The 70,568-nt window shown below is 42.8% G+C and overlaps 4 protein-coding genes across 7 annotated transcripts; 3 read left to right on the top strand and 1 right to left on the bottom strand.

Moving 5' to 3' along the window:
* Positions 1-12,654: 12,654 nt before the first annotated feature.
* LOC142947838 (mixed lineage kinase domain-like protein) lies at positions 12,655-22,476 on the top strand. 2 transcript variants are annotated; one of them, XM_076089705.1, is made up of 12 exons: positions 12,690-12,748; positions 12,966-13,022; positions 14,009-14,462; positions 14,969-15,058; positions 15,482-15,659; positions 16,365-16,465; positions 16,564-16,702; positions 17,835-17,919; positions 18,032-18,174; positions 19,129-19,178; positions 20,177-20,323; positions 21,165-22,476. In XM_076089705.1, the coding sequence occupies exons 3-12, from the start codon at positions 14,015-14,017 to the stop codon at positions 21,212-21,214; spliced, it is 1,431 nt and encodes a 476-aa protein (XP_075945820.1). In that variant the 5' UTR covers positions 12,690-12,748; positions 12,966-13,022; positions 14,009-14,014; the 3' UTR covers positions 21,215-22,476. The 2 variants fall into 2 exon arrangements, with proteins under 2 accessions (XP_075945819.1, XP_075945820.1); XM_076089704.1 differs by lacking the exon at positions 12,966-13,022 and having other exon boundaries at positions 12,655-12,748.
* Positions 22,477-23,632: 1,156 nt separating this feature from the next.
* rfwd3 (ring finger and WD repeat domain 3) lies at positions 23,633-32,562 on the top strand. Of its 2 annotated transcripts, XM_076089702.1 has the most exons (13): positions 23,633-23,830; positions 24,849-25,117; positions 25,376-25,638; positions 25,741-25,796; positions 26,505-26,702; positions 26,784-26,875; positions 27,220-27,334; positions 28,184-28,436; positions 28,680-28,830; positions 29,194-29,370; positions 29,723-29,937; positions 30,017-30,231; positions 30,425-32,562. In XM_076089702.1, exons 2-13 carry the CDS (start codon positions 24,849-24,851, stop codon positions 30,566-30,568), a joined length of 2,148 nt encoding a protein of 715 aa, XP_075945817.1. In that variant the 5' UTR covers positions 23,633-23,830; the 3' UTR covers positions 30,569-32,562. The 2 variants fall into 2 exon arrangements, with proteins under 2 accessions (XP_075945817.1, XP_075945818.1); XM_076089703.1 differs by lacking the exons at positions 23,633-23,830; positions 24,849-25,117 and having other exon boundaries at positions 25,498-25,638; positions 26,474-26,702.
* Positions 32,563-33,981: 1,419 nt separating this feature from the next.
* glg1a (golgi glycoprotein 1a) lies at positions 33,982-64,068 on the top strand. 2 transcript variants are annotated; one of them, XM_076089698.1, is made up of 25 exons: positions 33,983-34,358; positions 41,446-41,475; positions 41,921-42,007; positions 43,639-43,854; positions 45,109-45,312; positions 45,445-45,516; positions 45,630-45,816; positions 46,025-46,239; positions 46,578-46,699; positions 50,542-50,643; positions 51,470-51,623; positions 53,470-53,694; positions 54,637-54,699; positions 54,871-54,984; positions 55,186-55,274; positions 56,023-56,140; positions 56,654-56,746; positions 56,942-57,079; positions 57,791-57,914; positions 58,018-58,160; positions 58,590-58,691; positions 59,162-59,269; positions 59,604-59,724; positions 60,273-60,379; positions 61,076-64,068. In XM_076089698.1, the coding sequence occupies exons 1-25, from the start codon at positions 34,023-34,025 to the stop codon at positions 61,241-61,243; spliced, it is 3,438 nt and encodes a 1,145-aa protein (XP_075945813.1). In that variant the 5' UTR covers positions 33,983-34,022; the 3' UTR covers positions 61,244-64,068. The 2 variants fall into 2 exon arrangements, with proteins under 2 accessions (XP_075945814.1, XP_075945813.1); XM_076089699.1 differs by lacking the exons at positions 60,273-60,379; positions 61,076-64,068 and adding an exon at positions 60,121-60,217 and having other exon boundaries at positions 33,982-34,358.
* On the bottom strand, positions 62,579-68,900 carry LOC142947836 (zinc-binding protein A33-like). Its single transcript, XM_076089700.1, has 2 exons — positions 68,756-68,900; positions 62,579-67,030 (listed from the first exon to the last, which is right to left on the bottom strand). Exon 2 carries the CDS (start codon positions 67,019-67,021, stop codon positions 65,660-65,662), a length of 1,362 nt encoding a protein of 453 aa, XP_075945815.1. The 5' UTR covers positions 67,022-67,030; positions 68,756-68,900; the 3' UTR covers positions 62,579-65,659.
* Positions 68,901-70,568: the final 1,668 nt, after the last annotated feature.

Genomic DNA, 70,568 nt, shown 5'->3' with positions numbered 1-70,568 from the left:
AAAGCTGTTGTCACAAAGCTACCTTACAAGTTGAGAGAAAGATGGAGGGGAATCGCATGTGACATCCAGGAACGGCAGGACAGGAAAGTCAACTTTAAAGACCTTGATGACTTTATCCGTAGACAAGCCAAAATCGCTACTCATCCAATATTTGGCGATATAAGGGATAGCCAATCAGTTAAATCAGCTACAAAGGTGCATGCAGAGGCAAAGACACAGGATTGGAGAAGCAAGAAGACATTCACTACAAGCACGGTGCACATTGACCACAAGGTTAAAGACTTTGAACCAAGCATGCAAAGGGGTCCCTCAGACATTGTAGCAACAAACTCATGCATGTTTTGTAAAGGACAACACAGCATAGACTCATGTAAAAAGATGAGAGGGAAGCCACACAAAGAAAAAATTGAATTTTTGCGTGGCAAAGGACTGTGTTTCAGCTGTTTAAGGCATGGACATATTAGCAGGAGCTGCAGTGAAAGGCTTTGCTGTCAGGTGTGTTCTTTATCACATCCCACACTCCTGCATATGAAAAGACGAGACGACGCAACCGAACAGGAAAGCAAAGCTACTGACAATGCAGAGAGAAGTGGTGGTCTTCCAGTCACTAGTGCAATGGTATGTGCTGGAAAAGTATGTGGAGTCACTGGGGCCGGCGACGAAGAGTGCATACTCTCAATAGTTCCTGTCCGAGTCAAAACAACAAAAGGAAATAAAACAGTGGAAACGTATGCCTTCCTTGATCCAGGAAGTACGGACTGCTTCTGCACAGAAAAGTTAATGAACCAACTTAAAGTCAGTGGAAGGAGAACATCCATCTTACTGAGAACGATGGGTGATGAAAAACCTGTTGACACTTATGAGGTGTCCGGCATAGAAGTCAGTGATCTGTCTGAGGACAACTTCTTTGAGCTCCCAAATTCGTTCAGTAGAAAAAACATTCCTGTAAACAAAGAGAACATTCCACGTCAAGAGGATTTGAAAGGATGGTCTCACCTTAAAGACGTGTGCATTCCTGTAATCAATGCAGACGTGGGACTGCTCATCGGAGCTAATGCCCACAAGGCCATGGAGCCATGGCAGGTTGTGAACAGCGTCAACGGCGGACCCTATGCCGTAAGAACTAGGCTAGGATGGACTGTAAATGGACCATTAAGAGAAAGTAGTGCTCACCAGCAGGGTAAACAATGCAAGGTTTCATCAAACCGCATCTCAGTAACAAGACTTGATGACCTGTGGCAGCAGCAATTTAAGGTGGATTTCCCTGAGAGGGAAAAAGATGAACAGGTCGAGATGTCCAGAGATGATCATTGCTTCATGGACATGGTCACCAGATCAGCAAAGCTTCTGGATGGGCATTACAGCCTGTGTCTACCACTAAAGAACCGGATGGTCAACATGCCAAACAACCGTAAAGTTGCCGAGCAGAGAGCACTTAACCTACGGAGGAAGTTCAACAGAAATCCAAGCTATCAACTAGAGTACACTGCCTTCATGACTGACCTCATGGAAAAAGGTTACGCTGTGCAACTATCAGACGATGAGCTTCAATGCAATGTGGATAAAGTCTGGTATATACCCCACCATGGTGTATACCATCCTGTGAAGCAGAAGTTAAGGGTGGTGTTCGACTGTGGTGCATCATACCAAGGCACGTCATTGAACGAACAACTTCTACAGGGACCAGACTTAACCAGCAGTCTTGTAGGTGTCATAATACGATTCAGACAAGAACCGGTGGCACTTATGGCAGATGTGGAGTCGATGTTCCACCAAGTCAAGGTGGCAGAAGAGGATTCTGACCTTCTTAGGTTCCTGTGGTGGCCTGGGGGAGACCTCACGCAAGATTTGGTGGAACACAAAATGGTGGTGCACATATTTGGCGCTAGTTCTTCACCTAGCTGTGCCAGTTTTGCCCTGAGGAAGTGTGCTGAGGATCATAGGAAAGAGTTTGACCCAGAAGTGGCCAACACAGTGCTTCAGAATTTTTACGTGGACGATTGTCTCAAGTCTGTGGCAACAGAAGAGAAGGCAGTTGTGCTGTGTCAGGATCTGAGAGCAATCTGTTCCAAGGGAGGTTTCCGTCTCACAAAATGGGTCAGCAACAGCCGTAAAGTCCTAAACTCAATTCCAGGTGGTGAGTTGGCCAAAGAGGTGAAGAACCTGGATCTCGAACAAGACAAACTCCCAATTGAGAGAGCCCTGGGTGCACACTGGTGTGTCGAGTCAGATACCTTTCAGTTTAAGATTACTGTCAAAGACTGTCCTTTTACCAGAAGAGGCCTCCTTTCAGTTGTTAGTTCAATCTATGACCCCTTAGGAGTTCTCGCACCAGTGGTGTTGCCAGCAAAGAAAATCCTTCAGGAACTGAGTCGGATGAAAATGAGCTGGGATGACGACTTACCAGAAAAGGTCAAACAACAGTGGACAGATTGGTTGACAAAACTTCCCAATCTAAAGGATTTCAAAGTCAACCGGTGCATCAAGCCACCAGTATTTGGAAATCCTACATATGCACAGTTGCACCACTTTGCGGATGCAAGTGAGGAAGCTTACGGGACGGCTAGCTACTTACTGTTGCGGAACGAGAGAAATCAAGTTCACTGCACATTCATGATGGGGAAGGCCAGAGTGGCTCCTTTAAAGCAACCTACCATCCCACGGATGGAGTTGACGGCAGCAACAGTCGCTGTGAAAATGGACAAGCTGCTGAGAAAAGAGCTACAGTTGGAGTTATCCGATTCTGTATTTTGGACCGATAGCACTGCTGTGGTTGGATATCTTCAAAATGAAACCACCAGATTCCGTACGTTTGTGGCTAATCGGATCTTTGCTATCCTGAAACACTCAACCATAGATCAATGGAGATATGTGAACACTGCCACAAATATAGCAGATTGTGCATCAAGAGGACAAAGTGTGGAGGCTTTCATGAAAAATGACACATGGATCTCTGGCCCAGCCTTTCTCCAAGGACCAACAGAAGAGTGGCCTAAAAACCCTGAAGGCTACAGGATTATGTCAAATGATCCCGAGATAAAGAAAGTAAAAGCAAACCTTGTGAACGTGGATGAGGACAGAAACACAATCAGACAACTGATGAACCATTTCTCCTCATGGACAAAGCTAAGGTACACAGTGGCGTGGTTCTTGAAGTTCAAAGCCTTACTGTTGACTTTCTCACAGAAGAGAAAACAGCTGTATGCAGCCTTCAGTCAATCCGACTTGGATAAGAGTCAGCAGGTTCAACAAGTGAACACAGCCATGAAGAAATTCAAAGCAGGATTAAAAGGATCTTCCTGCTCAGTTGAGGATCTTGCAAAGTCTGAGCTGGAAATCGTCAGACTCTGTCAAAGGGCAACATTTTCTGAAGAGATTTCATCTCTGAGCAAAGGGCAAAATGTAAAACAGAGCAGTCATTTGCTTAAGCTAAACCCTGTGCTTCAGGATGGAGTCTTGCGTGTTGGAGGAAGACTCAGTCGAGCTGCTTTGCCAGAAGAATGTAAGCAGCCCGCAATCTTGCCCAAAGACCACCATGTTACCAACATACTCCTGCGCAAGATTCACGAGGATATTGGGCACGCTGGAAGGAACCACATGCTTTCTAAAGTGCGCCAAAAGTATTGGATTCCCAGTGCCATCACAGCAATTAGGAAAATCATCTCAAAATGTGTCACCTGTCGCCGACTGCATGGGTCCACAGGACAGCAACAAATGGCAGACCTTCCTCAGGATAGAGTGTTTCCTGATGATCCACCCTTTTCCAGAGTTGGTGTTGACTATTTTGGACCATTCGAGGTAAAACGAGGAAGAAGCTTGGTTAAGAAATATGGAGTAATCTTTACTTGCCTAGTCATCCGGGCAGTGCACCTTGAAGTTGCTTCTTCTTTGGATACCAACTCATGTATCAACGCTATACGTCGATTCATTGCCAGGAGAGGACAAGTTATGGAGATCCGCTCAGATAACGGGACAAACTTCGTTGGGACGGAACGTGAGCTGAGAACAGCTATTGATGAAATGAATCACTCAAAGGTTCAAGGTTATCTTCATCAACGTGGAATCAAATGGACCTTTAACCCTCCGACAGGCTCTCACCATGGGGGAGTTTGGGAAAGGCTCATCAGATCAGTGAGAAAGGCTCTAAATTCTACAGTTAAGGAACAAGTTCTGGATGAGGAAAGTCTTCAGACTGTACTTTGCGAAGTGGAGGCAATAGTCAACAGCCGACCAATCACAAGAGCATCTAATGATGTGAACGATTTAGAAGCCTTGACACCAAATCATCTCTTACTGATGAAGGCTAAACCAGCATTACCACCTGGATTATTCGACCATGATGACCTCTACACTCGACGGAGATGGAAACACGTCCAATATATGGCAGATATATTTTGGAAACGTTGGACCAGGGAATACTTGCCACAGCTCCAGGAACGGCAAAGATGGTCAAGAGCATCGAGAAACTTCACTCTGGGAGACATCGTTCTTCTAGTGGATGACTCTGCTCCAAGGAACTCTTGGGTCATGGGGAAGGTCATTAAGGCACTTCCAGACCACAAAGGACTTGTTCGTCAGGTCTGCATAAAGACAAAGACTAGTGTTTTACACAGGCCCATTACAAAGCTGTGTCTGCTTTTGGAAGACGAACAGTGCTAAAGACTGAGCAACAGTGAGGAGTCTGTTATCTGCCTCCGGCTCTTATATCGTTATTTTGTGAGAATGTTCCTTTACAGTACATGGCTCTCTTAATTTAAGTTAGGTAATTGTTTCAAATGTTAAATCTTGAGAACAATTAGGGGCCGGTATGTAAGAGCCAAATTCAATGTGCTGCTAAATATTCACTTGTATTTACATGTTTAACTTTAATCACATCTGTTTTTACTTTGAATGTTACAAGGATGTCGTTATAATTTGTTATATTAAGAAATACATGTAAGTGACAGACAACTGTCACTTTAAGGTCACTTTGCGACAGTTACTGACAGTTGTGAGTAATATCTGAAGCAGTAGGGAGCCGCACAGTTTTCCGACCGTGTTATGAAACGTGTTATGAACCGTGTTATGGAACGATGTACGTGGATTAAGTTGCGGATAACCTGTGGATAGTGTGGATAGTATGTCCAAGTAATCAGCGTACTTTTAGGAAGAAAGGAAGTTGATTGACTGACTTGTACGAAGGAAATTGGATCAATAAAACACGTATTGCTTTCATCTACGAGCGGCGTCGTGTTATGCTATGTGCTAAAGACCAGAAACACGCGTCAACTTAAGGTTTACATACTGCTAAAGATTTGGAGCTACAGTTATGAAATGTAAAAAGATTCTAAATGTAATGAGGTGTCTGACAGGGTCAGAATGGGGAGCCAGTAGGTCTGCAATTAAAAATATTTATACCGCTTTGATGAGATCAGTCCTTGATTATGATTGTGTAGTATTTGGATCAACTGCAAAAACTTCACTAAAGAGGCTGGAAGTGTTACAATCCCAAGCTCTGAGACTGTGCTGTGGTGCTTTTAAAACAAGTCCTGTGGCTGCTCTTCAGGTGGAGGTGAAATGCCGCTGCATTTGAGACGCAAGCTCTTAACTATGAATTATTGGGCCAATCTGCAAGGACATTCTGGAGATAATCATCCAACTACAAAGGTGCTTCTGCCATGTTGGGAAAGATAAAGGGCCAAACAGGAATGTTTTGCATGGAGCAGTGGAACATTAGGAAGAGATATGTCATTGGATCAGATAACATTCACTCCTACAGTACCGTCATCAACTACACCACCGTGGCTATTTCCCTCAGTGTCAGTTGATAATTATTTTTTGGACAAAATCCAGGCATTTAAAGATATTGATAACATGGCTGGAGTGGTGGAGGATAGACTACAGGCAACATATCAATCATTTACCCCGGCATACACAGATGGGTCTAAAGATCTTAATACAGGTAGAACTGGTTTTGCAGTCACCATACCAACCTTGCAATATGAAGTTAAAAGGAGAACATCAGATCATCTGTCTGTTTATACAGTTGAGACATTGGCCATTATAACAGCACTGCAGTGGGTAGAGGAGGTTCGGCTCGAAAAGGTCATTGTCTGTTCAGATTCCAATTCAGTATTATCCTCATTACAATCATTCACATCTCACAGCAGGCAGGATTTAACTAATGAAATATACGAAACACTGCTCCGACTTAAGAATATGGGTATTTTTGTATAATTTATGTGGGTACCAGCACACAGAGGGGTAAAAGGAAACGAAAGAGCAGATACATTAGCAAAACAAGCTTTAGGAAGTCAGCATAAGCCAGACATTTTACTCAGCAAAGCAGAAGCTAAATCAATAATCAATAGAAATATTAATGAATGGCAGCACAGTTGGGACTTAGGAGACACAGGAAGACATCTTTATGCTGTTCAGAAAGAAGTTGGTAAAGGGAGGACATCCAGAAGAAGCGCCACAGAAGAAAACTTATTAACCAGACTGAGGGTTGGACACACAAGGCTGAACAAAACAATGCAACTAATAAATAAACACCCAACAGGACTATGTGAGCACTGCCAAATACCAGAATCTGTAGATCATATCATATGTCATTGCCAGAAATGCACACTTGAGCGAGACAGGTTGAAGAGGAGGCTGGGAGTTGAGGAACTAAATCTAAAAGATGCATTAACCTTGGGGGCAGGAAATGTACTACAATACGTGAAAGAAACAGGATTGAGTAAAATAATTTAAGTCTCTGAAATGGAGAACTCCTTTTTTGTTTTCGTTTGTTTTTGTTTTTTGTTTTATTTTATTTAGTTTAGGTTTTTGGTTAGTTTTTGTAAGGGGACAGGTTACTCGGGTCCACACTCCAATATAGTAGGTGGCGGTAATGCACCTTTCACTGGATGCCATCCGCCATAAAACAAAAAAGAAGAAGAAGAAGTTTGGTCTTCACTTTGTTGTTTTCTGTCAATGTCGATCCTGAGACTACATGTTATTGTTTGTGCTGAGAGGTTGAGGACAGTAGTTAAGTCTGGGGTACCCTGTACATTGGTACAAACACGTAGTTGTTTTCTGTCTAGATTCACTAGGTTTATTGGTCGGTACCCCCTCTGTATTTGGTTTTGATCGAGTAACATTTAGAGAAGCTAGAGAAGCCATTTTGTTTGTTTTGTTAAAGAAGGCTAGTTAGTCAGGCTTAGTTTTGTTATATTGATTTTGATTGTTTGGCACGACCACACCTGTCCCATCATCTCCCACTCTGTGTAAAGACTCACTAATTGGAATGTATGTGAGTGAAATAAATATTGTTTACGGTTAAATGTTGAAGTATTTGTTTATAATTTGGGTTGTTTTGTGTTAGTTCCTAATCATCCCCTATACAGTAAAGAAAAGGGACATAACATAATTAAAACGTATTCAAGAAGTACATGAGGCTCGACTGTCATCACTGGCGTCTTGCTGGAACTGAAACGGACCGATGTACTGTACAACCGTGGGATTGAACTCTTTGTAATCAAAGAAAAGAGGATGGACTTTGTCTTTAAATAGTGAACAGCAGCTTTGGTAAGTGAACTGCTTTTGTTTTTTTACATCTGCAGTAGCGTTGCTACTGTGTTAATTGATGGTTGTTATGGTGACAACTCACATCAGTGGGACCATAAAGTGTTGTCTCAGCAAGCCAGGAAGAAAGCACATACAGTTCGGGAGACGGATGGCTGGCTAGTTAGCTAGGTGACGAGCTATTCCTTCTCCAAAGCGACAAGGACTCAGCTCTGCCGTTGGCCACCAGCTCGTTATTCAGCTCATTTCCTCTATCATTGTAGCATTAAAGCATGGTGGAATTAGCAAGCTATCTTACTATCCAGCTGTCCGCTAGTTAGCTAGCTAGCTTGTCCTTCTCCAGAACAAATGCGACAGAAGCGGAGGGACCGTTGGACACTCCACAAGAGTGTGGAGATGAAGTTGTTAAATTTACTCTAGCTCTCTACGCTCCGTAAAGTAATACTCCACTGCTAATTTTTTTAAAGTTGTAACTGCAAAACCTCACCTCAGTGAGTCTTTGACTTTCCTTAAGTCAGTTTAGTTTATACAGAAGTTAGCCCACTACAACGATCACCATAGCACTACACATAAAAATGGCCGCCACTCTGACCATCCAGCTGCCTTTATTTGAATGGAAATGTCTGTTCTATTCCTATATGTCTATTGCCTCTAAACGGCTCTCAACATGGTGGTGGTGAGCCGGCAGGCTCACAGCTAATGGTGCTAACAGTGCAAACTACGGCAACAGTGTTTACTTGAATGGGAAAGGGAGGGTGGGCGCTACACTTCCAGGACTATGCTGTCAGTCGGGACGTCGTTATCAGCTGGAACCACCGTATGAGAGCCGTGCTGAGCGGCGGCCGAGACCTAGCCAGTGTGGCACGCTCACATGCACTAACATTCACTAAAAGCACGCGCCGGCGGGCTGAACAAAGCAAAGAGAAGCACTGATAACCGGGAGAGAGGGACAGAGACTTCATTCTCTGCTCAGGTAACATTAATCCTGTTTATCTTTACATAGATAATATATGTTCTTTCCAGTAGATCAGTCCCAGTGCTGGCAGCAATTTCCGTGGGTGTTTCCCAGTTTTCCCAGGGTTAGGACATGTAAATGAAAATGGTTTTCTATGGTACCGAGTCTCCCCTTTACAGACACGCCCACTTTATGATAATAACACGCAGTTTGGGGGAAAAAAACATGCCGTTTTTTTGCATGCAGTGTAAATGTGTGATTTTCAACTATTCTAAAATGGTGTATTTGAATATTTCTGCATACTGAAGTCTCTAAACAGTTTTGTAATTGCTGTTTTTTGAGACTTGACATCACCGTATAAAATGACCTTGTGACCTCTAGGATAATCCCAGCCTCATGAAACTTTACAACCACAAACTACAGACGAGGGTATTCAGAGGACTTTTGGCTTTTATGGTTATATTGACAATAAGGCGTTTTTTTTTTACAAACAACAGAAGTGCTCACCATGCAATCCTTGCAGAAATCTGCAGGTGTCAAAAGTTTTAGAAACCAAATCATTTTTCTATGGTGCTCCTCAAGGTAACATCTGCCCTGGGACTACAGATGAAAAAACTCTGGTGCATTTACAGGAATGTTTTATTAATGTGCACTGTCCTTAACCAAATAAACCAATAAATAAATAAGGTCTTTGCGTCGTAATGTGGTATTTTAGAGGGATTTTCAATAATTTTGATATCTTTTACTCTCTAAACATTTGAAAAGGCCCCTAAACTAAACACGTTTTTTTTAACGTCATGTCTAATGTAGACCTTCTATCTCCCCCTACAGATCCCCTGCTCTCTACATTACATTACAGTCATTTAGCAGACACTTTTATCCAAAGCAACTTACAATTCAGAGTCTATCACATTTCTACACCGTAGGCACAGCTACGGGAGCAATTTTGGGGTTAAGTGTCTTGCTCAAGGACACATCGACATGCGACCAGCGGAGCCGGGGTTCGAACCGCCAACCCTCCGATTGAAAGACTATCCACTATCCACTTGCTATCCTGACTATCCTGCTATCCACTTAGCCACAATCGCCCCCTCTAAGTAACGCAAAACTTAACCAAACCAAAATGTAAAGACCACACAAAAGTCTTTGTTGAAAGAAATGTCAGTGGAAGCATTGAGCCTCCTTCTGTCTAACAGGACCATATGTGCATTACTATATTGAGAGGAAACGATTACTTACTGTGGAGTGGTTGCAAGTTGTCTTAACGCAGGTGCAGTGAGCATGAAAAGAGTGAAACAAAGACTTTTTTATCTGACTGATAAGTTGTCAAGGTGCCCAATATCTGTACTCATTCACAATGAAGTTTAATTCAATGTATTGTTTTAATATAAGCCGGATGTTCAGTGGTTTATTGGCTCAATAAAACTTAATTTTTTTATGAGGTTCGTTGTGCACCAGCCGAAACAGACTTTAACCATCTGGTTGGTAAATATTAACAAACATCTGGACGGCGTTAACGTAGAACAAAAACACCATTATAATAATTATTTTATTCTTATAACACTATGCTATAATACCAGGGCTAAATACATCTTTATTTCTATGTTTAATACACTAATCATCTACTGGTGACATCTCAGAGGTAAATGTTGTACTTTTTACTGTACTACATCTCAGAGGTAAATGTGTTGATGTTGAATGTTTGTGATAAACTGTGTTGAGAAAATCCTCCTACTTCTTCAGATAAATAAACTCTTTAAAAACCCTCTTGGATCAGCTGGAAAATGCATCGTCACAAAGCTGAAAACAGGCTGTTTGTTCTCACAGGACACTGGAACTTTATTTCCCCTCCTCTCCACTGGGAGACACCAGGTGGTGGTTCAGTATTCTTGTGGTAGTACCTTCCACTTTAAAAATAAGGACTTCCTCCTCTTTGTCTCCAAACATCTTCACTATCCTGACTCATTGTTCGCTGTGTGTCTTTTGAAAAGCCTTCAATGTAGCACTTACTTTCTATTGATTGTGAGTATGGCGTCATAAAGGTTATAGGATCTTTTACGATTTAGTGGATGGACTTATGATTTGTTTGGAGCAGGAGTTTATAATTATTTTCTATCTTTGTTTAGAACCATGGCAATCAAAGTTCCCACCATCCCCTGTATAAATAAACTGGACAAATGATGTTTGTTGTTTTGTGGCTCCAGTTAGAAGCTTAAAGTTATAGTCGGTAACTTTAATAAAAAAAATTTTTCCATCCATGAGACGGACCTCTGTCTCCTTTAAGTGCTCCAAGATTCCACCGCGCCCGAAGGAAAACAACCAATGAAAGCCAAGGATTTGTCTAACACAGCTGTCAATCACTGCTGATGTAGCTCTGAACCAAAGACTGTATATAAGAAGTGGACGTAGTTGTCTTGATGTCACCCAGTGGTTTGTAAACTGCCATTACGAAGTCTCAAGTTCGGAGACTTCCCCATCGCCATTTTGGAATACGGCCGTCGTATTTATCTTTTGCAACCAGTGAACAGGAAGTGACCATATTTGGACTGAGGAGGAATGACCTAGAGACGCCGTATACGTCTCTGGTAGCGACCTGTCAATCACTGTGTAGCCCCGCCCTAAAGCATCCCCTGCTTTATGGTCTGTGTGACTCTAAATGGACCATAATGTACTAAATGAACATCATGCTGTATTGAAGAAGACTTGAAACTAGAGATTGAGACCATAAACTCATGTTTACAATGTTTACTGAGGTAATAAATCAAGAGAGAAGTAGAGTCATTTTCTCATAGACTTCTATACAACCAGAGGAGTCGCCCCCTGGTGGACACTAGAGAGAATGCAGCTTTAAGACATACTTCCTGGCAGGATATAAAGGAGTTAAAATGCAACATACACATTAATGCAGCAGTACAGGCTATTCTCATTCAGCGTTCGTAGCTATATGAAAAATACATGCACTGTAATTATAAGATGTCCCACAAAATGAATCTGTATGTTATCTACTTAATCATGAACCAGGAAGTATAAAGATCACAAAAGAACCCACACAGAGCAGCAGGGAGGTCACTGGGTCAAACAAAACACAGTCTCTCCTCCAGGAAACCGTTTGTTCCTCTTGTGAAACGAGAAGTCAACGTTGATTTATTTGTCGCTTTACTTCCGTATTTTAATAGTTATTTTAACCCAAACGACAATCATTTCCTGAAACTGACTAAGTAGTTCTGTGGCCTAAAAAGATTTTTGAAAAGACTGTATTCATGTAACCAGTGTAAATCGACACGTGTTGCTGTACTTGCATGATAATTGTGACGTTACTTTTTTGTAAGATAACATACGAACCGTTGAATGAGGTTGATTTTGATCCAGAAACATCCTATATAATTGTAAAACACTGACGGGAACATTTTACTTTACTCTCAATACTTTTACTTTCAGAACATTTAGCTGATAATACTTATTTGTATGCAGAACTTTTACTATAGTGGATCATTTTCACAGTGTGGTATTAGTGGTAACAGTGACAAGGCTCTGTGAAAAGATGAACTGTCTTCATCTTTGTCTTGTTTTGTTTTTTGACAAATTTATGTTTATTGAATTTTCTCACATAATATAATGCATAAAAACATGCACTTCACATTGCACATAAAGGAACACCTAAACAAAACACACTATACATACATTACATGGGATTTAATGGAAGTAAGGCACGTTTTGCTGCTTTATTTTGCTGACACGGTACTTAAATTACAACTTTGTGGATGAACAGAGAGGATTAATAGTAGCTCTCTTCCAAGCCGTGGCACAATCGTCCCCCTCCAGAAGGTCCATGAATGAGCCCCAAATGTTAACAAAAGTGTTGTTTTTCCTTTTTCCTATACATAAAGACAATGCAACAATCCATCAACCCAACTGTTCTTGCTTGGTCTATTCATGGATTTCCATGACAGGGCATGTTTTTGTCTCGTTACTAAATATTACATAATCTCAGCAAGTGTGACTGATCAATCATCAACATAACAGGTTTGTCAGGTTTCATCTTGTCTGCAGCGAGTTCTTCTTCTTCAGTGGTGAAGTAAATAAACACTCATGGGTGTGTCAGGAAAAAAGCTCAAGGGGCAAGTGCAAATGTCGCAGAGGAAACAGGAAGTAGTGAGCTGCAGAGGGAGGAGCTGTGGGCTGCAGTTTCATTTTCAACACACAAACACACAAGAACTACCTGAGACGAGAGGCTTTTCATTGCAGGTAAATAATCTTTGTGTTTTTTTAAATCATCTGGATAGTAAACGTCTCGGATGACACCTCCTGATGTGTCCACTCGTTATTGGCTCTGTGAGCAGCTTAGTATTGATCCATTTCTGTACAGTCTGTACAGAAGTACAACGAGCTTTTAATGTGTTGCTGGTATGCGTTGTCAACGTGTTGAAAACTGTCCAACACAAAGACAAGTTATTCCCTGCAGGGCAACAGAAAGCGGTGACTCCCTCTCTGAGTGTCTGAGGAGAGGAAGCTTTGTCAGGTGAGAGTTTACCTGCTCATACAGATCAATGCACAGAGGGGAGAGAGGACAAAAGAACAAGTATTTACCTGCCAAACTAATACATTAGAAATCTTCTGTATTTGAGTCTGAGCAGCTGAGGATTTGCAGGCAAACAAGAAATCAATACGAACTCTCAGTCTGAGGAGCTGCAGAAGAGTTATTATATATGGGGGGGGCAATGCATTTAATCAAGCAGTTTGCTTCACACACAGATAAATCAGCTGTTGCTCAGTGAAGCCACTTTAAATGAAAGTAAAAGTATCCAGTGGTAAAACCAAAGGGATTAAAAAACAACCAAAGAAACAGAGAAAATGCCACATTTGATAATTTCAGAGATTTGATTGACTAATATGTAGTGTTATTCTTATTAGCCATGTTAGCTGCATGGCTCTCGGGACTGCAACAGTTTATCTGTTGGTCCAGACGGAAATATCCGGGGCGACTCCTCTGGTTGTATAGAAGTCTATGAGAAAATGGCTCTACTTCTCTCTTGATTCATTACCTCAGTAAACATTGTAAACATGAGTTTATGGTCTCAATCTCTAGTTTCAAGTCTTCTTCAATACAGCATGATGTTCATTTAGTACATTATGGTCCATTTAGAGTCAAACAGACCATAAAGCCGGGGATGCCTTTTTTTGGACGATTTAAGGTCGTCCCTAAATCAGAGGATCGGCGGTTCAATCCGCTATGTCAATGTGTCCTTGGGCAAGACACTGAACCCCAAATGTCTCCCGAAGACTGTGCCATTGGTGTGTGAATGGGTGTGAATGTTAGTCCTGATGGGCAGGTGGTACTTTGCAGGGTAGCCCCTGTCATCAGTTTATCAATGGGTGTTAATGGGTGAATGGCATGTAACGTTAAATCACTTTGAGTGGTCGGAGGACTAGAAAAGTCCATTTACCATCTTAAACTTGATCTGATTTGCTTTCAGCTCTGATTTATTCCATTTTCATTCTCTCCAGTTGAACATGGACTTCATTGACCCCATCCTGTCCATTGCCTCAGAGATCTACGCCCTGGTTGAGAAGGTGAAGGCCAATAAGAAGTCCAGCCAGCGTGTTTGTCGCCGAGTCAAAGCCCTGGACGAGCTGGTGAGGTCCATCAAAAAGAGGGAGCAGGGACAAACCACTGCCGACGTAGAAAAAGCCCTCAATGAACTCTTCTTCACTCTGGAATCGGCACAGGCGCTCATCGAGAAATACACTCTGGTCACCTGGGTGAATCGCATCCTGAAGGCCGGTAGCCACGAAGAAGAGTTCAACAGTGTGAACAATCGCCTCAATGACGCCTTCCAGGTCCTGTCTGGAGCTCTGCAGGTGGAGCAGAGCAACGTGCTGCACCAGGTCTTCGAGCTGACCTCCAGACAAAAAGAAGACGAGGTGGACAGGAAGGAGGACGACGCCGAGCTGAAGACACGTGAGCAGAACTGATGTCGACTTTGCCTTTGTAGAGTTTGTTGAGGGAAGACGATCAGAATCAGCTCAGTCAATCCACATGAGCTTAAATTTGATCTTGTAGTTTTAAAAAATGTATCTTATGAATTTACATCAGGTGCATCAGGATAATTGATGTTCTTTTTAGATAGTTAAAAACACAAAAAAATGTGTTATGGCTTAAGTTCCCTTTCCAATGCGGGACCTTTTTCAAGGACTCTCGAATCTTTTTAAACACTTGTTTACGTCCTGCAAACGTTCACCTCATCGGACAACTCAAAGCAGTTACTGTGCACTGATAATATAGCACTTTATCAATTTATGTTTGGGTTTTAATCACCTTAAACAACAGCTGATGTTAACCTACAAGGTTTTCAGTCACTTTTGTATTACGAAAAGCCAGATGGAGAAAAATGTAAAATGTTGCCAATAGGCCAAACTATTCAAGAGATGGCCTGCTGTTGGGCCTATTTTCTGTTTGCTCCTCAGTGCTCGTGCAATACTTGGAGGAGCAGCAGAAGAAATCGGATGCCATGCAGAAAGAAATGGAAATCCTCAATATCAACGTGAATAAAATCTGTGAGTAAACCAAAACCACTTCAACATACACTACAAATGCATTCATCAGGTGGACACAAACACAACTCCACAGGAACGTTCATGTTGCTCTGTAACTGCTGGATGGGGAAATAAGTTCAGGTTCACCATATAAACTTAGTCTCACGCCAGTTCTTGAAACAGACACGAAGTGCTTTGTCTACTGCTTTTATGTACAGAGACACAAATTGTCCGTTTTTTTTTTCTCGTGTCCCTCATTCAGCACGTTGTTTTTTCTATTAAACCAACAGTTACATTGAGGCAACAAAACCAACAATAGGTTTAGGCAACACAAAAAAAAAAGTTTGGTTATTGTGGGTTTAATGAACATAGTCAGATATCTGTAATTGGGAAGCATTTAATATAATCAAACATAAACTAGCTTGTGAACATGTGTTTCCATAGTGAATAAGCCCAGCGTCCCTTATGAAGACATCCGAATGATCAAACCACGCGAGCTGAACTACGAACAGCCCAAAAAACCCTTCATGACAACGTCAACCTCAGAGGTCTACAAAGGACGGTACCACGGATTCACGGTGGCCGTCAAGAGATACACTGACCCTTTGAACACCACCCCGAGGTCTGTGACACATTTCAGGACAATACTGAATCATTCTTATCTGTTGTGTTTTTTTCCCTTTTTAAAGATCCCTGGGCTACATAATGGACATGACTTGAGCATGCTCAGAATCTTCTTCTCTGGTTTTTGAGTGACGTTTGATGTGTTTGACATGTTTGACATTTGACGTATTTGACGTTCTCTAGTGTGGACGGAGTTATTCTGTAAAACGCGGGTGGTGTGGACAGAATATTTTCAAATCTAGCGGAAAATATCTGTACACGTGTAGACGGGGCCTGACTCGTATGAACAACTTATTTTCGCTCTTAGCTCGACCCTTTGCCACTCAAGTTAAAAAAAGACCTTCTCCATCCAAGATGCAGTTCTGATTTTGAGACACATTTGGCTTTTTTGTCAACATGGAGCCCCATAATTATCTCTGCACTTTTCTCAAACCAATGCCATTTTCAAGGCAGCTTTATGGTTTACAAGGATGCGTTGATTAGCTTTAGGCCATGAAGAACTTAAATGTTAATAATGGGATTTGAACATGATCTAAATAAAACGTATACTGTAAAACCCCAAATGTCGCTGTGGATATATTGACTTCACATCTGCAGATTTTCATGACAGCGACCGCTCAGTCTTCGTGTTCACACACAGCCTTGTGTATTAGCATGTGACGTACTGTAACTGTCAAATATTCTTTCTCAACATTGTCTTCAGCGAATTGCGGAAAGTTTTCAAGAAGGAGGTTGACACCATGAAGCGGTTTGAATCGCCCAACATCCTGCGAATGTTTGGCATCTGTCTCCAGGATGAGGACGGTGAGTGAACTGTAGAATGTAAAGGACTTCAAAGAGTATCAGGCACATGGCACCTTTATAATAACATTAACGTGACGTGTTTTTATCACCGTTTCTAGGACCCAGGCCTCAGTTCCTCATCATCATGGAGTACTGTGAGAAGGGAAGTCTCCTCCAGGTTCTGGTCTCTGAAGGTAGCAGTCTGTCTTGGCACACGAAAGCTTGGATGTGTCGGGACGCAGCGCGAGGACTCTACCGGTCAGTCTTCTACGATGACATATATTTCTGAAGGCGGGATTAAAAAAGTAGAATTACATTTTGCCTGCAACACTGAAAGAGGATCGCTGTTGTATTGGGCATGCAGTTGTGGAAGAAGTACTAAGAAATTTAGGCAGGAGTAAAACTAGTAATACCACAGTGTGAAAATACTCCCTTTCAAGTCAGATAGAGCTGCAACGATTGGTCAATTGACAGAAAAATAATCGCCAACTTCTACTTTATATTAATTTTTGAGCATTCTTTTTTATGCAACAATGGCAGAAAAAGCTGTTTCTCAGCCTCTCAAATATAACTTAACTTAAATATGGAGATCTCCTGCTTTTTTAAATAGTATATTAAACTGAATATGTTTGGGTTTCAGGCTTTTAGAAACTGGGATGGATATTTTTCACTATTTTCTGATGTTTATAGACCAAACGATGAATCAATTAATCTAGAAAATAATCCTGCATTTAAAATCTTACTTGAGTTTTAAAAGTATTAGCATTATACTAACATTTCTAAAAAGAAGTTAATTTCGAATGTAAAAAAAGAATAAATTCTCATGTGTTCATTGCCACTGATACACACACATTTTCCTTGATAAAAATGTAATTATGACCGGTGGTGGAAGAAGTATTCAAATCTTTAAAGAAAATAGCAATACCACAGTGTGTACATTTACTTGAGTAAAAGTGCAAAAGTATCAGCATGAAAATATACTGGATCTACCAAATATTACTTGATTATATATGTTAATACATTTAGATTCATCACTTCAATGTTGCAGCTGATAAAAGTGGAGCCATTTCTAATGACTTTATATGCTGCTGGGTGGCTTAATCCATAATAATACATCATAATTTAATCATTTTCTTTAGTAGAAATCTGAATCTGCAAAGAAAATATAGCTATTAAATAGCTAGCGGAGTAAGAAGTGCAATGTTTCAACCTGAAATGTAGGGGAGTAGAAGTATAAAGTACCTCAAATTGTACTTAAGTTACAGTACTTGATTAAATGTACTTAGTTACTTTCCTGCATTGTGTGCATGTGCCATCTAAATTCTATCTGTGTGGTTTATTGTTTACGATAGAAGATGGCGTCATGATCATGATCTCTGTTTTCTCGTAGACTTCACCAGACTGAAGAAAAATCAAAGGTTCACGGATGCATCAACAGCAACAAGTTCCTGGTCGCTGAAGGCTACACAGTCAAGGTACTGAAGCCAATGCATGCTGGGATTAATGAAACCCACTGGTTGGAGGTATTTAATGCGTTGGGGGGGATTGAATGAAGTCTTGATTTGTTGTTGTTGTTGTTGTTATTAGCTGGGAGGCTTTGAGCTGGCAAAAACTGAGACGTCGCTGAGAAGGCCAACGAAGGACAAAGCGATCAGGTCCCTGTGCTACTCCTCTCCAGAGATGCTCCACGACATCAACCACATCTACAGCAAAGAGTGTGAGATCTACAGGTCAGATACCAACCAGGAGCTGAGCCTACTTTATAGTCGCCGTGGTGAAGGAAGCCGGCGCGAAAATAACGTAATCACGGCCGTCGCGTAGTGCGCAAGTGGTTGTGGTGCTCGGTCGTGCACCTCTGAATTTTTGTGACTATCGCGCGCGATCACGTGACTGTCACAGATAGTTCACTGATAAAAACACTATTCACATGTCTCTGGATTTTACAAAGAAGGTCAATTTGCTTTTAAATGCTTTTAAACGGAGCATTTAAAAGCATTACTTATATTTACATTTAAGCAAATATTTTGCAGCCAAATCAAATAGTCTACAGGATATTCAACCTTTGTTTCCTTATAATGCTTTTAATACATGACGTGTTTCTTTTGTACAAAGGCAATAAAGTAGTCCGTGAATATGAGTTTACAGTTAATTACAATCCCTCCTCGTCATTGTGGAGGTTGGTTTATGATGTTTTTTTCGGTTACACCTACAGTCTATGTGCATATCTCTGAGTTACACTCGTCTTTTTGATTCTCCATCGTTTATTTTGTTTGTACGCCCTCTGACTTTTCAGAGAATAAAGCAGCGCGTTGAGTATTAAAAGCCTCTATGCTCCAAGTATAAACAAATCTGTTCTCGGTACTGCTCAAAACCTACACAGCAAGGTTTTTAAATGGTGTTCAATTATGTGGGGACTACTTTCTATTAAATCACCTGTTATTACAGGTTCATGAATGATTAATAACGACTTTAATTAGGATTCATGAGTTGTTACTATTTTATTAAGGGCTTATAAGTTGTTACTAACAGCTTTATTAAAAGCATTAATAAGGGCTTATGAGTTGTTACTAACAGCCTTATCAACCCTCTGAACCCCTAAACCCATCGGCGGAATTGAAAAGCATGTTTTCTTTAATAAAATAGAATGAATGTTTCTCACTAACTTGGAGATGTTTGTCTTTCAGCTTTGGAATCGTCCTGTGGGAGGTTGCAAGCGGCAGCAGACCTTTTGATGGTGCATATCTGCAGAACAACAACGTCCGACACTTAACTTACTGTTTTTAGCATGAAGGACTCAACTTCTTTTGGTTTGACAGCTATCTGTGAAAAAAAAGGGACGCTATGGTTGCGCCCCATGGTTGGGTGCATGATTAATAGTGCCATAGTTATAGGCGTAAGAGTATGTTTTATGTTTAAGTTACGTGTATGTGTTTCGTAGATACAGGATGATCAGAGCATCTAATCCAGGATTTAAAAACATTTTGCGACAAGCTAAGCGTGTTCTGCCGGGATTAAAGCTTTTTGGGGGGAAAACACAAATCTTTTGAGACTCGAGGCTTCAGACTCGACTTGAAGGCGTGAATATTTGCTTTTACTGCTGTGTGAATAGATAGGGGCCTCTCTGTTGTTGGGTAGATATCTCCAGTTACACCTTTTAACAGAAGGGATGTTGTGACCTTACAAGAGCTAAAACCAAAGATGAAGAGGGAGTCTTTCTTTGATGCTACAACTCCTTTTGTTTGCTTTATTTATTTTACACTTTATTTAACGATGTAAGTCTGAGCTTTACAGAGACAATGGACCAGCGGGGCAGTTGTACTTTTAAAGTAATAGCACTAGGTAGAAATTCAAAGTTATTACAGTTCATCTTCAGGGGAACCGGAACGTGTGTCCCAAATATGACAACGATCCATTAACTAAGTTTGTCGAGACATTTAACTTAAAACACTGTAAATATGAACCTCGTGCTGACACCAGAAAGGGACAATGGACCAGCTAATAACTTTGGGGTCTCCAAAGTTATTAGCATTCATCCTCTGGGGAGCATGAATGCACAAAATGGCAATCCACCCAACAGTTGGTGAGATATTTCACTCTGGTCCAAAATGGTGGACAGACGGACCGACACTGATGTCCCTACAGTCACACAAGACGATGGAGTATGAAGGATTAGATAAACTATATAATCTTTGGCTTCAACTTCTGTTCTTAATGTTTTCTCACTTTTTCCAGGTTGGTCAGACAAGGACATCTTGGAGAAAGTGTGCAAAGGGAAATTTAAAGAGGAGCTCCCCAACCGGGGGGACTGTCCCAAAGGACTGGCGGATGTGATCGACGAGTGTCGGGCCTATGATGGCTTCCAGAGACCATCTGCTGGAGGTAACCTTCAATCACTGCCATCACCACACACTGTTACCTTCAGGCACATTCAGATACTGTATCTGCTTACAAATGAGTGAACAGGATTCAGTGGATCATTTGAAGGTCTTTAAGTGGACGGTTGGCGTTTATGGGGGTAAAAAACGTTCTAAAGTTCCTTTAACATTCTGAAAGACTGTTTATTGTTAGATCAAGACTTTGTGAGGTAAAATACTCGGTTCTACAAAGATTTTATAGTTATGTTACTCCATGGAACCTCTAACCGGTCCTGAAACAGTCTCAGTGTAGTCCTGATCCTCTATCAGACCTCCATCAGTAAAGAGACCATCAGAGAGAAGATGGTCTGTTTCTATAGAGTTATTCTTAATGCTTGTGGAGAGACCCAGATCCTCCAGCAGAGACCGGTTCACCGTGGACTGACCCAGATCCTCCAGCGGGGGGGGGGGGGGGGGGGAGGGGGGGGGGGGGGCGGCAGTAGGCTACAGAGGACTGTGGCCCCCCCCCCCTTGTCGCTAAATGTTTGATGGATGTCATGATATTATCGGTTAAAATTGGTTTGTAAACACACGTTAAATTTTGTTTTACAGGAAGATGATTGGATTTTCATATAAAAATACAAAGAAATTATATATTTTTGTAAAGATCTTTGCATATATTATTAAATAGGTGTACAATATACGACAGGGGGGTTTAATATGGGCAAAACCACAACACACACAAAACTGTTATTAATTCATAAATAAAAAATAAAAAAAATATTTACATTATTTCAATATTGCGGCAAATTCTAAATAATGTACTTTAAAATTAACACAAAAATGTCTGTCTTTCTCTTCTGCAGAGCTGGTGGATAAACTGCAAAGCGTGGTGGCACAGTTAGAGAAGCTGTGAGCCTCTTCATCGCTCTGCCTCTTCGTCAGCAGCACTCAGGGCTTCTGGTCACGGTCATCCTCAGGAGAAGAGTCATAAAACTGGCCCGTAACTTCTTTATAATCCACACGGAAAGTTTACACTAAAAGCCATACTTTTGTTTTTTCATTTAATTAAGTTCACTGTGACTCTTGGATAAAAATAACCTGCATTCTAACTTTAAATGTTTTTTAAGAAATTATTGCATGTTAATGGGACAAAGCTCCTGCTGAGGTTTTATTACTTTTTTTTAGAGCTGGTAGTAATTTCAGGATAACAGATGATACTGTGATCTCAGCGGTGCTACTTTATTTTACAGCACTTATCAACCACACGACAACAGGCACTCACTAAACACTCTGTTCATTCATGAGAAGCACATACCTGCTAGTCAATGGCGAAAGACGATTTCTTTTTTTCTCGTCTGAATTGAGTCGTGAATTACACAGATATTGTTTGTCAATTTAAAAGATCATTTTGAAAGTCAAGAAAGCCTCAGTTTGTCATAGATTTGTCGTAGTACCGTGAAACCGCTCAGTTTACCTCTTACCTCTTGTCAGTTTACTACTTACAATTTACGTCACCAACATGGCCGTTAGCTTGGCTTGCTAGCTAGCTAACTTAGCTATGTGTTCCACGCACAAATGTAACGTTATCTTGCACCGACTCTTTATATCGCCCGGGAAGAGAAAGAACGAGTGAGAGCAGGCGACAACCTCCAGTTCTGAAAAGTGATGTCAAAGCTTCATGTGTTAAAGCTGCATTCTCTCTAATGTCCATCAGGGGGCGACTCCTCTGGTTGTATAGAAGTCTATGAGAAAATGACTCTACTTACTTTTGTAAAATAAAGTCCCATTGTCGTCCACCTGAAGGGGCGTGACTTTGCCTCTCTATGGGCCCCTGGGTCAGACATGCGAAAGGCCCCAACGCCTCTCCTACATGAGTAAGACAAAGAATTTATAGTTGTTTAGCCTCTTTTTGTTGCTGTTTTGTGTCTCTTTGTAGTTGTTTTATATTTCTTTGGGGTCATTTTTAATCTCTTCTTGGTTGGTATGCATCTTATTAATGACATTTTGTAGGTGTAGGTCAGGGGGGCCCCTGTGCCCAATAGGTCCCGTTCAGTAATTAAATCCATGACCGCATGAGCACAAATCCTCTCTGCAAATAAAAGCGATGTTTAATTCAACATGGCTGCTTAAACGTTGAAATATGCCAAATAAAATCAATAAACAAACCAGAAAAAACTCCATTGCTTGTCTTCTTTTTAATCTTTCCAATACACCCTTAAAATCCAGGGTGATTATTAATCTCATAATATTACAAAAATTTTCACATCTTCATGCCCTTATTTAAATTCAAGTGTGTGTATGTTGGCTAAATTGAGTTTTTCTTTTTGGAGTTTTATTTCCAATTGTGACCGATGGTCAAATTAAGTAATATTAGTGTAGCCGAGGGTTTATGTTGCGCCTATACTTTAGGATAATAATAAAACAATAACCACTTCTCACACTCTACTTCAGAACCTCTTTCCTCTCTCTCTCCTTCCGTCTCCTCCTTCACAATAAAAGCACAAAACCCATACACAGGAACGCTGCTTCTTAAACATACTCAACATAATAGCTTACGTTGGATAGCAGAATGATCTCAAATGGAATATCTGATGCACAAAACCAGGAAGCAGATGAGAAAAGCCACTGTTTGATTTGAGGGTTAATTTGTGTTAAAGTACAATGAACCAAAAAAATTAAAATAATTCAGATTTGTCACTCTAATTTCATAATCAGTGATGGAAAGTACAATTTTAAGATACTTATACTTTACTTGAGCGTTTCAATTTTCTTCAACTCCACTAGTCAGAGGAAAATATTGTACTTTTTACTTTGCTATATTTTATTTAATAACTTTAGTTACTTTGCAGATTCCGATAAAAATACAAAATATAATCAACAAATAAATTATTATTTATTATTACAGGTTAAGAGTTCACAAGCTTAAAGTCAGGAACAAATTAATGCACCAATAATTAGATATTATTCTGAAATGGGACATTGTACATAATGAGTACTTTTTAATGCTAATACTTTTGTGCTTTTACTGAGTTTTTTTTTTTGTGATGGAAATGGGCTTCCATAGTTTTTGTTTTTATTAAAGTAAAATATTTGAGTACTTTATTACGGAAGCCGAGAATGGCCATTCTATAAACTTTTTAACGCCATTATCTCGAGATCACAAGTAAATGAATTACAAGTAATCTCGAGGAAAACAACAGGTGGCACTGAGAGGATGATCATTTAATTCATAAATGTTTCAAATTCAACTTTATTTGTATGCAATTTTCCAATTTACTGCTTCCGCAACCGTTCCAGTAGAATTGGGAGTGAGTCATCTTCTCAACATACGATCTTCGGCGGTGACGTCGCGGCAGGATGGGGCGGGCGGAGCGGTTCTTACGCGCCGGGAGATTCGATCCCTGACCGCGGGTCCTGACTGCATTTACCCTCCGTTTGATTTGTGTCTTGTGTCCGTGGAGTCATGTTATTACTCTGCGTGGTCTTCCAGAGCTGGATCGGCAGCTGTTAAACCGTCACTTCCATACAGGTAACGAGGAGTGTCTGCTTCTCTCCGCAGCTGCTGCTGCTGCTACAGTCCGAGGAGCTAGCTAACCAGCTAACCAGCTAACCGCGCTAAAACACCAAGCGGACCCGTTTTATTACGCGTATTTTCAATGAAAACACCACATTTTATATAGCTAGATAGTCATGTATCGACTTTAATATATGTCTAATTTAAGGTATTAAAAACAGCTTCACAACCACACAAATGCTAAGTTAAGTTAGCTCAAGCGTCCGTGGTTACGAAGGGCAGCAGAACTGAGAGAATCGGATTATTATTATTATTAATATGTCTGTGTTGTTCTATAACGTTGCTAATGTGCGCGACAAAGAAGCTTAATCAAATAAAGTTAAGTAAAGTATGAATTGAGTACAAGTAGCTGCTGTCCGCTTCTGTTTTTACTTGGAGGCCCCGGAGGAGACCCCGGTCTCTAGTGCGGCGCTTAGCCGCAAAAGGCATCACAACGTCAAGTATTAGCCCTCACATACAACGGGTAGATAATTACACTTAAAAGGTAATTTATTGGACAGTTGACAGTCAGAGGCGTCTGTACTTCGGTTAGCTGGCTAATTAGCACAACATACAGATGATTAATAATAATAATAATAACTTTATTTGTAGAGCACCTTTAAAAACAGAGTTTACAAAGTGCTTTGATAGACAAAGTAGCAAAAACAAAACAAGACAATAATAACAATAACAAATATCAGTGAGACAGTCAATATGATAAAAATAAGATTAAAAAATATATATATATATTTCGTAAAATAATTTTGTTAAATCAACAAATAAAAATAAAACAGAAAAGCGACGACATCACATAAAAGCCAGTCTGTAAAAATATGTTCAAATAAGTAATAAACAGTAAAGAATATAAAAAAAAGTAAATAATCCACAATAACTAAAATATTATATATACAGACAAAATAATTTTTTTGTGTTTTGTTTTGAATTGAATTGAAACCATCAGACCTGTGTCTTTTTCCACTGTTCTGACGTGCAGATGGAGGCGATGGAGGTGGACTCCCCAGGAGAGGTGCAGAGAGGAGGAGGACAGCGTGCGGTTAATGCTGCAGCGGTCGCCAACGAGCCACACGTCATCTCAGACTCTGGCAGCAGCACCGAGGTGGACGAGGACGATGACGAAGACAATGAAGGGCGACGGACGGCAGCTCGTGCTCCGCCCAGGCTTCCTGCCACCTGGGCGTTCAGTCAGAGAGCCGTGGGCGGCTCTGCAGCTGCTCAGGGGGCGCCCATACGGAGGAGACTCAGGTACCCAGAACCAATGCACAAAGAAGGCTTTAATCAAGGACTCAAGCATCAAGATGTAAACACAGTTCAGATCCTCGGGTCTCCTCTCAGCAGCTGTTCCGTGTCCTCCTGAGATGTTAAACGTGTGTGTGTGTGTGTGTGTGTGTGTGTGTGTGTGTGTGTGTGTGTGTGTGTGTGTGTGTGTGTGTGTGTGTGTGTGTGTGTGTGTGTGTGTGTGTGTGTGTGTGTGTGTGTGTGCGTGTGCGTGCGCTCCTGCAGACAGGGCCTCAGGGTGCACTACCCCAGCCAGACTGCAGCGCCCTCCAGAGGATTTCCAGACTTCCTGCTCCGGGCGCCGGCTGCCAGCGTGGCCGAGCCAGAGTCTGGCAGCACCACCGAGGTCAGCGATTCTGAGGATGAGGAGGTTGGGCGTGAAGAAGGCCCGCCTGCCGCTCCGGGGCCTGTGGACCCGGCGCCGCCTGCTGGTCCTCGAGTCAACGCCTTAGTCCAACACACACGACCACAGGAGGCCGGCCCGACCAGTGAGTCTGACCGGCGTTCACTTTACGTTGCTCACTGGTTTAACAGTCTCTCTGTTGTGTTCTGAGAGTCCGGTTTTCTTTTTTAATTTCATCTGTGTTCAGACTCCAGAACAGCTGCAGATGGCGAGAGGAAAGAATCTCAAAACCAGAACGTCCAGGTAATGTTCACACCTCTTCCAACACTCACTGAAAAGTGAAGTCAAAGCTTCACGTGTTAAAGCTGCATTCTCTCTAGTGTCCACCAGGGGGCGACTCCTCTGGTTGTATAGAAGTCTATGAGAAAATGACTCTACTTCTCTCTTGATTTATTACCTCAGTAAACATTGTAAACATGAGTTTATGGTCTCAATCTCTAGTTTCAAGTCTTCTTCAATACAGCATGATGTTCATTTAGTACATTATGGTCCATTTAGAGTCAAACAGACCATAAAGCAGGGGATGCTTTAGGGCGGGGCTACACGGTGATTGACAGGTCTCTACCAGAGACGTATACGGTGTCTCTACGTCTCTCCTCCTCAGTCCAAATATGGTCACTTCCTGTTCACTGGTTGCACAAAAAAACAAGATGGCGACGGCCAAAATGCCGAACTCGAGGCTCCAAAACATCAGTCCACAAACGAATGACGTCACGACGACTACGTCCACCTCTTATAAACAGTCTGTGTTTGCCTCAAAAGCATCAAGACAGAGGAGAAAATATTGTAAAATCCTGTTTGTGAGCCTACAAACATTAACATCTTGTTAGTATTTAATCTCCTCACCTGTACCTTCTGAAGAGCCAACATTTTCATTCTCATTTTGAATCTGTAGCTTCGGTGTTTTGGTGTCCGCGTAGCTCACACCTCTTTAATCACGTCCGCCTCCAGCCGGTTCCCGTGGCCTCGGCGTCCGTCCAGTCGTCTCAACCGGAAGAGGGCGAAGGCGACATCTGCTCCATCTGCTTCGAGGCGTGGACGACGGCGGGCGAGCACCGGCTGTCCGCTCTGCGCTGCGGACACCTCTTCGGCTTCACCTGCATCCAGCGCTGGGTGAAGGCTCAGGGCCCATCTGCTAAATGTCCACAGGTCAGTGACCTTACTGTATTTGAAAAGCTCCTCCACCACTGTCTTTTCCTGCATGTCACATATTTGTTTGTTTCTCTTCAGTGCAACAAGAAGGCGAAGCGTTCAGACATCGTTCTGCTCTACGCTCCGAAGCTGAGAGCGCTCGACAACTCTGAGCAAGAGAGCTTAAAGAAGTGAGTGAAGTCTCGTAGATATCAGCAAAGGTTCATCGAGTCCATGTGAAGGTCAAGAGCCGTCTCCTGAACCATTTCAAATGTTGGGAAAGGTTTTGTGCTTCATGTACGAATGAAAGTCACTGATCCAAACGTTAAGTTGTTTAAAAACCAGCTCAGTTTAGTTGTGTGTGTGTGTGTGTGTGTGTGTGTGTGTGTGTGTGTGTGTGTGTGTGTGTGTGTGTGTGTGTGTGTGTGTGTGTGTGTGTGTGTGTGTGTGTGTGTGTGTGTGTGTGTGTGTGTGTGTGTGTGTGTGTGTGTGTGTGTGTGTGTGTGTGTGTGTGTGTGTGTGTGTGTGTGTGTAGGTCTCTGGAGCAGGAGCAGTCTCTGAGGAGGAAGGCTGAACTGGAGTCGGCTCAGTACAAACTGAAACTGCAGGTCGTCACCAACAAATACGGACAAGCACAACAAGAGCTGCAGGTATCTGAAGAATGTTTTAACGTTTAGGTTTAATTGATTTTTAGTTTGTTCTCATAATTAAAGCAACTCTTCCTCGTGGGTTGAAAAGTCACAGAACGTATTTATTTCAGACCTTTGAACAATATTAACCTTTTTTTTAATGTGTTCATATTTTCTTTATTGGTAGCAAAGAGACCAGGTCCCTCCATTACATCTGGATCACATGAGGGGTTTATGGAGTTTTATTGACTAGATCATAACGGTAATTAAATTAGTTAATTAATTCACATGAAAGTCAAATTTAAAATCCTTTAAAAATATATTTTTGTATTTTTTTTAAATATAAATACTTACACACCGAGTAATGATAATAATAATCATGAATTACCACATTACTTAATATGAAAGTAATGTTGCAGCCTTTCATCTTTATTAAAGTGTACTTGACCATATTAAAACAACTAATAATAATGATACATTTATTTAGTTTACTGCTTCTAACGCACTACATGAAAAGAGAATCGGTGAAAGCAACAATATAAGCGGAGCAAAACAAATTGCACATGTTAGTAAGTTAATGGTTAAAAAAGCTGCAAAAATAATACAAATCAAATAATATTAATATATTAATTAATATTAGCATTTTCATTGCTTTGTCTTCAGTTTATAAATAGATTATTGCATTTTAAAATCAAACCTTTAAGTCGCTTTACATTTTATTCCCACCTGTTGCTATTTCAGGGATTTACTTAAAATGCATAATTAACTGGTGAAGATCCGGCACGTTCTGGACCCGTAGATTTAAGGAGCAGAGTGTTTCTCTCTTGTAGTCAAAGGTGAATGAAACCTCATTTCCTCTCGTCTGTGTAGGAGCTGAGGACTCTGATGGCTCAGGCCGGCAGGAGCTCGCTCTCCTCTTCCTCCTCCTCGTCCTCCTCTGCGTCGAGCTCGCTCCTCCTCCTCGGCGTGTCCCAGCGGGCGGGCGGCTCCAGGACGGCCCAGTACGGCTTCTCCAAGGCGGTGCTGGTGTCTCAGGCCGGAGGCTCCAGGGTTCTGTCCTACTGCGGAGCTCTGAGCTGCCTGCTGGCCTCGCAGCCTTCGCCTCACGCCACGCTGGTTCCCGGTGAGACGCCGTTACTTCCTGTTTATGATCCGCCAGCAGACTGAAGGAGGCCGAGTTTAATCCAGTCAGTCCAGAGCCACATGGCTGGACTTCAGTCTAATAACACTCCTACAGTAGTGGAAGAAGTTTGAGCGATATTGATTCTTTTAGACTAAAATGCATCCACAGCCGTGACGGAGCTGTTCCTCCACCTTCTCAGTCTCACGCTCTCTCTGGTTTTCCTCCCTCGTCTCCTCCGTCCAGGTTGTGGTGTGAAGAAGGTGAGCGTGGTCAACATGAAGGCGAGTCAGTACGTCCCCATCCACAGCAAACAGATCCGAGGTCTGTCCTTCAACAGGCAGAACGACAGCCTGCTGCTGTCGGCCGCTCTGGACAACACCATCAAACTGACCAGGTACGCGATGAGGTCGTCGCGTAATGAAAGGACTCTTCACACGTGTGACCCTCAGATCAATGACACAGTTTATCGTTAACCATAACAGTGTAAATAAAGTGTTACTGACTCAGTAGAACATGTGTTTCTAGTCTCTGATCTCTGATCATGTTTCTTTGTAAACAACCAATCAGTGTTTAAAGCAACAGGAGGAGAGCTAGTAACATTAGCAGCACCGCTAACGGCTAACCAACGGAGGTTCACTTCAGTTATGATGCCTTCAGGCTCTGCTCAGTGAACATGAGTACTGGCTGAAGGTACATTATAACGTGTGTGTGTGTGTGTGTGTGTGTGTGTGTGTGTGTGTGTGTGTGTGTGTGTCAGTCTGCTGACCAACACGGTGGTTCAGACCTACAACGCGGGTAAACCCGTGTGGAGCTGCTGCTGGTGTTTGGACAATAGCAACTACGTCTACGCAGGTCTGAGCAACGGCTCCGTGCTCGTCTACGACACCAGAGACACCAGCACACACATCCAGGAGCTGCAGCCGCTACGCTCCAGGTACACACACTAACGCACTGTAATCATCTGTAAACTTGTATCTCATATTCATGGACTACTTTATTACCTTTATACGAGTCCTGTAAAGACAGAAGTATTAGATGTATTATAAAGGTTGAATGTCCTGGTAACTATTTGATTTGGCTGCAAAATATTTCCTCAAATGTAGATTTTTAACACTTCCTGTTTCTGAAAGCATCTAATAATGTTACTGGTCTGGTTCAAATACTTTTTAATTAAGAAATCGCACGATGCCAGAGGAATCAGTCGTCTGTGGTGTTTGTGGATTTAAAGGACAATCAACCTGTGTGTGTGTGTGTGTGTGTGTGTGTGTGTGTGCGCCTCCCCCCAGGTGTCCTGTGGCGTCCCTGTGCTACGTCCCGCGGGCGGCCTCCAGCCCGTTCCCGTGCGGCGGGGTGATCGCCGGCTCCCTGGAGGGCGCCTGCTTCTGGGAGCAGGTCAACGAGACCACGTACAGGCCGCACGTGCTGCCGCTGGAGTCAGCCGGCTGCACTGACATCCAGGTGGAGACGGAGAGCCGACACTGCCTGGTCACCTACAGGCCAGGTGAGACACACGCGCGCACACACACACACACACAGACAGTAAAAGAAAATGCTGCATTGTAAAAATTGTCCCTCCCCAGGCCGCTCCAACCCGTCCCTGCGCTGCGTCCTCATGGCTCTCACCAGGACCCCCCAGCAGGACTCCAGTCAGCTGCCCTCCTGCTCCTGCTCTCCCGTCCAGACGTTCGGCGCCGGCTCGTCCTGCAAGCTGCTCACCAAGAACGCCGTCTTCAGGAGTCCAGACGGAGGAGGAACGCTGGTCTGTGCCGGGGACGAGGCGTCCAACTCCACCATGGTCAGTCGGGGGGGGGGGGGGGGGGGTTATATGAATATACTTATTGTTTAAAGAATGTAAAGTAAGTGGTTTCTTTTTCATTTGAAAGAGACGCGAGTTGCTGAATATCTTTCTTCCTCTTCTTCTCCCTCCTTCTCCTGTCCCTCCTCTTCTTCTTCTTCCTCCTCCTCCCTCCTCCTCCTCTCCCCCCCAGGTGTGGGATGCCTCCAGTGGTTCTCTGCTCCAGAAGCTCCCTGCTGACCTCCCTGTGTTGGACATCAGTCCGTTCTCAGTGAATGGAGAACACTTCCTGGCGTCGCTGACGGAGAAGATGCTGAAGCTCTACAGGTGGGAGTGAACGAGGAAGGACTCTTCTCTCTCTCCTCCTCTCCCTCAGACCAGACAATAACACACACACACAAGGAGAGGACGCCGTCTGTGTGGAAAATAAAATGCTGCTCAACTTTTATCTGTGCAGACGCTTAAACAGCTGATAACTGACGGATCGACCCGAGGAAACAAAACATTTCATCTTTTTAGTTTTATCTTTTTTATTTGAAGTTACTGCTTGTCTGGTGACCTTTGACCTGCACAGAGAGCCAGCCGCAGCCAGGTCGTGATGACCGGTCACACTGGGACGTTGTGTCTCCCGCAGAAAGTTTACACGAGTCAACGGTCAAGTTCAGTGTTCAGATCTTCATCTCAGCTGCTCAAGAAGTCTGACGGAGGAAAAGTGTGTGTGTGGGGGGGGGGGGGGTTGTGTGTGTGTGTGTGATGCATTTTTTCCTCCTACTTCTCCACTCAGCTGTTGATCTTCATTCATTTCTGTAAAGTGTTAAAATGAATCCATCACAGTGAACATCAAGTCTAACTTTTAATCATCAGTTAAACTTCTACATTAACAAACAAACTGTTTGGATTTAAAACGCGTGATGAAAAATGATCACGTCTTCTTTTACGACCTTCTAGTCTACAAAAAAAAAATTCTCTTCTTCCCCCTGATCTCTCGTCCTCCTCTCTCTCTCTTTCTCTTTCTCTTTCTCTCTCTCTCTCTCTTTCTTTCTCTCTCTCTCTCTCTCCTCCCTGTTCTTCTCCTTCCACCACCTGTCTCTCCTCCTCTCTCTTAGTTTAATCTCTGGTCTGAGTAGATTATGTTTCTGCATTTAAACACAGTTTATTGGCAGCACTGATTTTATGTCTAATCCACACAAACAGTCCTCAGCGTGGATATCGTTGAGATGTTTCAAGTCATTAATACATGACGTCTCTATTACACCGTTTGTCCACCAGAGGGTGCTGAAGCTGCTAAATGTCTAGTTTATAAAACAAGTTAAAGGATCTTTATCGCCTTTAAAGGAATCCTTCTGGGCTCAAATCAAAATATTTCTGAAGACGAGTTCACTGTGATGGAGTCTGTTCAATCGATTTTGAAACTATAAAGAAATGAAGTTAAACGTGTCTGCTTTGAAAAACAAACCACAGCAGCATTTAAACTGGTTCAATAGATTAAAGGACCATTACCACTGGTTTAACTACAGCTACTGGCTGAACTGTTGTTTCTCCTGTTCTTTGTTGTTGCAATACTCATTGTGGCCACAAGAGGCTGAAGTTCACCACTTCAAGTTCTACGAGGACTTTCTAACAGCTTAAGCCCCGAGTGTTTAGAGTGCAGTTAAAACTCACCTGGAAGTTTTTAGTCTCGTTAACTTGTTAGAAGAGTTGCACTTCGGCCTCTTGTGGCTAAAATCAGTATTACAACAACAAACAGAAATAGTTTTTTTAAGTTATGGAGTAAAATCATTTCAGATCAGACCTTTTTATTTTCTGTGTCCCCTCTCAGGGCTTCTGTAGTCTTGAATGATCGATACATGACAGAAGGTTTGTGTTTGTTCAGGAAGTTAATTAGAAGCATTCAAAGATGCTTTGAGATTTGAGTCTCATCCGGTCACACAACTGAAGTTTGGGATGTCTGAGCGACCCTGAATCCACCACGAACAGAAAAATGATCTAAAATGATCTGTTAGCTTCACTTTGACACGTATCAAAATGTCAGTGATTTGTAGTTTTTTGGGTTAAAACATGAAACAGATAATCCCGTCTCGGCTAGTCAAAGATTCCAGAATGCAGATGAAAGGCTCTCCCGGTTATCTCCATGTTGTGTTTTCCTCTTAACTTCCCTCTGAACCTGAACATTAAGTGCCAAAGGACTCGGCTGTCTGTTGTACAGTTTTACTTTCCTCGTATTCGTTCTAAAGGAAGTTGTATATATGTGGACATGTATATTTGCTACCAACTGTAACTGTTTGTGTACGACTTCAAAGTTAATAAAATGACGAGATATTTTTAATGAAAGTCGACTGTTTGATGTTGAACGTGAATCACCAACGGTACGAAAACAGTTATGTTATGATGTTTTAGGAAATAGAATAAGTTTAAAATAAGTAAGTTTAAGTTTAAAAGCTATTTTTGTACTTCTGTTTTTAAATGACGTCATTTAAAGGGCCAGTGTAAAGGATTTGGTGACATCTAGTGGTGAGTTTGCAGAATGACACCGACGAGTTCACTCACTGCTGCCTTCAGGACAACGGAACCAGAGTTATATTATCAGTTAATCACGATAACTAGTTTATAAAAGGTCCGATTGATCCTCTACTCTGTACATAATAATCATTTTATGAGCCGTGTGTTTATTATACGTGTTTATAGAAAAGAAACGAACATTCAGGTTTAAATTAATATCATCAAACAGCTTCTCTGTTATCGTTTCTGATCAATAATAAGAATATAAACAATACGAAGAATAATATAAGTAAAGTTGTATTTAAGAATAATTCAAAGAAAAATAAATGAATAAATTAAATAATAACAGAAGAAAAACTACACTGGTGCTTGTTTTAACTTGTTTTACTCGAGCGTTCTCACTTTAAAGTGTCTGAAGCAGACATGAATAAAATGATCAGAATTTATTTTACATCATAAACTGAATATCTTTGGATCTTGGAACATTTGAAGGAGTCAAAAAAGTGATTTAATAAATAAAAATAAAAGATTCATTGAAAATAGTTATAGTGGCAGTATAAAGTACAAAGTATAAAGTACAATACTATTTCACAGGTAAGTAAGACGTTCTAGTCCAGCTGATAGATAGATATCACCAGCGGCGGCTGGTCAATAGAGGGCGCGAGGGCGCCGCCCCACCTTGAGCCACAACAAATAAAATAAATAATAATAATAAACTATACAAATTGTCAATATTTGTGTTTTTGAAATATGGAATCACCCAGTAATATGTGTAAAATATGATATCTGCGGTAAACAATATATTGGCTGCTATTTATTTATTTTAATGACAAAGAACCATTTTGATATGAACCTTTACATTTGCTATTATAGAACAAGTGGGTAGTTTCTGTGTATAAATACACTTTTCATGTCATAGATCAGTTTGTAAATCACTTTAAGCATATTTTTTATTGTTATAATGACACTTTGTACATTTAATCCGTAATTATTACATGTATTGTGTGTAGTTAGCTCCATCAACACGAACTACTGAGACGCTTTATTATTAAAATATACATTTGTGAAACTCAGGATTCTTTGGTTAAATGAAAAAAAGAGTTTTGTAGAAAAGTATATTTATGTACTTAGTTACTTTCCACCATTGCTCTCACTGTGAACCCACACGCGCTCATGAATTATTCATGAGCTGTCCACGGTAAAAGAAAAAAGAACGTCCGCAACTTTCCTCCTAGTACCTATTTCTCCCACCGCCCCTGAACGCAGCAGCAGGCTGACTGTGCTCTGTGAAGATGGCGGACTGTCTACGTGTTCCTCTTCTTCTCCTGCTTTGGATCTTCTGCATCTTGTCGTCTTTGCACCCGATTCGAGGACAAAACAACGTGATCGCCAAACTCGCCGTTAATGCCGATAACGCACCGAATCATCCCGTTGGAAATCCGGTGATCCCGGGAGGAGCCGCCGCAGAGGGGAGCCTGGTCGCCGGGGCCTCGCTGCAGAGGAGGCGCTCTACCGGCTGGAAGTTGTCCGAGGAGGCGGTGTGCAGGGACGACCTGAGCCGGCTGTGCCCCAAGCATTCGTGGAGCAACAACCTGGCGGTGCTGGAGTGTCTCCAGGACCGGAAAGAGGTACGTTTAGCGACGTGTTTCTGCAGGAGAAGAAGAAGAAGCCTGGGTGTTTCCTGCTGGAACAAACCAGCTAACTGGTAGCTGCCAACGTCACGCCAATCCCCGGTCAAAAATACAGTAATTTAAGAGCTATGGTGTCGTATTCAACATGTCGCACACTGTAGATAAATGCTGAACACATATTCAGAATCACCGGGACCCACTCTTCTATTCGGCATGATGCAATGCACGAATGGCGTTTACTTACTTTTACAACCTGCAGGTTTATGACTCGTGTCGCTGCATATTTTCTTGTCTTAACACGTCTCATTGTAACCGCGTTATGTTAGAGTAACGGAACAAACAGCTCTATACCACCGATGTTAAAGATGTTTCTGTGCAACGCGTTTGAGCCGAATTCACCAGAAGACCCAGTTGTTACAGGTTAGCACGAAATGTTACTCAGTTTGTTGTCAGTGATTCAAGAGCGAGCTGTAACTCAGTAAAACGGGCAGTTTATCAGCGAGGTTTGGGACACACTAAAAACGACGGTGCACCTGGACTAAGCTAGCTGCTAATTACATGTTACAATTAGCAACAACATTAGCCAACCTGCAGAACATGACGTTCAGAACCACAACTCGCACATTAAGAAGCGTTAAGACACATCGGTGACGTGGAGACTTTAGTAAAACCAGGATAGCTAAGCTGATATTAGCGTAGAGCTAACTGTGTGCTAACGTTGCTATGCTAGCAGTTGTTAGTCTCTGGGAGATGTTGGCACAGATAACGTTTCCTTTGATTATACTTCATCTAAAGCCACTTTTCTCTGACTACTAGCTATCCGAACTAGCTAGTAGTTGACTCTGTGTGTGTTCAACCTGGTTTTAACGTTGTTCTGGTTAAACTGAGGCAGTAAGAACAGTTTAAACCAGTTTTATTAGCAGAGACTGGTTTTAAACGCTGTGACTTGCCTTCCTCTTCAGCAGCACAGGAGTCACTGTGGTTAGTGTAGTGACTGGTGTCCTGACATGTTTAGGCAACACACTACCACAAGATGATGGTGAGAAAATAAAGATAAGACTCCTCCTGCTCTCAGTAACTGTCAGCGACAACTGTTTCTAACAAGTGTTAAACATTTGTTTTAAACTCTTAAAACAAATGCCGACTCAGAATACAGTTTGAAGTCAAATAACATATTTATAAAGGGGGTTCTTCTAGTTGCAGAAGAAACAAGAACATTGGCTGTAGGGCTGTAACTAATCCTTTAGTCAATATATTATCACTGATGGTGGTAAAATGTCCATCAGACAAAGTGGTGTTTTGTTTGGCCAACAGCCCAAAAACTTGAAGATATTCTCGTTCTAACAGTTTTGATGATAGATAACGGTGAACATGTTGTCAGTTGACTAACCACTCCTTTATGTAAAGTACATGTAGCTGTGAAGAGGTGGTGTTCCCTCTCCTTGGAGAGATAACCGGGACCTTTCTTCCCCGTGGAGCAGCCGCTGGATTTATTTATCTTTTTCCACCTCAGTCCACAGGCCGTTGTTTGAGAAAGGTGGAGGACGATGACTCATTATTTACTCTCTGAGGCTCCATCCACACTCACACGACAGAAACGATCTCCGTCCACACGAGTGTTTCAGCATCGTTTGTGAAATGATCTCCGTCCAGACTAAAACGCATGAAACAAAGATCACGTGACTATTCACGGACACGTGTGCCGGTGTAAACAGGAAGTAGATTGGATGCTTAGAGTAATAAAGTATTCTTTAATAATGAAAAGTTGTGTTTGATGCTTAAGGTCTTCCTCTATGAACTCAAATAAACGCATTTCGTGGAAAGTTTTAGATGTTTCATTTTTCAGACAACGCTGCAGGTCTGTCTGTCTGTCTGTCACTCACTCACTCACTCACAAATCAAAGTTTACTAGATGATGGATCAATAAAGGTGGCCAACACTCGTCTCTGCTGGTGTCTGTCGTACTGGAGACATTTATGCTTTTGTTCCTTTACAGTTTCTGTGTGAACTTCACAATCGTTGTGCAGAACAAAATAAGCCTAAAAGGGAGACGTCGTAGTGTGGACATGGCACTACTACTACTTCCACTACTACACAGAGAGGTGTTTCCAAAGCATGTCTGCAGTTGAACTTGTGATCTTTTAAGGTCACTTTGTGACTTTTTTTGGGCCTGTTCCAGTCTGTGTTGAGAGTTCGCCGGCTGCCCTCCGGTTCCTCGCCGGCTGCTCGCTCACTTCCTTTAAGCTCATTAGCTGCTCGTCGACAGCAGAGCTGCAGCCGACTGAGAGAGATCTCTATATCTGTATAAACGCTACAACGGGAGCTTACAGCGGCTGAGACAAGCTTTTGCTTTGTGCTCCGTTATCTGCTTACTCAAAATCACAAGTCGGCGTTCCTTCTGGTGCTGAACGTCTTCACCAAACACTCTCATTGCCAGCAGCTGCCGGAGAAACGCCAAACAGATTTTAAGAAACAAGCCTTCTGCGTGATAAAAATACGGACAGCTAGAATATTGACTTCTGAAAAGTTCAAGCATTCGAACGGTCCTCTGTGACCGTAGCTGTTTTGTAGCCTTGTGGTTGGTTTCTCCACATTTGACACACATGAAAGTGAGGAATGAGCTCAGATGACAGAAAATGAATCTGCAAATGTGAGGATTTTCTGCTTTTCTCTGTTTTTATGTTGTTGTAAATGGAGTAATATTTTCGGGTTCAGTTGGACTGTTGATGAGACAAAACTACCACCTGAAGTAGAACTGAACTGTCAATTATGTTCACAATTGATTATCTTTTTGTTAGTTTAAATTACATTTTCTTTATTATTATTATTACCATTTCATTTTTTTGAGGTGTGGTCGGAGGTATAACGGTAGTTATTATTATTTTTCTTTGTTTTCTCAGAACAAACAGAGCGTTTAAACGTCTTGTGTGTTTATGGTTTGTTGACGTGAATGCAGCTCCTCTCAGTGAAGCAGGTTTTAGTTTTTTGGGTGTGACGTCTCTGCAGTCCGTCCTCAGCCGCTGCTGTCGAGGTCTCAGATTAAAGAGCTGCTTTTAGACTCGTAGCATTTTTGTGTGTCTCCGGCCTTCCTGCTGGTTTGCTGTGGTTTTGTGTACGTGGTGCAGAGCCTCCAGAGAGGAGGAGGAGGAGGAGGTTCTGGAGATTGAAGGTTTTCACTCTGACCCGTCAGCCGCGTGAAGCCTCCCTGAGTCCGTCGCCGTCGCAGCCTCCCATGTTTTGTTTAATTGGCAATTAGCGCTTTCATGCTGCATGACGTTCACTGTGGAACGGCAGACTTGTTGCTCTGTCTTCAGGTGCTGTTGCTGTTGAGCAACACGAGAAATGCAACCCTCAAACCCGGGCAGCGTCGGCCTTTGTAGAAGCTTTGTTGATGTCATGTTGAAACAGGAAACACAAACTGTTGCCAAAAACATATAAAAAAACACCATTGTCTAAGACGGAGCATTACGATTCCTTTTCCCTGGAACTATAACACTCCAGAGACGACCGAGTACATTGTCTTCTACTAATATATAATGTACTGCTACTTGGACAGAGTACTGTGTCCTCGTGATAAAGTAAAAAACAAAAACACTTCAGCTTCTCTGAAACCCTGAAGTACGCTGTCATTGTCCGAAACAAAGACTTTCATGTCATTTTGTTACAGCCAGAAGCTGTAAAAAAATGTCGATCGTCACATTTTCATCTTTCCAATGGTCCTTGAACACAACATGTGGGACAAACGCTTCCATCAGGAAAATAAACCGAATCAAAACTTAAACTTGTGAGTTTTCTGCTGGACTTCAGTTTGTGAACTGTTTGTTTTCTTTCTATCTTTCCGTGTCGTCAGCGGTGCTGAAAACACACAAACATCTGTCACAACATCTGTCACACACCTGACCCGAGCACTGCCCGGCCCAGATGTGTGGAGGCAAATAAAACACACCGTGTGCAGAGACTCGCGTTAAAGTGCTGACTCAAGTCGTCCATGTTTATTTTGTATTCTTTTGATCGGCTGGTTGAGAACTGAGACAATGCGCTGCCTTTCTCTTGCTTCTTGTGATCGGTGGCTCTTCTTTCCGCTCCGTGATCTTTGTGCGCCGGCTCTATTTGACCACCTCTTCCCTCCTGAAGCTTTAAATTGACTTTTGAATGTATTTAAATGTGACAAACCTTCAACACACTGCCAAGTTTCTCAGTCACTAACAGCCTTGATAACAAAAATATTTGCTGCTGGTGGCAACAAAAGGCCAAGAAATGGTTGACAATGGTAACCTTCAAGACATCACCTTGGTCTCTCTGTCTCTCCATCACTTCATGTCATTTTCTCTCTCTCTCTCTCGCTTCCTCTCACCCACATCCAATTATAGCTCAACCTCACGTCGGTTGTTCCCAAGACGGAACATTAATGAGAGCTGATTAAGTTTCATTTATCTGCTTCTCTGAGATGAGACGGACGTCGTCACAAACACAGATCTGTAAATGTTTCAAGTATGCGAGGGTGTGTCTGAATCCTCCCATTGTGTTGGATTACATCTCCAACAGCTGCTCACAGTTTGACACACATGCAACTCATACAGCAGTCTGCATCTGCTTCACCTGAACAGTTCATATCCTTTTGCTACATAATCTGTTATTTCTTCCAGTTTTCATCTGTTTTTCAGAGGCTGGTTTCATCGTTTATTTGGGCTTTTAACCCTCTGAAACCCAAACTACACTGTTGATCACAGCCAGAAGCTTTAAAGACAGTCATTATCATCAGATTTTCATCTTTCCAACTGTCCTTGAACACATCATGCGTGACGGAAAACGGTTGCATCAGAAAACGCAACAAAAACGAAGCTTAAAATTGTGATTATTTCATCAAAAACATTTTATTCTAAAAGTCTTATTTTAAAATATCTCCCTGAATAAAGCGTTTGAAGTAACCAGATTCTGTAAAAAACATTAAATTGTGAGCTCAGTGAAACTATGAAGACGTGTTCTAGTTCTCTACTTCTAGTCATGGATCTGTTTCCTCAGAGGAGCAGCACTTTAGATTACAGAGGAAAATCAAGGCCACGGAGAGGAGCATAAAAAACGCCTTAAAACTGCTTTGTGTTCAGAGGGTTACAGCAACAGTAGGTTTGGGCTCTCGGATGCTCTGACGGAGCCGGACAGACGCCCACATGAGTCAGTCTGTGCTCTGCAGCCGTGGTGGTCCAGAGGTGGACTGAGCGCGTGCAGAGGCGGGGTTTCTCCCCGCGGGGCCAGAAGCACAGAAAAATCAAACAAAAGGCCTTTTTGCTGTCTGATCGGCGTCAGACTGACCGGCTCCGTCCACACTCACGGTGTTGACTTGGCAAAAAATACAAAAAACATGATGCTGCATTCAGGTGCACGTTTGAAAGCACTGGAATTACAGCTTTAGTCCTCAACAATAACAATATACAAATCACTGTGGTATAATTGACTGGAGCCCATAGATGAGTTTTTCTTTCTAAAAACAAACCGTGTCTCTACAGGGAACACAAAGCAGGACGAGCTGCTAATTAAATAACACACAGAAGCTGTTTTCATGTCAGAAGACTCCTGAAATATTCAGATATATACTTAGTAAAATAATAAAGGCTTTATCTGAACTCTCGGGTCATTTCTCCAGAACCATTTATTTGTTTTATTTCCCCTCAGTCGACCACTGAGTCAGCTCTGTGCTGTTTATAACGTCCTCAGTATGAGCAGGCTGAGACGCATTCACTGTCTGTGTGAAGAGCTTTTGTGACACTTGTGTGTAAAGTGCACTGCAAACAAAACGCATGAATATTCTCTCTCTCTCTCTCTCTCACTCACTCACTCACTCACTCACTCACTCACTCACTCACTCACTCACTCTCACACACACACACACACGGCCTATTTCTGGCCCGTGGTCCGGCTGCCGTGTGGTAAACAGTCAGAAACTCTTGGACCATCTGCAGAGTTGTGACACACACACAGTCGGTCATTCCTCCATTGGGAATACAGCAGTGATTTGGTTGCTCTGGTTGGGGTGGGGGGGGCGGTTGGTCAGCAGGCATTTGACTTCCTGTCTCGACCAGCAGCAGACAGACGGGTTACCTCGGGTCAACAAAGCAGGAAAATAAGAAGCTGCGTCCTGAGTCGGCATTTCCTACTCATGACGCAACCTCCGGTTCTACAGAGTGAAGTCAAAGCTTCATGTCTTAAAGCTGCATTCTCTATAGTGTCCACCAGGGGGCGACTCCTCTGGTTGTATAGAAGTCTATGAGAAAATGACTCTACTTCTCTCTTGATTTATTACCTCAGTAAACATTGTAAACATGAGTTTATGGTCTCAATCTCTAGTTTCAAGTCTTCTTCAATACAGCATGATGTTCATTTAGTACATTATGGTCCATTTAGAGTCAAACAGACCATAAAGCAGGGGATGCTTTAGGGCGGGGCTACACAGTGATTGACAGGTCTCTACCAGAGACTTATACGGCGTCTCTACGTCACTCCTCCTCAGTCCACATATGGTCACTTCCTGTTCACTGGTTGCAAAAAACAACATAGCGGCGGCCGTAATCAAAGATGGTGACGGTGAAAAAGCCAGTGAGTGACATCACGATGACGACGTTGTCTTCTTACAGAGTCAGTGGTCCTGCTGAGGGCTGGTGGGCCAAAGCTGCATCTCTTTCTAAAGGTTTCTAAACGGTTCATGATCCTGGTAGTTGGTCCTCTGCCGCTAAGAATCTATTTTATCTGTTTCTTAGTCACGGCCTCGTGTTTGAAGGCCTTTTAAATGAGACGGGTTGAACCATAATGTCTGCATCGCTGCTAGACTCAACAACAGGCGCCTGAACGCACCGTTACACTACAGACAAGCTTGCAATGGATTATGGGATGCACTGGCTGTGTCCTCCAACTTTACATTCCTGCACGTTTCTTACAGCCTTGAGGAACGGCAGTGTGGTGCGTTTAATCTTGAATGAGAGCCGAATCGCATTCATCGACCTCTCAAAGAATCTCTGGAGAAATGCTCTGAATCCTGAAGTTACCTCCGATGTATTCTCTCTAACGTCTCCTTTCTCTCCTTCTTTTTCAGGAAACTGAGATTGCAGCCGAATGCAACCATGTAAGTGTCTCCCCTTCCCTAAAACACCACTTCCCAGCATGCACCATGTTTGCACTGCAATTCCGTGTAGTGTATGTTAAGCATAAAAGCACTGAGGAAGAGGAGGAGTTTAGTACCTACATTCACTCAAACAACCAAAATATCCATTGATCCAGACATCTTCTGATTGGGTTAAATCCCAATTCAAGGTCCACTTACTAGCCTCTTCTGGAGCTTTCAACCACATGACGTACAAGTTCATTAGCTGCTATGATTTCATCCATCTGTCTGTTAGCTTAAATTAAAAGACTCAAAGTTCTCTCTTTAGTCTTTATCTTAAAAAAAATAGTTTGACAAAACAATCCCAACTCGAGATCCAGCAGCTCGATGGTCCAGGTAGTTTAGACTCTGCTAGTATCTGGATGGTGTGTGACTCCAGATGTTTTCTGTATCCTTCCTCCTCCAGCTGCTGTGGAACTACAAGCTGAACCTGACCACCGACCCAAAGTTTGAGTCCGTCGCCGTCGAGGTCTGCAAGACCACCATCTCTGAGGTCAGTCGCTGAAACCGAACCTCTACGGCTAAATTACTTCAGCAAAGAAACCTCAAACTAAACGTGGTGGTTTTAAAAAGGATGCTGCTTGTAGTTGTGTGTAGAATAACGGTGCTACTGTCTGGGTTTTTGGGGCCGATCATTGATCGGTATCTGCCAACAGCGATCACTGGATCTATTCGAAGCCTTCTGTTTATCGTGTGGTATTATTTATTTATAAAATGACTCTTAAAAACTTTGTAGATTAAGTATCTAGCGTAGCATAGAGGTGCTAACATACTCTGCTAATGTTGGCTCCACTAACGTTTTAGAAACGTATCTCTCCAGGTAACGAGTATCACGATTACGAAACGTTAAACCAAAAAGCATTGATGAGTTTACGGAGCTGGACCATGCTACGCTATGATTGGCCAGTATGTGTTCGAGGGGCGGGACTTAGCAACAGAGCAATTGACAAATGTTTATTCTCTCTTAGAGACAATCTCTCATGAGCTGCTTTTTATACAGAGATCCCTCAGTGCTGCTGTAAAGAAGATCTTTATCTTTTACACTGAACCAAATAAAGCCGGCATAATCACAACTTGGGAGCGTTAAGTGTAACACAACAGAAATGTTTGGAACGTATTTAGATTCCAGATTAAGATCTGTTGAAGCGTCTGTATCAGTCATCAGAAAAAAGCCTCAGAAGCAACAAAGCTTCCTGAAGCTGCTTTCTGCTCACAAACCACATCCGCCCACCAGGCTCTATACATCCGATCATCAGTCCTTCTTAGCTGTTAGCAGGTTTGTTTTAAATCGCTTTATAGTCGTAATCAAGCAATAAAAACAAGGCATGAGACAAGCAGGTGTTTGTCTTGATAAGGAGTCTTAGCGGCTCTATATTAAATTAGTTATTGCTTCTTACTTAATTTCCTTCATAAATTGTGTGATAGCTCAGCATGCTTGATTTAATAATATATATATGAATAACAATGATGAAACACACACGAAGCAAACATCTTCACCTCTTTCAGAACACAAACTAATAAACATTTCAATGGATGTGTGTTTATGGCACATTTACTGCCTGGTTCAGTCTCGGTGTTCTTATCAACCTTATTAGCAGCAGCTGTTATCAGAAGACGAGCTCTGATAAAGCCTCTGTTCACTTCCTGCTCAACAGCAGACAGACTCAGTTAGAGACCAGCTGGTGAACAAAGTGGAGCATTTAGCGGCTAAAGAGTCAGATATTTGGAGGAGGAGACCAAAAACGGAGCTAAAAGAGAGAATACTGGACTTACATTCACCAGGTGACACAAACACAAAGACTCCAGTGGTTTAATAACCTTCCTCTGTGTCTAACATATTCACCATAACATCTTTTATTAGTGATTAATATGTCTGATGTGTGGTTACTGATCATTGCATTGCCCCAGAGTGGCCATATGTCTGCACACATGCAGATAGTCTACATTAATTATATTATAGTTAGTATTGTACCGTTTATAGACAGACTCCAGTGGTGGCTGCCGAGGGCAATTAAGCAGCAATCAAACAGCTGCAGAGATCAATCAATTAGTCGATAGCTATTTTTCAAGGCTAATTTATCAAGTTCATTCGGGTTATTGAAGCCGTCTTTGCTCTTCACTCAGATTAAAGAATGTGCGGCGGAGGAGCTGGGGAAAGGCTACCTGGTGTCCTGCCTAGTGGACCACCGGGCCAACATCAGCGACTACCAGTGCAACCAGTACATCACCAAGATGACCACCATCGTCTTCAGCGACTACCGGCTGATCTGCGGCTTCATGGACAAGTGTCGCGAGGACATCAACACGCTGCGCTGCGGCAGCATCAGCACCGGAGAGAAGGTGAGACGCAGAATAAAGATATGAACTCCAACTCGTTACCGTGTTAACACTAGTTATAGTTCGGTTCTGTTCAGGGCCGAGTCCGTTCTGTTAATCAGCAAAAAAAAATCAAATTCAGCAGATTTAAGGTGGTTTATTTCCGGTTTATTTCTTCCTACAAAAGTCCTCTTAAAAATGGGTGAACCCTCTAGTTGAGCTGCACGTTGGTGTTCGGACCACTTCCTCTCTGCAGTGACGCTGCATGTGTGTCGACACGAGTGAATGGCGATAAAGACGGAAGCTCAGTAGGTTCAAACCTCAAACAGGTCAAAGAAGAAGCTGACTCATCTGACAGATCCTTCACTAATATATATATATATATATAATAGTATATATACTTCACAATACTGCTTCTGCCCGGTACTACTAACAATGTATGTATGTATGTATGTATGTATGTATGTATGTATGTATGTATGTATGTATGTATGTATGTATGTATGTATGTATGTATGTATGTATGTATGTATGTATGTATGTATGTATGTATGTATGTATGTATGTATGTATGTATGTATGTATGTATGTATGTATGTATGTATGTATGTATGTATGTATGTATGTATGTATGTATGTATGTATGTATGTATGTATGTATGTATGTATGTATGTATGTATGTATGTATGTAACATCAAAAGCCTTCGCTACTACCTCGATAAGGGTAAAATGACTTTTTATTTTAACGTGTTTGTTCTTGACGTCGCTCAGTTTATTACTTACCATTAAATAAACACGTTTGCGACGTACGCCTGATCTATTTGTTAGATTTCTATAATAAAACCCCACCAACATGTTTTTTTGTGTCGACACTGGAGAATTTTAACAGGCAGCAACCTCCAGTTCTTTAAAGTTCTCCAAAGCTTCATGTCTCAAAGCTGCATTCTCTCTAGTGTCCACCAGGGGCCGACTCCTCTGGTTGTATAGAAGTCTATGAGAAAATGACTACTTCTCTCTTGATTTATTACCTCAGTAAACATTGTAAACATGAGTTTATGGTCTCAATCTCTAGTTTCAAAATCAAAGATGGCGACGGCCCAATCCCAAGATGGCGATGACAAAAAAGGCGAACTCGAGTGTTCAAAAAACTGTCGTCCACAAATCCATTGGTCACGACTTCGTTCGCCTCTTATTTACAGTCTCTGACTTCTACACATCAGGACACTGTTTCTAGAATAGATGTTTTTGACTCTGACGCCTCGTTGTTTGCCGTGCAGGACGTCCACTCTCAGGGCGAGGTGATCGCCTGTCTGGAGAAAGGTCTAGTGCGGGAGGCCGAGGAGCAGCTTGGGGCGCACCCCATCAAGGACGAGTGTAAGAAGTCCATCATGAGGGTCGCCGAGCTCTCCTCGGACGACTTCCACCTGGACCGGTACCTCTACTTCTCCTGCCGCGAAGACCGGGAGCGCTTCTGTGAAAAGGTGATCCACGATCCGTTCTCTGTTGGTGCCTCCATAAGCTCGAGGAAGCTTCATATTGAGGCAGTTTCCTTCATAAATAACATTCTGTCCACTTTATGCAAAAGCATCTCTTCTGTTTATTTATGTTTCCAGACTCTGGCCGGAGAGGGACGAGTTTACAAATGTCTTTTCAATCACAAGTTTGAGGATGCGATGACTGAGAGGGTGAGTGAGACGCTGCTTTACTTTCAGATCCTCATGTTGGATGAACCGGGCTAAGAGAAAAACTACGGCCACCACATACGTTGAACCTCTTTGGCTTCTCTTTGCGTCCTCAGTGCCGCGAGGCGTTGACCACCAGGCAGAAGCTGATCGCTCAGGACTACAAGGTGAGCTACTCGCTGGCCAAAGCCTGCAAGTCGGACCTGAGGAAGTACCACTGCAGCGCCGACAGCAACATGCCCCGAGCCCGAGAAGCTCGCCTCTCCTACCTGCTGCTCTGTCTGGAGTCAGCTGTTCACAGAGGTCAGTCACACCGACTCACACCTGTGAGGTCTCAACTCCGGCCGCTCCGTCAGTCTTTTAAAGATGCAAAATAAAGCATCTGTGAATCCACAATTCAGTCTGCATCATTTTGAAAAAACACTTTTAAAAAACAACGTAATAAGAAGCAACTTTAAAAAGTCATCATTGACTCCATCAACTTCTCTCTAAAACGTTGTGTGCGCTTCAGGCCGCGTGGTCAGCGGCGAGTGTCAGGGCGAGATGATGGACTACCGGCGGATGCTGATGGAGGATTTCTCTCTGAGTCCGGAGATCGTGCTGCAATGCCGGAGCGAGATCGAGGGCCACTGCTCCGGTCTGCACCGCAAAGGACGCACGCTGCACTGCCTGATGAGGGTCGGCCGAGGAGACATGGGCTCCATCGACCCCAACTGTCAGAGGGCGGTGAGTCGCCATTCATATCAATACATCAGCAGCCACATCATGTTTATTTGTTCTACGCGAGGAGGTGTTTCTAGGAAGTAAAAAGTCTCCTTTACACTGAGGGCGGGACGGTAAACAGTATTTTGCATCAAAACTATTCATGCGGTTTGATCCCCGGCTCCTCTGGTCCATGTGTCCTGATACTCCCGAAGGCTTTCATTCAGTAATCAGAAGTCAACTTCATATTTCTTAACAGACTCCCAGTTCTTGACACCCAGACCAGCAGCGCCCAGTGAGGGGAGCTTCCAGCTCGTGTTGTTGGTGTTGTTGTTGATGTCGTTGTTGTTTTGTGTCTTCAGCTCCAGACTCTGATCCAGGAAGCCGACCCCGGAGCCGACTACCGCATCGACCGAGCGCTCAACGAGGCCTGCGACTCCGTCATCCAGACCGCCTGCAAACACATCCGCAGCGGAGACCCCATGTGAGTGGAACGCGACCTCTTCATCCGTTCTGTCTGTGTGTTCATTGGAGGACTGGGTTTCTCTGTCACTTACTCCGTCTACACACATTTTATTGATGCCAACACGTTACAGAAACAGACTTTAGCTCTGATGTCATTTAACCCTTTTGATCAGGGGTCTCAAACTCGCGGGCCAATTGCGGCCCGTGGGCCGATATTGTGCGGCCCCCTACCTAACATAAAAGTATAATGTTAATGCGGCCCGCGCGTTTTTCTCACACGCACCTTTTTGCCGAGTTGTTGCGCGAGTCTTTGTGGCCGTTTTATATTTACAACGTGAATTAGCGAAACTCGTCACTTGGTTGAAACGTGATTCAGGAGCGACACCAAGTGGAAGGAAAATATATCTCACCCAGTCCCAGTCATGTCTTTCTCAAAACCTGCCGTGAAGAGAAAAGTTGGCGAAGAGCACAGACAATTCCAGGAAAAGTGGGAGACGGAATATTTTTTTGTTGAGCACCGGGGCACTCCGACGTGCCTTATATGCACAGAGAAAGTCGCGGTACATAAGGAGTACAACCTCAAACGTCATTACTCAAAGAGACATGCCGAGGAGTATACAAAATACCAGGGAGATGAGAGAGAGGCCCGGGTCGGCGATCTTAAAACATGTTCACTGAGGCGACAAGATTTTTTTAAGAAAGCGAGCAAAGCGAGTGACGCGGCAGTCGAAGCGAGCTACGTGGTGAGTGAGATGATCGCCAAGGTGGGAAAGCCATTCAAAGAAGGCGAGTTCATAAAAATTAGCATGTTACAGGCTGCAAGTATAGTCTGTCCGGGAAAAAAGAGTCAGTTTAGCAACATCAGCCTTTCAGCCAACACAGTGGCAGAGCGCATTTCTGACCTGTCAGGTAACATATATGATCAACTGCGGGAGAAAGCCAAACATTTCTGTGCATTCTCAGTTGCTCTTGATGAGAGCACAGACATCACTGACACTGCGCAGCTCGCAATGTATGTCCGCGGAGTTGATGACAGTTTTGAAGTGATGGAGGAGTTGCTCACAGTGATTCCAATGCATGGCCAGACCACCGCTCAGGAGATATTCCGCCAGCTGTGTGATGCCATTGTGGATGCCGGTTTAACATGGAAGAGGTTTGCTGGAATAACAACCGACGGAGCACCATCAATGACAGGGAGGAAAAATGGACTGGTGGCACTTGTTCAAAGAAAACTGGAAGAGGAGGGTGTGGAGGAGGCCATTGCTCTGCACTGCATTATCCATCAGCAGGCCCTTTGCAGCAAATGCCTGAAGTTTGACAATGTGATGTCTGTTGTTGTGAAATGCATCAACCATATTAGATCCAGGGGCTTAAAGCACCGGCAGTTCCGGGCCTTTTTGGAGGAAATGGAGTCAGCATATGAGGATGTCCTCTACTTCACCGAGGTACGTTGGCTCAGCAGGGGAAACGCCTTGAAGAGGTTCTTTGAGTTGAGAGCAGAAGTGAAAGCCTTCATGGAGAAGGATGGGATGGCTGTTCCTGTGCTAAGTGATCCCAAATGGCTCATGGACTTAGCTTTTCTTGTTGACATCACACAGGAGCTGAATGTACTGAACAAGAAGTTACAAGGCCAAGGGCAGCTTGTCAGTGCTGCCTATGACAACGTCAGAGCATTCTCCACAAAACTTGTGTTATGGAAAGCCCAGCTCTCTCAGACAAACTTCTGCCATTTCCCAACATGCAAGGCACTCATGGGTGCGGGCACACCATTCAGTGGTGAGAAGTATGCTGATGCCATTGTAAACCTACTGGAGGAATTTGATCACAGGTTTGCAGACTTCAAGACACACAGACACTTTTCAAATTTTTGCTGACCCCTTCTCCTTTGATGTGCAAGATGCCCCTCCTGTGCTTCAAATGGAGCTCATTGACCTGCAGTGCAATTCTGAACTCAAAGCCAAGTTCAGGGAGGTGAGTGGAATAGCAGACAAGCTTGGACAATTTTTGAGAGAATTGCCCCCCACCTTCCCTGAACTTTACAGGATGTTCAAGCGGACCATGTGCCTTTTTGGGAGCACATATCTGTGTGAAAAGCTCTTCTCAACCATGAACTTTAATAAGTCAAAGTACAGGTCCAAGCTTACTGATGAGCATCTTCAAGCCATACTGAGGGTCTCAACTGCTTCCTCCCTCAAGCCAAATGTGGCTGAGCTGTGTGAGAGGAAGCGCTGCCAGGTCTCTGGTAGCAAGGAGTAGGCAAGAGAAGCCTGAAGAACCGTTCATGTTCTGAAGAACCGTTCATGCTCTGAAGAACCCGTTCATGTTCTGAAGAACCGTTCATGCTCTGAAGAACCCGTTCATGTTCTGAAAAACCGTTCATGTTCTGAAGAACCGTTCATGCTCTGAAGAACCTGTTCATGTTCTGAAAAACCGTTCATGTTCTGAAGAACCGTTCATGCTCTGAAGAACCCGTTCATGTTCTGAAGAACCGTTCATGTTCTGAACTGTTATTAATGAAGATTGGATCAGTTGTACTTTTTTTTGGAATACTTAATGCGGCCCAGCCTCACCCAGACTCTACCTCCAGTGGCCCCCAGGTAAGTTGAGTTTGAGACCCCTGCTTTTGATGGATGGAGGGAGGGGTGAGGGAGATGGTGGAGGGAGGGGTGAGGAGGGAGGGAGGGAGGCGGGAGGGAGGATGGAGAAAGAATGAAACTACAATATTTTTATTTATTTTACTCGAAGCTAACAGATGAAGGCGTTCATAAGTAGAATAACAACGATCCCATCACAGCACATGTTATAAAGTTTGCATGTTTAAGGAATGTTTTCGTTTCAACACTGAAGCTTTCTGATTGAAAACTTAAATACAACCAAATCACATTCTGCTGTCTGAAAATGAAATACTGAGGCCGAAAAAAGACGTAAGAAAACTACACAAAAAGTTAAAACTTTTACAACCAGTTGGTAGTATAAAAGCTGGTTTAACCTGACTGTTTGTCCTCAGTCCTGTTTTCAAACCGTTTTATTGATCAGCTTTAGTTTTGTTAAAATCACTAAAACGTAAACAGATTCCAGTACTTCTTCTTTATATCCACCGTCACGTCATACGATTGTATTAATACTGTATATGTTTAATCGGAGAGGCAGACACAATGAACATTTATTATTATTAGTTTATTTGATTTGTAATCATCGTCCTCTGGTTACTTCAAACGGTTTATTCGGTTTATTTTAAGCTCAGTTTGTTTCTTTTTTTGAAGGAAGCGTTTATCACACATGATGTGTTCAAGGACCGTCGGAAAGATGACAATCTGACGATTATGGCAGTTTTTACAGCTTCTGGCTGTGATGAACGGTGTAGTTTTGGCAATTGTTTAAATAAAAACATGCTTTTCCATCCTGCCGGTGGGGTTTTGGGGTTCAGAGGGTTGTTTACGAAATATTCCACAAAAGTGACTTCATTTAGTTTGTTAGAATAAAATGCTTCCTGGAATCAAACCTAATGACCTGCTTTTTCTTTTAGAAGCATTCAGTGACTTAAAAGTTAAATGATGTGATTCTGCATAGTGTTTACATTATATACGAGTTGTGATTTATGGTAATCTCTCATTTACACCTTTTTATTCATTTAATTTCTCTCTTTTTATTCACTGATGTAAAGACCCAGAGTTCATTTTCATTTAATCTGATTCAAAGAAACTTCAGTTGTAAGTTTAACCTTCTGTAAAATGATCTTTTTAGCTTCTCAGTTTAAATGCTCATGAAAGGAATAAAGTTGTGCATGTTTGAAATGTGTCAGAATACAAGATGAAGGTTTAATAAATACGTGACGTCTGTATTTGTGTGCTGCTGCTGCAGGATCCTGTCGTGTCTGATGGAGCATCTGTACACCGAGAAGATGGTGGAGGACTGTGAGCACCGACTGCTGGAGCTGCAGTACTTCATCGCCAGAGACTGGAAGTAAGTCCAGATAATCCTCGTCCTCCACGAGAGGAACACCTGCACCAAGCTGCTTGTGACTAAAGTCCCAATAAATCTGAGATTAGAAAACACATCCAAACTATTTCCTGTTTACCGAGAGATACAATAACAATAAGAAATAGTTATGTGCCAAATGAATCTGTTGCAACACAGCCCTGTTCTTTAAATGAACGATATTGTTCTTTATTAAACCGACGAATGAATTCAACGCTCAATCTTTGAAACGCTGGAGACGCCCACAGTGAATGGGGTTAAAAGATTAACTAATAGATATCACCATGAAACTTCTCCACTTCATTACTGACAGCAAGACAAGTATATTTCGTATTACAAGTTTACTGACATGTGATGTTTAAATATGCAAATGAGGCATTATCTGATGGTAACTTTTCGTGAATTTATGAGACATCAACAGACGTAAACAGACAAAGTAGTAAAATAAATGTTTTCTTTCCTCTAGTCTGAAGGAAAGAAAAATAGACCAAAATCTGTAAATTGAGCAGAGCATTAATAACCATGTTGCCTGTATTGTCTTTGATCATTGACTCTATTTAAATATCTAACAAAGCTTCATAGGACGACTTTGAAAACAGCAAATTACTTTCTTTAACAAATATTTCTCTATTAGATGAACTTTTCATATTCCTCACAGCTAAAGCAGAGATCAAGCTGCATGCAACGTTTATGTTCTGTTCACTCTAATGTTGATGAACGGTGTTCTTGTGATTCAATAAATATCTATAGCACCAAATCATACGCCAGAACGGTCGGGTTGTTCATAACTCCTCCCTGCGTTGTCGCCCAGGTTGGATCCCATCTTGTATAAGAAGTGTCAGGGCGATGCCGCCCGGCTCTGCCACACTCACGGCTGGAACGAGACCAGCGAGATGATGCCGCCCGGCGCCATCTTCTCCTGCCTTTACCGCCACGCCTACCGCTCGGTGGAGCAGGGACGGAGGGTGAGTCTGTCTCTAGAGGACCCGTTCACTCACACTCGTCCACGCAGCATCGATGGTTCATTCAACATGTCCGCTGCTGTGGGTTCTTTTAACTTTGAATAATCTGGTTTTAATCAACAGTTTATAGCTCCATCATACTTGAGTGGTGGACACATTTTAAATTTTATAGATACTTTTTAAAAGCTCTGGACAGCCAGCTACCACCAGAGAAGAGTCTGTCTGTACGGGGCCTTTGAGCTCTTTAATTGATGGGAGTCTTTGGTATTTTACAACCGGTTTCTATGTCTAAGTGAGGAATGGGGACAGTTTCTTTTGGTCCAGTAATGAAGGAGAAGGCTGCAGACAACAGCTGCTAAACAGGCTGCAATGTAATCGGTGAAACTCCTCACCGCCATTTACGTCCATTAAAAGTGATTATTAGTGTCGGACAACATTATGGAAAGAACCCTACAGAGAAATACAACAACCTTCTTTTACCTTTTGCTTGTCTGTTTGTTGTGTGTTTCGCTCTGAGAAGTCTCGTTCTGGAGATTTCGATCCACATCTAAATATTCAGCCGTGACTTTTAAAGTCTTTTAGACGACACTAAGCTGAACTCTGACAACACCGGCTCTCACCTTGTTCTCACGTTTTTTCAGAACGAGACTTCTCCTTGAGCGAGACTTGGTTAGACAAAATAACAAACAGCAAAATGTTTTATTTCTCTGTCGGGTTCTTTCCATAATGTTGTCATCCACTTGTAATAATCTGAGTCTGTTAGTGGCAATAACAAGCATTTTTTAGTGGACGTAAATAACGCAGTTTCCCCAAAAGATCACATTCCAGCCCGTTTACCGGCTGCCGTCTGCAGCGCTCTCCTTCAAAGCTGCACTCATTTTAAAGACTGTAGTCCCCGTTAGTCTCTTAGACACTGAAACGCGACAAAGACGGGTTGAAAAACTTCCCTTTTTAAAGTGTTGATCCGAGTTTCTAGACTTTTCATGCTTTTTGTACACTGTAGTCACATTAGAGCAGCCAAATGTGCAAAACTAACTAAAAATACATTTGCATGTGTTCAGCATAGAGAACAAAAATAAAATTTTTAGTGAATAAGCAGGAAGTCTGTGAACGTTCTCACTGACCAGAGCATATTCTCGTAGCTCCTCAGTGGGGAGTCTGAAGCAGGAAACCAGGGTTTGACTGTGAGTACGTCGTGCTGCTGAACTGATGATGATGATGATGATGTCATGATGACTGGTGGTTTTAATTCTTATCTAATATCGGTGCATGCGGGAGCTGATTGTAAAGACTAATTGTGTGAAAAAGTGACGCTGAACTGTGACGTGAAGAATCGATGCAGATCTCCAATCGTGGTTAAAAACGTGGTTACGCTGATGAATCAACTGGAGCGAAATTAAGTTCTTGATTTAAAAAAAATCCGATGTGTTGGCCGTCCTTAAAGTGATACTCCACTCATATACGTTGTTACCCTGCAAGTAGTCACTACGTCGTCAAGTTTCTAGAACGTACGGCGAAGATTTCCCACTTTTATACTCGTGCTCTACTGGAAATAAAGTATTCATCCGTCACCTGGTGAAATAACGTCAATCATTCTCCCTTTTACTTTGTCTGCTTCCTCTAGGGAAGGGTATCGTTAGGATTGTGTCCCTAGTTGCCTTTGTCTTCTATTGTGAATCACTTTATGAATATCTTAATAAACCTACTTGCACATCTTCAAACGGACACTTTTCATGAATACTAATAACAAGAGTGGAGTATCAGTTTGAGGCCTCCAACAACAACAGAAGTGAAGTCGCTTCTTCTTCTAACCCGACGTGGTCCCCCCCCCCCCCCCCCCCCCCTGCAGCTCTCCAGGGACTGTAAGGTGGAGGTGCAGAGGATCCTCCACCAGAGGGCGCTGGACGTGAAGCTGGACCCGGAGCTCCAGAGACGATGCATGACCGACCTGGGGAAGTGGTGCAGCGAGAAGACGGAGGCTGGGCAGGAGCTGGAGTGTCTGCAGGACCACCTGGAGGACCTGGTGTCCGACTGCAGGGACGTGGTGGGGAACCTGACAGAGCTGGAGTCTGAGGTAACTGCCACACCCGCTGCTGCTGCTACCCATAATGCAACACTCTGGAGCAGATTCAGGAGGCCTGGTGTCAAATAATCTGGTCAAAGTTAAATCTAAAAGCAAAGTTTCTACATAACTGAAGACATTTTTACCTTTTTTTTAACCGGTGTTGCCAACTTGGTGACTTTCTCGCTAGATTTTTCAGACCATCTTAGTGACTTTATTTCTATAAAGCGACAGAGCAGCACTAGGAATGAACCCGATAGTCTGAATACGTCTCTAAATTTGTTAAACAGTCCACGACTCTTCTGCCAACAGCACAGTCTCTCTCCTCGCTGCAGCTTTATGCAAATTAATGCAACATGATGTCACCAATATGCAAATGAGTGCACGCTGTCATCTAGGGACTTTTAGCGACTTTGGAGCTAGCGCTAGCTACTTTCTTTGTAAAAATGCTTCGCTCTGTCCCTGGTGCTTCTTCTTAATGGTGCTATTTTTTTTTTTTTTACTTTTATAGGTATAAAGAAGGTCTTACAAGTCATTAAATGTGTATTTACAAATGCAATGAGCAGATGTGTGTCCACGTTGCACATGACACTAATGCTCTTTGGTAGCTGGAGATGGCTAACGACAGCTACTGTGGGAAACAGAAGCGCTAATCTCTTCCTGTTTCGTTGCTCAATGGTTGACGCACTGCAGAGTGAAAGTGAGGCTTACAGGGAACCAGTCCAAACGCCATAATGGTGTCATTATTCTGAAGCCATTACATTGTGCCATAAACATTTACTTCATAATGATAAGTTACCGGGAAAAGCCAGAGAACAGAGTAGTTAATGGAGAGAGTGGGAGCATTTGGTTTTGTCGACCTCCAGACTGTAAACCAGCCTCTCTCTCTCCTGATGGAGTAAGAGCAGAAGTGATCTGGTCTCACTCCATCTTTTTGTTTCTTTGTGTCCTCAGGATATTCAGATGGAGGCTCTGCTGATGCAGGCGTGTGAACCCGTCGTCCAGACCTACTGCCATGTGAGTCTGCACTGAGTCTCTGATCCAATAACTCCAAACGTCAAAATCGATTGAAGAAATATGGATGTTATAATTTCCAAAATTCACATGTTTCTATCTAACGAAATTGTCTGTGTCTCTCTCCCTGTCTGTCTCTATCTGTCTCCCTGTCTCTCCCTCCCTGTGTCTCAGGAGGTAGCAGATAACCAGATCAACAGTGGTGACCTGATGGAGTGTTTGGTTCAGAACAAACACCAGAAGGAGATGAATGAGAAGTGTTCTGTGGGAGTGACTCACTTCCAGCTGGTGAGCAGACGGATCACAATGTGTCGTCATGATGTTTTATATCTCCGCTGACGTGCAACGGGACCGATGATACCAATGCATCATATCGAACATAAAGCGTGTGTTCATTCTGCTGGTGCTTTATCTCAATGAGTTCTCAGAGACGTGCTCTGCGTGTTTCCTGCCGAGTCATCGCTAACGAGCTGCTCTGTCCGTCTACAGATTCAGATCAAAGATTTCCGTTTCTCCTACAAGTTCAAGACGGCCTGCAAGGAGGACGTCCTCAAGCTGTGTCCCAATATCAAGAAGAAGTAAGACGCTCAACTAGACTCTGACCATCACATCTGTAACAGAAGGTTTACTTCCTGTCTGTGTTCTAAGTGGACCTTTGGGAAGAACATCGTGTGACTGAATATTCTGAGCTCAAAGGTGGAAAGTGATGCTTTTATTGTGTTGCAGGTGTTTTCGTAAATGATCGCCGCTCAGCTCACTCGCCTCAAACTCCTCCTGAGGCTTTTGCTGACAAAACACTTTTTTATTTTTTATTTAGTTTCCGTCCAGTGAATCCTGAGCAGAGTTTAGAACTGTGTGACAGAGGTTTGTGTGGAAGTCTGGGAAAAAATGACGTTTACAGCCGTTCAGAGCGGGTTGTTGCTTTTTGGGAGGAATTGAAAGGTTTAATATTTCACTTCGTTACATAAAATCAGTGTAGCGTTCGTTTACTTTTGTTTTTAAGATCAGAACAAAAATAACTGGAGAAAAAAATAGAAAACCGAAAAACTGCAGAAACATTGTCGCACTGTTTTATATGTTGTAGTTATTTTTGGAGAGGCGTCCCACCCGTCTAATTACTACTGTCTCTTCATTATGAAAGTGTAATTATTGAGAAACACTGGAGGCATTTTAACAACAATATCATCGAGAAGAATCTGTTGAATCCACAGCTGAGAGGAGGAGAAGAATCTGACATGAAGCTCTGGAATGAGTGTTGACCTCTGAACTCTGTCTCTCTCTCTGTGTCTCTTTCTCTGTCTCCCCCCCCCCCCCCCCCCCCTTCAGGGTGGACGTGGTGATCTGTCTCAGCACCACGGTGAGGAACGACACCCTGCAGGATGCCAAGGAGCAGCGGGTGTCCATCAAGTGTCGTAAACAGCTGCGGGTGGAGGAGGTGGAGATGGTACGTTCTGAGACGGGGGGGGGGGTCACCAAACACACACACACACACACACAGTCGACGTCTGATTGGCTCAGAGCCTCACTGTCACTCAGTCAACAGCTCAGAGACAACGAGACCACACAACCTGTTGTTTTTTTTAACTGAAACAGGAAACTGAAAAAAATTTAAAGTTGATGCACTGAAGACAAAAGTAAGTGGACACCTGAACCAGATTGATTCCAAAGCCACAGGCAGTAAACTGCTGCTTTAACGCTCAAGATTTACTCCAGATGTTAGCACTTAGAACATAAAGGTATGAACTGTGTATAACTCTCCATCAGACAGGATGTGTGTGTCGGTCAGAGAGAAGTTCACTGGATTTGATGTCCAGCTTCTAAAAACCTCAGCAGGCCGACAGCAAACACATCTTTACTCTTCTTCTCTTGGCGTGTTTCCTTTAAGCCGGTCTGAGTTTCTTCTTCTTCTCCTGCAGATTAAAAGTGTTTTTATCTGTAAACTCTCTTTCTCTCTCAGTCGGAGGACATCCGTCTGGAGCCGGAGTTGTACGACTCCTGTAAGCAGGACATCAACCGACTGTGTCAGAATGTGGCCTTCGGCAACGCACAGGTCAGCGGCTACACACGCACACGCACACGCACACGCACACACACACACACCTTAATAAACGGAGTACAGGTGTGTGGTACTATGTGCTTCATTCACTGTTCATATATTTCTTTGCAGGACTTTATTGTGTGCAAGAATGTAGAATTAACTTTGAGATTGAAGTTGCATCACATCCGTCGCTTTCTGTCTCTGTAGGTCATCGAGTGTCTGAAGGAGAACAAGCGTCAGCTGACTCAGCGTTGCCACCAGCGGATCTTCAAGCTGCAGGAGGTGGAGATGGTTGATCCTGAGCTGGACTACCAGCTGATGAGAGTCTGCAAGCACATGATCAGGGTAGGCCAGTAAAACCAGCACCACATGATCAGGGTAGGCCAGTAAAACCTGCACCACGTGATCGGGGTAGGCTAGTAAAACCAGCACCACGTGATCGGGGTAGGCCAGTAAAACCAGCACCACGTGATCGGGGTATGCCAGTAAAACCTGCACCACGTGATCGGGGTATGCCAGTAAAACCTGCACCACGTGATCGGGGTATGCCAGTAAAACCTGCACCACGTGATCGGGGTATGCCAGTAAAACCAGCACCACGTGATCGGGGTATGCCAGTAAAACCTGCACCACGTGATCGGGGTATGCCAGTAAAACCTGCACCACGTGATCGGGGTATGCCAGTAAAACCTGCACCACGTGATCGGAGTAGGCCAGTAAAACCTGCACCACGTGATCGGGGTAGACCAGTAAAACCAGCTAACGTTAGTGGCTGACAGTTCGTCTTAGTCAGCCTTTAGCTAGCATTAGCCCGCTGTCACATGCCGGTGGTCTTTCCTTCAACATTGTGGATCTCGCTGGATCCATTTGTCTGGATTATTTTGGGGAACATTATTGACTTATCGTTTCCATGATTTCAACACTTAGCTGGCTTACAATAGTCAAATAATTTGGACCACTTCACCACAGCTATATAGCGTGACAAAAGAGCAAGATGGCCGCCGTGTGAACGCGGTGAATTGAACTGCAGAAATTCAGAGAAATGTTTTTTTTCAGCGGTTCTGTTCGGAGTCGGAGGGAAAGAACGTTCTTCAGTGTCTGAAGCAGAACAAGAACAGCGAGCTGATGGATCCTAAATGCAAACAGATGATCACCAAGAGACAGATCACCCAGAACACAGGTAAACACACACACACCCACACATACGGCTTAATTATTACATCCGACTTCTACCTCACGACCACGAGTACACCTGCTGTATCCGTGTGTGTGTTTTCTTCCAGACTACAGGCTGAACCCGGTGCTGAGGAAGGCCTGTAAAGCCGACATCCCCAAGTTCTGTCAGCCCATCCTGAACAAGGCGACGGCCGACAGCGAGCTGGAGGGTCAGGTCATCGCCTGCCTCAAGCTCAAATACGCCGACCAGGTGAGACGCGTTGATCGTAAACAACTCGTCCAAGATGCTCCAAATTAAAGACTCCTCAGAGTTGTCCTTGAATTAGCCGTTTTATCTTTCTTACAATAAACATGTGTTACTGTTAATTACAGATGGAAACCAGCTCATCTTGGACAGCTATTTAGGATGAAAGATGAAGAAACAATATAATGAACAAATAGCATTAAGAGCTAAAAGCCTGTGCTTGAGAAACAGACATGTGTGTGTATATGTTGAAGATGACATCAGAATATGTGATGTTCATACAGTAGATACAGAATATTAAATCATGAACCATTCGATGCATCAAAAGGTCCTGAAGACAGTTAACCTCGAAATAAGAAACTTGAGTCCTGGAAGGTTCTTGGAAGTAATTTAAGTCATAGAGATATAAATGATTGTGTGTTTGTGTTGTCACAGCGTTTGTCTCCAGACTGCGAGGCTCAGATCCAGGTCGTCCTGCAGGAGTCGGCTCTGGACTACAGACTGGACCCTCAGCTGCAGATCCACTGCACACAGGAGGTTCATACATTCATGCTTTCTTATATATACACACGCACGCACGCACGCACGCACTCTCTCTCTCTCTCTCTGAAAGCCTCGTGGTGAATTATAAGTATTAGTCAGTCTGGAATGTTAACGCTCTGAATGAAAAGCATGTTTTCTTTAAAAAATCCCACCGTTTATCACAGTCAGAAGCCGTGAACTAAAAATGGTCTTAATGGTCACATTATGATCTTTCCGACGGTCCTTGAACACATCATTTGTGATGAACGCTTCCATCAGAAAAAGAAACCGAATCAAAGCTTAATATTGCGTGTCTGGCAAAATTTAGAGAATATTTATGAAGTGGCTGCTGGAACAAAGCTGAGCAGATAATAACAGCTGAGAAGATCTTTCTTCTTTATGTTAAAGATGTAGGCCGTGGGGGCTCGGTGCCTTGCTCAGAGGCTCTGTGGCAGCACATAAACAGCTGTTTTAATGTCTTCCAGATCTCCCGGCTGTGTCCGGAGGAAGCAGCGGCTCAGGAGCAGACGGGGCAGGTGGAGGAGTGTCTGAAGGTCAACCTGCTGAAGGTCAAACAGGAAGGATGTAAGAAGGTAAAGAAACCTGTGTGCTGCCTTCACTGACCGCCGAGGAGGGCAGGAAACCACAGCGCCATCACGTCTCGGGTTTTAATACACAACCGTTTCCTCAACTGGCATTCACAGAATTCATGATAATAACTTTTCATAATTTATGATAATAACTATTATTAAATGATAAATGACGATAATGAGAAGTTTCTGTCGAAAATAATCAAATTTTCAGCATCAAGTACGAGACATTTTATCCGACTGCAGGGTTTGAAACCTTCTTCTCCTCTTCCTCATCTGCCTCCTTTTATCATCACCTTCCTCTACTCTCCCATCTCTCTTCCTCCTCCTCCTGCAGGAGGTGCTGAACATGCTGAAGGAGAGTAAGGCGGACATCTTCGTGGACCCCGTCCTCCACACGGCGTGCGCTCTGGACATCAAACATCAATGTGCAGCCATCCCACCTGGCAGGGGGCGCCGTGAGTCCACAAACAAACAAACATAAACAGAGAAGATACAAACACAGGAAGTCGGATATGATTAGTATTGAACTGTATTAAATAGATTTAAAGTGAAAGTTCATTATTTTAAATTCTTCTAACATAGATCTTATTTTGGACTCTTGAGAAATAAAAGTGCAACAAAAAGAAGTGTGATGAGATAAGACGATGCTAAAGATGTAACGTTTAGATGTGTTAACAGCCTTTTCTTCTCTTTATTAACAAACATCAAGTCTACAAACATTATTTAACACACAGGTTTGTTTAATTACTTCATCAGCACTAAAATTAAGAGATTTAATAAACTAAATAGCTTCTTACGTTTGTCTCTAAATCCTCCGACCTCAAACGTTGAATGTTGCGTTGCTTCCTCAGAGATGTCGTGTCTGATGAATGTTGCGTTGCTTCCTCAGAGATGTCGTGGCTGATGAATGTTGCGTTGCTTCCTCAGAGATGTCGTGTCTGATGAATGTTGCGTTGCTTCCTCAGAGATGTCGTGTCTGATGAATGTTGCGTTGCTTCCTCAGAGATGTCGTGTCTGATGGAGGCGCTGCAGGACAAACGAGTTCGTCTGCAGCCGGAGTGCAAGAAGAGGCTTCAGGATCGCATCGACATGTGGAGCTACGCTGCAAAGGTACGTCAAACTTCAGAAAGCCTCGCTTACATTTAAACGATCGGTTTTCAAATGTGTTCTTTTTTTAGAGAATGTACATTTGATGAGCGAGTTCTTTGTATCAACTTCAACTTTCCAAAGTTTCGGAAAAAACGTCACAAAATTTAATAAAACAAAAAGACGACAACAATAAAATGCTCAAAGATTTCGTCCTCAACGAAACATGAACTGTGAGAGCTGCTTTACTTTCTCAATAGTGTGAAGAGTTGTGCATCTTTTATTTATTTGAACAATTTGCCCCTTAAATTCTTTGTTTTACAATTTAACTTTTAAATTGATGTAACAAGCTTTTAGTCGGATTCAAGTACACATTTTAATTGGGTGAACAAGCTGCATAAACTGTTTAAAAGCTTTTCTTATTTTGAAATTTACTGAATGAGCTATAGAACATTGTTTTAAAGGGGTCCTTTATTTTGAAAATAATTGAATAAGCTGCAAAAAAGTGAACTTTAATTTGAAACTGACTTAATGAGCTGTGCAAAACACTTTATATGGGCTTTTACTTTGAAATGGGTGGAATGAGCTACATAAAATCAGTGATAAATAGGCTTTTCATTTTGAAACGGAGTTAACAAGATGTATAAAATCTGACTTAAAGGGGCTTTTATTTTGGAACTGCATGAAGTACGCTGATGTGAGCTCCTCACTTCCTGTCAGGTGGCTCCTGCCGAGGGCTTCTCAGACCTGGCCATGCAGGTGATGACGTCGCCGTCCAAGAACTACATCCTGACTGTGATCGGGGCCGGCGTGGCGCTGCTCTTCATGGTGGGGCTGCTCTGTGGCCGATTCACCAAGCGCGTCACTCAGGAGCTGAAGGACAGGTAGACCCCACCCCCTCCGGGGTCAGGACACGCCCACGACAAGAGAAACGACCACCGCTGACGAGAACCACACACCTCCCTCTCTTAACCCCCCCCCCCCTCTCCACTTCAACTCCCCTCACCCCCCTCTTCATCTACAAACACCTTTTGGCTCTTCTTCTTCATCGCTGGAATGACATTACCCACAATCCTGTAGACGACAGTCGGCTCGATCAGTGACTCACCTGCTATTCCTTCCTTTTCATGAGCCCCGCCCACTCTCTCCAGGAGACCACGCCCCCTGCTGCCTCTTCTTCTCTTCCCGAGCTTCGATAACGAGCGCAGGGTCCTCTTGTGGTTTTACTCCATACTCGCCTGATGTAGATGCAGTATTACTCTCCAGTTGTTTACTTCCCCCCCCCCCCCCCCCCCACCCCCCCCCCCACCCCATTGGCTGTGGGGCAAAGAGGGGGAGGTGCTTGTAAGAATATGAGGTCAAATCATATTCCGTGTAAATGTGTAGAAAGTGGGAAATGCTCATGTATAGAGCAGTTTAATGACTCCAGTATTTCAATGACTACAGTGTGTGTATGTGTGAGAGATTGTGTGTGTGTGTATATCTGATAGTGTGTGTGAGTGATTGAAACTGTCTTTCTACCACCATATTGTTCTAGTTTGTCGTCCTGCTAAAGGGTTTTTCGGGGGTTGTTTTGGCTCTGGATACATCTTCTTTTTTTTGTTGCTGATGTGTTGGTTAGATTTTATCGCCATGGGACTGCCGGGTGGGCGGTGCCAACCAGCCAGCCCTCCACCGAGCCACAGATGGAGACCCGGAGAGGACGGGGACACATCTCAAACACTCCCAGCCAGCTCGCTCAGAATCTCTTCTTCCAGCAGGAAGTACTTGTGGATATTTTTATTTTTGCTTTCTGAAACGGCAGACTGGCTTTTTTAAAAAAAAAAAATTTTTTGCGGTCATGAGCACACGCAGAGCGGCTGTTGGTGTTGAGCTGGTTGGTACGGAGAACCTGACAGCAATGCAGGAAGAAGGAAAAACTGAATAAAGAAATAAAAATATTCTAGATATGAACATTTTTGTGTAAAGATGATACTGCAATGCACATTTTTCGTTTTTTTTATTGTTTTTTTTATATATCTATGAAAAAAAATATATATATATATATATTTTTTTTTTTTTTGTTTTGTTTTTGTTTTGTCATAGCCTTATTTATTTGTTTACTAATGTTTAGTCATTTTTTCTTTTTCTTTTTTTTTTTTTCTATGATTTGAATGTTCTCCAGTTGCCTTTTCTCCAGCGAGCGAGCGTCCCTCCTTCCTGTCGGGGGGGGGGGGGGGGGGGGGGTCGGGTCGGGTCGGTCGGCCTCCTCCGGGCATCAACCTGCTCCAGTGACGGTGAACGCCTCTCCGGTGGGCAGACTGAGTTTCTTAGACAGCAGGCGTCCTGGTCTCTGGTGACATAATGTGAAAGGTTTTAGAGGCGGAGCGTCGATGTGTTTTTAATGTGATGATACTTTGGGGATGACCACTGGTGCGTTCATGCTCCATCAAACATAATCAGTGATGTGGATACGAAGACAGAAGAGGGTTCATTTTCACGATTCTTTATCTGTAGTTAGGTTTTTGTTAAAGGTGCATTGTGTGAAATTTGGCGACATCTAGTGGCGAGGATGCAGAATGCAACCAACTGAAACTTCTCCCGTGTTACAAGCGTGTAGGGAACTGGAGTCATTGTTTGGTTTCTCGGTTCTATGTTACTGTAGAAACATGGCGGCCGGCTCCCTGAAGAGAAAAACATACTTAATATACAACACTTCTGCCAATAGATCCTCCTTAAATACTACACACTGTACCTTTAAATGTACCTGTAACCGTTCAACCTGAACAGGAAATGTGTCGGAAGTTTTTCTTTCTTTGGTTCCAGTTTTAAAAAACGAACCAAACTACAGACATGAAGCAAAAACCAAACTTGAACGCATTGTCTCGTGTACAAGAGTCGTTTCTTTCTGCTTCGTCACAAGTAAATGATCTTTGATGTGAGAAACACGCACAAAAACAGAGCAGAAAAAAAACAAAACTGGACAACAAGGAAAAGTAACAATGATTTTAGCTCAAAGGTCCACGAACTAGCTTTTTCTTTGGGGAGGAAAGGGGGCGGGACTTAGACTGTATCTCATAGTCTTATTGGGTAGAACGGAGCCGGCTCAGGGGTTTGGGTTCTCTGGATCTGGTGTGTTTCTGCTCAGCCTGCAGTTTGATGCCGGAGGAAGAAGGTGTAACGTTGGGGGGTCGGGTTGAGTCTCTCCTCTCCCAGCTCGATCATGTGTACATGTGTACTATACTGATGACAGACTGTAAATCGAGCGGTTAGCTTTGTTTGTTGTTTCGTCCTGATAACGTTGAACTGCCTTCACTTTTTATTTCTTCATCTGACGTCGGGGGTTTTTATCAAAGCGTGCCTACTCGTCGTCCCGCCGAAGGGATCCCGCTGTACAGAACATCCCAGAACCCCCTGCAGCACCCGGCAGAGGAGCTTGTGCGTGTGCGTGTGTGTGTCCCACAGAGTGCGATCTCCGTTTCCTCGCCGTTCTCGTCCCGATCGATGGTGACTAGAACATTTCTTAATTTTTAAGTTTGATGATTAAGATCTTTCTTTTGTAAACGATGCTTTGTGTCTGATTTCATTGAACTCCTGATCATCTGATTAATTACCCCCCCCCCCCCCCCCCCCCCCTGTCCACTTTTCTTTCTTTTTTGGAGTTTCTTTTTGTTCTGTACAGATGAAAATTGGACAGTTTGTTAATAATAATAATAAAGTCTGCAAGGTTTCTATTCTATAGTCCGGTGTGTTCATTTCAAACCCGTCTTCAGGAGATTTCTTCTTGTCAAACGAAGCTCGGACTCAAACCATCAGTGAATGTATTTACTACCCTGTATTGTGTGTCTATCAAAGCCCTTCAGGTGGACCAACATGGTCCACCTACATTAGACCTAATGTAGGAAAACATTATCTCAGGAGAGGACAGCTGGCTAGTTAGTTTGGTCAGTGGGCTAGAGTGACTGTTGTGAAACTAGCTAGCAGAACTTTGTAGTAGTAAGAGTTAAAGTTTAAAGATATGTAAGTAGTTTTTATGTGATATTACATTTTTGGCATGTTGGGCGGTGACAATCCCAATATCTGCTGCCTCTGTGGAGCGGACATTTTCAACCTCAAACGCATTAAAACCTGTTCAAGAGATACAACTGGGGAGGCTCGACTGTCTTCACTGGCGTCCATGAATGGAGAAGGACTTCTTACTGGAACTAAAACACACGGATGTACTGAACAACCGTGAGATTAAACTTTATTAACAAAGAAAGGAGGATGGACTTTGTCTTTAAATAGTGAACAGCAGCTCTGGTAAGTGAAGTGCTTTGTTTTTACATCTGCAGTAGAGTTACTACTGTGTTCATTTGTCTATGATGTGGTTAATATTGTTCGCTCTGATGTGAAGAATGGTGCTCTTGAGTGTGTGTGTGGTGCAATGCGTGATTTAGTGCCGCAGTTTTGCTGGATTGTGCAGAGGCCTGTTGAATCGTGTTATTTGAGTTTTATGTTCTACCTGCTTTGTTGTCATATAAATATGTGACTGGTTCTTGTGAGTTTATTCTTGTCATTGTGTTGATTACATTGATTTTGACTATGCATTGTCCGTTAATGATGACGCCTCCGTCATGCTGCGTCATAATGAGGTTATTAGGAGGTGGTTCAACTGTAGTAGGACAGCAGTGAAGGCTCGGGTATAAAACACACGGCCCACCACTGATGTGATCTGCTTCAGCATCAGACTAGTTATTTATTAAGAGCATTTCCTCATATGAACACAGGCTGCAGTTAGTCATGAACTCCACTAGAGGGCGTCCTCAGACATCATTTATTCTCTAACTAGCAGCACTGGTTTAGTGTTCACATCAGCTGCTCTAACTCAACTCAAACCTTAAATATCACCACATTATTTTACATAACCAACTCTCTCACATGTGATGGGTGTTGGAGCTCGTCAGCTCAAGTCAGTCTGAGAACAGCTGATGGTGTTTTTAATCACATGATTTGGTGTCATTAGAAACACCATCAGCTGTTTATTCAGCTGTGATATCAAACAAAAACAAAATAACTTAATCACACACATTGTGACTTTATTTATCATTTTTTATTTAAAAATAAAAAGAGAGAAAAACATAACGTTTGTCTTATTCATAAACTGCTCTTCAGTGATTTGTGCCAGTATGCAACACTTCTTATAATCACAATGATCAGAAAATAAAAAAACAAAACAAAAATATCTAAGACAAACACTATGTATACACTCTACAAATCAATAAACATATACATTTATTGCATCAAATGATTGTGAATCTCTGTAAAAAAAATTATGTGTTTTTTCTACTCGGTGTGATTGACATGAGAGATGATCAGAGGAGCAGAGTTTATACCACTAAGATTAAGATCAGGACTAAAGAATGGGAAGAGTTTCTCAGTGAAGCAGCAGCCAGTAAAGGAGTAGATAAGAGCTGCAGCATCAACGTCATAAAAGGAGACCAGACCCTCCTCATAATCCACAAACACCCCCACCTTCTGAGGCTGAGACTTCAGAGAGAGACGGACTAACGAGTCAGCACAAGCTTCGTACTGATTCTCATTCCTCAACCATATCATCCAGTAACCATTCTGAGGAGACAGTTTGATTCTTCCCTTCCTGTTGATCGACTCTCTGGCCACTCCTAAATCCCACTTAATCTTCCCTTTAACCTGAACCTCGTAGTAAAATCTTCCTGAAGAGAAACTCTGCTTTGCTAAAACACAAGTACAAGAATCAAATCTCTCTGGATTGTCTGGGAGATTCTTCTCTACATCACCACATTTAACTTGTTTTCCATCATCAGACAGGATGAGGTTGGGATGTGCTGTATCAGGATCAAGTGTCACATCCACTGCAGACTGCTGGACCCTCTTCAGCTCGACCTCAAGAAGATTCTTTATCCGTTCACTGAGCGTCTCCTCCAGCTGATTCAAAGCTTTTCTCACAGTCCCCTCATGTAGTGGACGGGCGTTGACTCTGGTCCAGTCTTTGGTGGGTGTCGCAGTGTTCAGGGTCCTGAAGCTTTGGAGCATGTCCAGGGGGTCTTCAGAGCGTGAGAGCTGCTCCACCTCAGTGCTTCTCTTCTTCAGCTCAGAGATTTCCTGTTCCAGCTCTTTGATGAAGCCTTCAGCCTGTTTCTCTGTCTTTCTCTGCTTCTCTTTGATCGTGTCGATGAGCTCGGCCTGGCTTCTCTCAACAGACTCCTTCAGAGCGGTGAAGACCTGAACACCATCTGCTATCTCTCTGTCTGCATCTTCCTCACTGAGCTCCACTGAGTGTTTGATCTCATGTATCTTCAGTCGTCTCTTCTGGATCATCTGCTGGATTTCAGCCTCAGTCTTCCCCAGCTCGGCCTTCTTTCCTTCATATTCTTCTTTCAGAGGAACAACATCATGTGTCTTGTGGTCTGAAATAGTGCAGAGCATGCAGACACACATCTGGTCGGTCTTACAGAACAGCTCCAGCAGTTTATCGTGCTCCGTACACATCCTGCCTTCCAGGTTCTCCACAGGGTCGATCAGCTGATGTCTTTTCAGACCTAACGTTGTCAGATGAAGATCCAGGTGAGTCTCACAGTAGGAGACCAGACACACCAGACAGGACTTCAGGGCCTTCAGTTTGGTTCCAGTGCAGACGTCACAGGGAACTTCTCCTGCAGCAGACATGTCTACACTCTGAGAACAAGTGTGTGGCAAAAATACAACTTTTATTAATTTAATAACAGTAAAAGTATTAACACAGTAAAAGTCCTGCATTCAAATGAAGTGAAGAGTGAAAGAGAGGCTTCATCAGCACGATGTACTTAAATTTACTTAACGTCAGTTCAACGTGGAGGTTTAAAGTCTAATCAGATGTTGGATAGTTTAATGAATATTAATGCATCATAGTTTAACTGTTATATTGTTTGAGTCAAATCTGAATCTGCAATGTAACCAGTAACATTTCCAGGTAAATGTCGTAGTACAACTCATCCGTCTGAAGTAGAAGTACACAGTAAGTAGTATGCGGTTGAGTTGCATATTTTCTAAATGTTTACACCTGGTCTGAGCACCTGTCTGGGATGATGTCATGACAACAGGAAGGTTGGAAGAGATGACATCACTATGAGTCACTAACATCATGCATTCATGTCTGTCTCTTTTATGACTGTAGCATTTGACTCTTAGCTGCTGTTAGTTATTCTAATAATAGAATAAACTAAATACTTAAATGAAACAATGATAAACCAATCTGATGTCTTCAGCATTGCAGTGAAAACATCCCAACACATCTGGTTCTTGTTTATATCATTTAAATGAGAAAAATAATTTAAAACCCCCAAAACACAAAGTGATCCCTCCATTACTGTCACATCGCACATTAAATAATATAATAATAATTAATACTGCTACTCTGCTGCTTATATTGTTATTTGAGTCACATATAAAGTAGGCTAAACATTTTAAATCAGATTTAATATTCAACTCAACACAAAGCTATTTGTCTTCATCACTTGTTGAATTGAAGTGTCTGAGGGAGACCTTTAGTGTCAGAGAGTCAGCTCGGACAAAGAGGAGGAAGAGGAGGAGCAGAGAGATGATGATGATGATGAGAGAAGCAGACACATTACATTTGCAGAAGAAAAGATGGAAGCTACTGCTGGGGGGGGGGGGTCTCACCTGAGCCTCTGACCCAAGGTGGTGAATTGAAGTCAGATTGTAGGAATTAAATGTGATGTGATGACGCCTCTCACACATTTAATGTCACTTCATATCACATGTTACTTTGCACGTCTAAATCCTCTTCATCATAAACTCTCAAAGCAGCAGTATTATTAGTGCTGATGAGTCACAACTACTACAATGCTTGTATTCACAGTTTGTGGTTGAATGTGGGCGTGTAGAGGCTGATCTGTTTATACAAGTTCAATTTTAGTTTTTTGGCGGTGTGCCATTTCCAGCTTTTGTGCGCACGTACACTTTAAGTATGGATCCTACACACTTTATAAATGAGACATATTATTACACTATATATATCATTTCTCTCCACAACCCCCACGGTCACCACGTGGACCTCAGCTAAACATTTGTCCAGTGGAACTTCCTGTCCGAGTAGTTCTGAGGTTTTATGTTACATCAGATATTATCAGCTGAACTGCGTCACAAAGACAGACAGCAGTAACTACAGAAACAGTCACATTGGATATTTACCAGATTGTGTAACAGCTTGTTGTAATACGTCAAATTTCTGCCTTTACAGGTAATTAAAGTCAAGAGATAAAATCAGATACATTAAGCTCCACTAGTTAGCTTTTAGCAGGCCTAGTTTATCTGATGTTACTTATTGTTCTTGGCTACAGCATTGGTTTCTCTCTTGAACTACATCTTGACTACATTTAGTCTGTAGAACAGTTTACTCACCAGAGTTTGTCAGAGACTCTGTTGTGTTGTTGAGAAGAAGCTGCTGGATTCAGTTGAATGTTTCTTCAGAGAGAAACAGAGAGACTTGTCTCGACTGCAGCTCTGCTGTCGCTCAGAATAACTTTCACTTTCACTTCAGGAAATGTGAAGTTGCATCTCTCCTCTTTCAGAGTTGCTCCTCCTCTCAGTGAAGCTCTGTGATTGACGTCTTATGACATCTGTGGAAACACCTTGACATTCAAACAAGATGAGTTTTGACTTTTTCTTTATTATTTTGTCTTTTTTTGTGTTTTAAATTTTAAATCTGAAATACTGTATGTTTGTTTTACGTGTTTTAACTGTTTGTGTGTATCTCGTTGTGTTTAAATAAAGTTGTAATAAGATAATAATATATTTTCCTAAACCTAACTCAGTAGTTTTGTTGCTTAAACCTAACTGAGTTGTTTCCTGTGAAGACAGAAGTTTATTTTGAAAAGACTGCATGTGTAATGGACCAGTGTATTGGTTTATTTTGTATGTCCTTTAGTGACACCTAGTGGCGATGGTGAATAGCTGCAATAGTAAATAGTCAGAGTAACGGGAAGTGATGTTCAAGAAGTTCCCTGTGCACATGGACTCTTAGAGTGAGCATCTCAGTGCACAATCCTCTTAATCTTTTGCCTTAAAGTTCACAAAATAGGCTTCATCCATAAGTCTTGTACTATTTACAGTTATATGCATGTTTACATTCATATTTCTTTGGTTTGAGAACAGTATTATTGATGATGGTTAGTTTACTGTCAATTACATATGGATGTATTAGTATTTATTGGTTAAAGCATTGGTGCTTGTGTAATAGTATTCACTGTTGTATTTCATATTTTATTACATACATTAAACTACTTTTAAACACCTGTCCACTTTGGTTTATAGCAGTAATCTTTAATCTACTGATGTACTAGAGTGTCAGGATCCCTGTCAGACCAGACACCCCCCATGGCAACACAGCTGCAGCCACTTCAGCTAATCACCTCCTCCGGGCTGACACACCAGACCCAGATCCTACTAACGAGATCTGGGCAGTATTTGAACCCTGGTCCTCCAGACCTGTGTTGTCAGTTTATACCGTCTTTCACCCGCTTCAACCCCGTATCACCTTCTGCCTCGAGCGCCTGCCTCCGGTGTCCGCCGGTCCGGGAATCCCCCGTGCCCTCTGTTGAGTTCCAACGGACTTCACACCGTCGCTCTGCCTGGCCTCCGGTGTCGAGCCACGGGACTTCACACCGTCGCTCTGCCTGCCCTCCGGTGTCGAGCCGCGGGACTCACACCGTCGAGCTGCCTACCCTCCGGTGTCGAGCCGCGGGACTCACACCGTCGAGCTGCCTACCCTCCGGTGTCGAGCCGCGGGACTCACACCGTCGATCTGCCTACCCTCCGGTGTCGAGCCGCGGGACTCACACCGTCGAGCTGCCTACCCTCCGGTGTCGAGCCACGGGACTCACACCGTCGAGCTGCCTGCCCTCCTGTGTCGGACCACGGGCTCCACACCTTCCTGTCCTCCTTTATTCTGGCTTAATAAAATCTGTTGTATCAACTTCTTTCTCCTGTGGTCTTGCAATTGGGTCCTAAACCGAGAACTCCCGTGACAGAACGAACTGACCATTATGGACCCAGCAGCCTCAGACTTTTGATTCGGACGGGTCCAAGGTCTCCTACGTGGTTGGATTACTGCGGGGAAGGGCTTTGGACTGGGCCGCGAGAACATTAAGTTTTGATCGGCCAAATACTGTGTTTTATGTGGACTTTGTGGAGGATCTGAGGAGGGTTTTTGACC

The sequence above is a fragment of the Anarhichas minor genome, unplaced genomic scaffold (genome assembly GCF_050575085.1).
Source record: "Anarhichas minor isolate MPS153535 unplaced genomic scaffold, ASM5057508v1 ptg000011l, whole genome shotgun sequence".
Taxonomy (NCBI): Eukaryota; Metazoa; Chordata; class Actinopteri; order Perciformes; family Anarhichadidae; genus Anarhichas; species Anarhichas minor.
Note: the sequence above shows the minus strand (reverse complement) of the source record. Positions and strands in the feature narration are given on the sequence as shown.

Bases quoted from the DNA above. Each gene is read 5' to 3' on its own strand.
- rfwd3 (XM_076089702.1), top strand. From the start codon at position 24,849: ATGGAGGCGATGGAGGTGGACTCCCCAGGAGAGGTGCAGAGAGGAGGA. The intron at 28,831-29,193 runs GTACGCGATGAG...TGTGTGTGTCAG, and splicing joins AACACCATCAAACTGACCAG to TCTGCTGACCAACACGGTGG. The intron at 29,371-29,722 runs GTACACACACTA...GCCTCCCCCCAG, and splicing joins CTGCAGCCGCTACGCTCCAG to GTGTCCTGTGGCGTCCCTGT.
- LOC142947838 (XM_076089704.1), top strand. From the start codon at position 14,015: ATGGACTTCATTGACCCCATCCTGTCCATTGCCTCAGAGATCTACGCC. The intron at 14,463-14,968 runs GTGAGCAGAACT...TTTGCTCCTCAG, and splicing joins CGACGCCGAGCTGAAGACAC to TGCTCGTGCAATACTTGGAG. The intron at 16,466-16,563 runs GTGAGTGAACTG...CACCGTTTCTAG, and splicing joins CTGTCTCCAGGATGAGGACG to GACCCAGGCCTCAGTTCCTC.
- LOC142947836 (XM_076089700.1), bottom strand. From the start codon at position 67,021: ATGTCTGCTGCAGGAGAAGTTCCCTGTGACGTCTGCACTGGAACCAAA.
- glg1a (XM_076089698.1), top strand. From the start codon at position 34,023: ATGGCGGACTGTCTACGTGTTCCTCTTCTTCTCCTGCTTTGGATCTTC. The intron at 50,644-51,469 runs GTAAGTCCAGAT...GTTGTCGCCCAG, and splicing joins TTCATCGCCAGAGACTGGAA to GTTGGATCCCATCTTGTATA. The intron at 57,080-57,790 runs GTAGGCCAGTAA...GTTTTTTTTCAG, and splicing joins TCTGCAAGCACATGATCAGG to CGGTTCTGTTCGGAGTCGGA.